We start from the raw sequence: 72,089 nt of genomic DNA on the forward strand, positions 1-72,089 counted from the left end.
TTTGGAGAAAAAAAATGAAACATTGTACAGCTTATCAATCTATTGGGTTAAAACTGGTAAATGGGGAAGAAAAAAAAAGACTGCAAACCAGTCTGTTAACCAACTCAACAAATCACCCAGTGGAACATATTTAGTATAATCATAAGAGATTTTTCTCAAACACAATTCACAAGAAGGAAAATATGCAAGGCAGCCAATTTTCCACTTCAGGTCCCTTAACAAAGCTTTCAGAACTGATAGCTTATACTTTATTAAACAGACTATAAATTAATAAATACACACACACAACCTTGTGACTAATTGTATTTACCAGGATTTCAGGGTCAGATAAGAGAAAATGTCTGTGAGAAAACCTGATTCTTCTCTTTCCTTCTGCATTTTTATATGCCTGATTACTTCTGCAGTTTTTAAAGAATGGGGATTATTTTTCAGTCAAGAAATGAGTATGAAAAATCGACTGTAAGCCAAGGGCTATTGCAGGTGTGGGGGATACTGCCCTGAAAAAAAATGTTTCCTGTTTCATGGAATTTACATTGTAATGAATAGAGGGAAACAAATGAATAATTTAATCAACTAACAACACGAGAACAGTATGAGTCAGTGTTGTATACTCAAAACAAAAATAAAGCAGAGAGGGCAGTTAAGAAGTATCAGGAAAGAGGAGTAAACACAGTGGCCCTGAAGTGAAAACATGTCTAGACATTCAAACCAAGAACAGTCCACCTGGAACAGACGAGGCAAGAAGAAGAATAGTTAGAGATGAATAAGAGAGGTGTTGGGAGCCAAATCACAGGGAACCCATAGCTTTCAAGATAAGCAGAAATGAGAAATAAATGATCCAGATATCAAACATTGGCCAAATGAACCAGATGGGAAGTGTAGCCATTCTGGGGATGAGCAGGTTTTCTGGTAGGATGATGTTTTGGTGGAAGATGAATATTAGGAGTGGTGATTTTTAGATGTACAACTTTTAAAGAAATCTGTAAATGGCTAAATGACTCTGAAACTCAGAGGAATATTTGCTAGAGATGTCACTGAGAGCTATGAGACTGGTGAATGACCACAGAGAAAGCATACAGCTCTATAAAGTAAACCAGAGGCATCCTAAAGTTTAGAGGTCAGAGAGAGAGAGAGAGCACAAAGGGTAAGCCAGTACAGTAGGAAGAAAATCAGCAGAGAATATAATATCTTAGAAGTTTATTTATTGAAAATGGAATAATGGAGAGATTTACTTTGTTAAATAGATATGTTATGACAGAAAAAAAGTGAAAGTTTATCATTAAATTTAGCAAGATGATGCCTTTAGTGACCCCGAGAAGAGAAATTTCATTTGAGTCACAGAGATAAAAATCTGATTGAAATGAATTCAGGAGAGGGCCGGGATTCTGGCTCAGTGATAAGGCACTTGCCTAGCACAAGTAAGACACTGGGTTCTATCCTCAGCACCTCATAAAAATAAATAAATAAAGGTATACATATAAAGAAGAAGAAAGACCCCTTTAAAAAAAAGAAAGAAATTAATTCAGGAGAGAATATAGAAATGGTGGAAACTCTTTTGAGAAGCTTTACTGAAAAGGAGAACTAGAAAGGAGATAAGTAGCTAAAAATCAAAGAGATTTTGAAGGTGGGAGAATTTATGATACATCTATATTCTCATGAGAATGAGCCAATAGACATGAAGAAATGGATAATTCAGTTGGGAAAGTAACAAGGCCAAGTCACACTCTTGAGCAGATGAGGCACCTAGAACAAATGTGGCTATGCCAGTTTATCTGCAGTCATAAAAGAGAAATTATTATTTGAAATCAAATTTTTTATTACATTGACACAGCACTAGATAGAGGAATGGTGTCAACATATGGGTCTTCTAAGCTTACTGCTTCCATTTTGAAATAAAATAGGAGGCACAGGCATCCCTTCAAAGTGGAAATTGAAGAATTGTTGAAAATGAGAAGAGAAAGATGATTTGAAATTGTTTTACAGGAGAATGAAGATAAATAGATAAAATATCAGCAAACGTTTTCTATGAAAGTCCAGGTGGCAAATACATTAGGCTTTGTGGACCTCCAGGTCTCTATCACAGCAACTTAATTCTGCAAGATGGCAAAGGAACCATATATAAACAAATGGTGTGGCTGTGCTCCAATCCAACTTACAGTTTTTAAAATAAAATCAGAGAGTGGGCTGAGTTTGGATTTTGGAGCCATGGTGTACTGACTTTGGGAAAACTCTAAGCAATCATATGTTGCTTTGATCTGAATGTTGTGCCCCCCAGGTTTCACATGTTAAAATCTTTACTCTAAGGTGGAAGGTAGTAAGAGGTGAGAGAGTTGGGAGATTGGGTCATGATGGTAGAATATTCATGAGAGGAATTAGTAGAGACCCCTATGAGCTGGCTAACCCCTCCACCCCGTGAGGACACAGCAGAAAGGGACTGTCCATAAACCCGGAAGGAAACCCTCACCAGATACTGAATGTATTTTGATTTAGGACTTACTAATTTCTAGAACAAATTTTTGATTGTTTATAAGCCATGTCCGGTATGGTACTTTGCACTACAAGCTTATGGTGATCATGAATAGGTAAGACCATTTAGTATATTATGTGTTTTCCTCAACACATTTCTCTGGGCTGAATAAGTAAAAAATATGGTTTAACCAGGATTGAAGGTATCCAGGTTAAGAATGGCCAATGGAGTGAAGGAGAAGAAAATTCAGCAATTATTATTATTTTTTAATTTCTCTTACCAGGGATTGAACCCGGGGCACATAACCACTGAACCACATCCCCAGCCCTTTTTATATTTTTTATTGAGAGATAGAGTCTCACTAAGTTGCTGAGACTGGCTTTGAACTTGTGATTTTTCTGCCTTAGCCTACTGAGCCACTGGGATTACAGGCATGAAAAATTGAACATTTATTTATTTTTTTTAAATATTTATTTTATTTAGTTCTCGGCTGACACAACATCTTTGTTGGTATGTGGTGCTGAGGATCGAACCCGGGCCGCACGCATGCGAGGCAAGCGCGCTACCACTTGAGCCACATCCCCAGCCCCAAAATTGAACATTTATGCAAAGAAGTATTATAGTGATTAATCATAGAATATAACTAAGCTCATTAAAGGAGAAGAGAGGACATTAGGAGAGTGAGGAAGAGTAGAAAGTTGGTAGGCTCAAAGGATTATAGTTGTAATTGAAGAAATGTTGGACTGGGCCCAGCAGAGGAAGGGAATTTAAAGGACAGGTATTAGTTGTTGAGGCTAAATTTATATTTGTGTAAGGGAGAATGCATTTAACTGATTTTAATGTCCAAGAAACATTAGTGAAGGTGAGTCACCATGCATGAGAAAGACAACATCTCTGGATTAAGAGATGAAAAAACGGAGAGGCCAAGGAATTAGAAGAATCATTCACTGAAAAAAGAAACTTTAAAGAGTAACAGTAAATCAGATGTTAAAATCTCTGAGGAATTTTAATGTAGCATGACCAAAAATAGTATGGAAAATGGTGGGTGAAGTCTAATGGCTAAAGCTTCCCATGCTGGAGAGGTATTTGGGAAAAGGGAGCAACAGGAAAGCAATAGCAAGGAACAGGGAGGATTCCTGTGTACCTCTGGGTTGAAACAGGGATGTACAGGCGGCTAAAAAATCACTGTCTGAGAGACACAAGTGGAGTCCTCAAAGGAAAATCAGACCTCAGAGCAAGAAGGCAAACATAATATTCAGAAGAGAAGCTGAGAATGTAAGAGCTTCTCTTCATAGCTGACCCTTGCTTCTGGAACACTCTGAGAAAGGTTTTGGGATTAGGAGACTGGCATCATAAGGAAGCAGAAGATGCACAGGAACAAACTGGAAGTGAATCCCAGGGATTCTATGAGATTTCCAGAGATGGCCCCAAATAAGAATGTAAATCACGATGACATTAATTTGTCCTCATGGGCAGATGGTGGTGAGGTGGTGCTTGCTGGAAAGGCAGGAACATGGTATTCTTGCCTGATGTTCCCAAGCAAGGACAGGAGTACACTTCCCAATCTCTTCCAACATTTAGTTCCCAGTTCTGATTTGTAGGCTTGCATTATAGGATGTTTGCCTTCTGCTCAAGATCTTCAAGAAAATTTAAAATGCTAAGAATTATTTACTTCAGTTCTCAAAATAGATCTGATACTTAAAAGCCAACCTTCCTCGCAGACCAGAGTGGGTCTCATTTCTTTTTCTTTCTGGCTAACCCTTGACTATGATATTGCCATCCCCGTGGAGCTATTGGTAATCTTCAAGTTGAAAGCCACTGCAACTCCACAATGACAATACAGTTCTGAAAGCCATGTTTTTCAAGAATATGGGTTGTGCTGAGCTGCCTTTTCATCCTGTGCCTTTATCTTCAAAGGCTTTGTAGAATTTGTCCTGTTTCACTTTCAAAACATTAAAAGGCACTGGTCTCTGCCCTTCAGGTTTTTCAAAGGTGAGAATACTTTATTTTAACAACAGTTGAATAATAATGCATATTGTGGCAAACTATTTCTAGAGGTGGAAGAATAAATGCAAGATATAATAATACTTCTTGTGTGTTTAGAGCTAGTGTGTCTATGTCATTTGTTGTCCAATGCAGGCCACCTGAGTATGAAAAGAGGAGCAATAATAATTAAGCAGGGTTTGGGGGAGCTGGTGTTATGGCTCAGTGATAGAACACTTGCCTAACACGTGTGGGGCACTAGGTTCAACCCTCAGCCACATATAAATAAATAAACAAACAAACAAACACATAAATAAATAAATAAAGGTATGTGTCCATCTATGACTAAAAAAACAGAAGGAAAGAAAGAAAAAGTTTTAAAAATTAACCAGGGCAGCAACTACTGTGTTAGTATGCTACTATTCTGCTTTAAGCAAGACATTACAAAATCAGAAGCTTAAACAAGATAAAAACTTATTTCTCCAATATAGTATTCCAGAGATGAGATGTTTATGCATGCACAGTGGCCCTGAGTTGTTTTATCTTGTTACATCTAAAGGCTGCTTGCAGTCCAAGAAGTGGTGTCCTTTTTAAAATAAAGAAAAAACATTTAAATCATAAGACAAAAATGAAAGTGATAATTTATTCACGTAGATAATGGAGCTTTCTACACATATTTCCTTCTCATTCTCTTGCTCTCTTCCTTAACATTGGTGGGAGTGTATTTCCCATCCTTACTGAATTCAGACGTGGTCTTGTGATTTCTTTGGCATTGATATGTGAGCAGCTGTGATGGTCATTTGCAGGTGGAAGTTGGAAATTTAAAAACCAATGCATATTTTTCCACAATTATTTTGCCTGTTACCTTTGGTGGTTCCTTATAATATTTCAGAGGGTGTAATATTTCAGAGGGTGGCTGTACTAATATTCTAGGTCTTGGAGTGAGAATAATGATACAGAGAAATTGCCCACCCACCCATCCAAAATAGGTATAATGTAAGCAAGAAGCAAACCACTGATGTTCAAGGTTGTGTAATTCCATGGCGTAACCCAGCCAGTCTCTAGGGAGACAGTCATCCAGCTGGGGAACATAGGGAAGTAAAGACTCCCAAGACTTATCAAGATCAGTAAGGAACATTATCTCTATTGAGGTGATAGTGTCACAGGTTTATACATATGTTGAAACTTATCAAATTATATATTTTAAATATGTAGTTAATTGTTTCTCAAAAATAAGCAAATAGAACTGTTAAAAAAGGGGGGGGCATGCCCTCCAACTGGAGGATAGCCAGGAATCTATAGTTTATGTCAATATGTCTACATTATTTTTTTGTATACATATACATATACATTATTTTTTGTATACATATACAATTTCATATTTGCATTGGATTTAAAATCAACAGTATCCTAACACCTTTTTTTGTACCGTTTTATTGAACCCAGGGGTGCTTAACCACTGAGTCACATCCCAAGCCCTTTTTATATTTTATTTAGAGACGATCTCACTAAGTTGTTTAGGGCCTCACTAAGTTGCTGAGGCTGGCTTTGGACTTGCAATCCTCCTGTCTCAGCCTCCCAAACCACTGGGATTACATGGGCCACTGCACCTGACATTAACACCTATTATTTGCTCCTTGGAACATTGTATCCATGCCTTGAGGTTAATGGGAACCATGAAATAATCCCCATCTTATCTGTGAATATGCCAACGTTTGAAGAATTATCTTACCTTATCTGGGAACACAGACCACAAAGTGCAGCACAAGGGCATTGATACCCCCAAAACTTTTTCTTACAGACAAAATAAATTTCATCATAATTGATTATGTACTCATTTTGCTTCCTGGAAAATGGAAAGACTTACAGGGTTCTAAGGCAGAATGATAATTTAGAGATCTCTTGGTCAATCCTTCTCATTTTATAATTAGAGAAACCAAGGCACAGAAATGTTTAAACCCGACCACAATTTTAAGCTGGTTGGTTCAAGAATCAGAGCAAAACTATCTCAGACAAGGTTTCCTAATCGTTTTGCTTATTTAATTCTTTCTGAAGTTAAAATACTGAGTGAAAAAAAATTCCACATGGACTTCCAAGTGTCTGGCTGTAACTGGGTTTTTGTTTTTTACCAATGGTTTCTCAAATTGAATTCATCAAAGAGACCAGGAGGCAGTTGGAGCACTACAAATGAATGAAAGTGCCTTTTTACAAGGTAGTGCAGACTTAAATAGCACACTTATTTCATGACTTTAAGCACTGAAGTGAAGTACACTTCCCACCCTTGAGATTTCTAGTATGAGCTTTCCAATGAAAGACAAATCACCTTGTTATTTTGCATGTTTAAAAATAAACAAACACAAATGCACAAATATCAATAGCCAGTAGAAATTTCTGGAATACAAAAAAAAAAAAGCTAGATGTGTTTCTTTATGGTTTGGGACACACATTTCCCATCTGATTTTGTATTCTTTCTTTCCAGCATGGGTTTTCAAAACTCACCTTTTAAATATTTGGATGGTACAAACTAATCAATAACAGTGCTTTGAGCCAAAAGAGCTCATGCAGGGAATCAACATGGGCCGTTTAAGGAAAAGTGCTATTCACAGGCCCAAGAATAGTACTATGACTTTCCTAGATAATTTTGAGCTTCCAGGAGGAGTGAACCCCACTTAATATGTATGGTAATGAGGAATCTCTATTCTCAGATAGAGGCCAGGTCTCTACAACCAGAGCCAAATCAAACACTGGGCATAAATGAGAGCCCCAACCTCAAGTTCCATTGGAATGATTTCTGCAATCCAAATAAGGGTGTACTAGAGAGGGCTTTGAGATCAGGGTCGTCTGCTTATTGTGGGAAACAGGCTCAGAAAAGAGAATGGTCCCCATCCTTTTAGAAACTGGAGAAAGCTCATGTTGCCTTTTGAAGACCATCTCAAGAAAGAAAGGTCAAGAGGAATAAAAAAAAAATAAAGCAGAAAGGCAAAAATCACATGGTTCACAAGAGCTGTAGAATACAAGCAGTACCAACCATAGGTGAGGCAGGAAAATGAGAAACAGGTCTAAACTAGCGTTTAAGATTTTAAAGAAACCAAACCAAGATTAAAACAAGCTACAGACATTGGATTCTCTCCAGATCCTTTTAATCTTCACCTTTTAAACTGTACTGTGGATGGTGACCTAATAAGTGATTTTGTTGGACTCAGTGGTACTCACTTATAATCTCAGTGGCTTGGGAGGCTGAGTGAAGCAGGAGGGTTCTGAGCTCAAAGCCAGCCTCAGCAACTTAGTGAGGCCCTAGGCAACTTAGTGAAACCCTGTCTCTAAATAAAATGTAAAAATGGGCTGGGGGTATGGCTCAGTGTTTAAGCAACATTGGGTTCAATCCCTGGTACCAGCAGTAGTAATAGTAGTAGTAGTAATAGTAATAATAATAATAATAATAGGAAGAAGAAGTGATTTATTTTTCCTTTTCCCCCAGGATATTAAATTTTCTATTTTCTACAGTGCAAATGACTATTTTCATAATATGAAATATAATAAAATTTATTAAATAAAAAGGGACTAAAAGTAGACATACTACTCTGCATCCTATCAGATCATAATGGAATGAAATTAGAAATCAATGATAAAATAAAAAATATAAGCTACACTTGGAGACTAAATAGCTACTGAATGAACAATGGGTTGCAAAAGACATCAAGGAGGAGATTAAAAAATTATTAGAGGTAAATAAGAACAAAGATACAACAAATCCAGATCTCTGGGACACTATGAAGGTAGTACTAAGAGGAAAGTTCATTGCCTGGAGTTCATTCCTTAAAAGAAGAAAAAGTAACAAATAAATAACTTAACATACATCTCAAAGCCCTAGAAAAAGAAGAACAAATCTACACCAAAAGCAGTAGGAGGCAGGAAATAATTAAAATCAGAGCTAAAATCAATGAAATTGAAACAAAAAAAAACAACTGAAAAAAAATTGACAAAGTAAAAAGTTGGTTCTTTGAAAAAATAAATAAAATCAACAGACCTTTAGCCATCCTAATGAAGAGAAGGAGAGAGAAAACTCAAATTACTAACCTACATGATGAAAAACGAAATATCACAACAGACACTACAGAAATACAGAAGATAATTAGAAATTATTTTGAAAACTTGTACTCCAATAAAATAGAAAATATCAAAGGCATTGACAAATTTCTAGTCATATGATTTGCCCAAATTGAATCAGGATGATATACACAATTTAAACAGATCAATTTCAAGTGTTGAAATAGAAGATGCCATCAGAAGCCTACCAACCAAGAAAAACCCAGGACTGGATGGATACAGAGCTGAGTTCTACAAGACCTTTAAAGAAGAACTAATATGAATACTCTTCAATTTATTTCAGGAAATAGAAAAAGAGTGAGCACTTCCAAACTCATTCTATGAGACCAATATCACCCTGATTCCAAAACCAGGCAAAGACACATCAAAGAAAGAAAACTTCAGACCAATATCTATAATGAATATAGATGGAAAAATTCTCAATAAAATTTTGGTAAATCGATACAAAAACATATCAAAAAGATAGTACACCATGATCAAGTGGGGTTCATCCCAGGGATGCAAGGTTGGTTCAGCATAGGGAAATCAATAAACGTAATTCATCACATCAGTAGACATAAATGTAAGAACCATATGATTATCTCAATAGATGCAGAAAAAGCATTTAACAAAATACAGCACCCCTTCATGTTCAAAATACTATAAAAACTAGGGATAACAGGAACATATCTCAACATTGTAAAAGCTATCTATGCTAAGCCCCAGGCCAACATCATTTTAAATGGAGAAAAATTGAAAGCATTTCCTCTAGAAACTGGAACAAGACAGGGATGCCCTCTTCCGCTACTATTTAACATAGTTCTTGAAATACTGGCCAGAGCAATTAGGCAGACCAAAGAAATTAAACAGATACAGATAGGTAAAGAAGAACTCAAATTACCACTATTTGCCAACGATATGATTCTATACCTAGAAGTTCAAAAAAATTCCACCAGAAAAATTTGAACTAGTAAATAAATTCAGTAAAGTAGCAAGATACAAATCAACTCTCTTAAATCAAAGTCATTTCTCTATATCAGAAACAAACCCTCAGAAAGGAAAACTACCCCTTTTACAATAGCCTCAGGGGGAAAAAATACTTGGAAATCAACTAAACGAAAGAGGTGAAAGACCTCCACAATGAAAGCTACAGAATGCTAGAGAAAGAAATTAAAGAAGACCTTGGAATATGGAAAGCACTACCTTGTTCTTGGATAGGCAGAATTAATATTGTCAAAATGACCATACTATCAAAAGCACTATGAAGATTTAATGCATTTCCAATCAAAATCCCAATGACATTCCTCATAGAAATAGAAAAATCAGTCATGAAATTCATCTGGAAAAATAAGAGACTCAGAATAGCCAAAGTAATCCTTAGCAAGAAGAGTGAAGCAGGTGGCATCACTATACCAGACCTTAAACTATACTACAGAGGAATAGTAACAAAAACAGCATGGTATTGGCACCAAAATAGACTTGTCGACCAATGGTACAGAATAGAGGACACAGAGACTAACCCATATAATTACAGTTATCATATATTAGACAAAAGTGCTGAAAACATACATTGGAGAAAAGATAGCCTCTTCAACAAATGGTACTGGGAAAACTTGAAATCCTATGCAACAAAATGAAATTAAACCCCTACCCCTCATCATGCACGAAACTCAATTCAAAGTGTATCAAGCCCCTAAGAATTAAAACAGAGACACTATGTCCATTGGAAGAAAAAGTAGGCCCAAATCTCCATCATGTCGGATTAGGCCCCAACTTCCTTATAAGACTGTACAGCATAAGAATTAATATCAAGAATCAATAAATGGGATGGATTTAAACTAAAAAACTTCTCAGCAAAAGAAACGATCAGTGAGGTGAATAGAGAGCCTACAATTTGGGAACAAATTTTTCCACACACATATCAGATTAAAGTACTAATCTCTAGCATATATAAAGAACTCAAAAATTTTCACACCCAAAAAAACCAAAAAAACAAATCTATTCAATAAATGGGCCAAGGATCTGAAAAGACACTTCTCAGAAGAAGATAAACAATCTACAAATATATGAAAAAGTATTCAGCATTTCTAGTAATCAGAGAAATGCAAGTCAAAACTACTCTAAGACTTTATCTATAGTCAGAATGGCAGCTATTAAGAATACAAACAACAATAAGTGTTGACAAAGATGTGGGGAAAAAAGCACACTCCTACGTTGCTGATAGGGCTGCAAATTGGTGCAGCCCATAGGAAAGCAGTATAGAGAATCCTTGGAAAACTTGGAATGGAACCAACATTTGACCCAGCTATCCCACTCCTCAGTCTATACCCAAAGGACTTAAAAACAGCATACTACAGGGACACAGCCACATTAATGTTTATAGCAGCACAATTCACAATAGCTAAACTGCCAAACTAGATGATCTTCAGTAGATTAATGGATAAAGAAATATTTATATATATATATATATATATATATATATATATATATATATATAAATATATATATACACACATATATGTACACACACACACACGGAATATTATATAAATACATACACACACGGAATATTATATATATACATACACACACACACATATATATACACACAAACACACACATATGCATACACACAATGGAATAGTATTCAGCATTAAAAAAGAATAAAATTATGGCATTTGCAGTTAAATGAATGGAGTTGGAGAATATCATGCTAAGCAAAGTTAGCCAATCCCAAAAAACCAAATGCCGAATGTTTTCTCTGATTTACGGATGCTGATTCATAATGTAATGGTAGTGGGGGGCAGGGGGCATGGGAGGATTAGAGGAATTCTAGATATGGCAAAGAGAAAAGGGGAGGGAGGGGAAAGAAGGGGAAATGGGGGTAGGAAAGATGGACATCATTACCCCAAGTACATGTATGAAGACACAAATGGTGTGACTCTACTTTTGTGCAACCAGAGATATGAAAAATTGTGCTCTATATGTGTAATATAAATTGTAATGCATTCTGCTGTCATATATAACAAATTTAAAAAAAATAAAAATAAATAAAAAGGAAACTAAAATACGCTGTGGAAAGGTAAAATTTTAATTGAATTCTAAATCTCACTGATGTGAGATTTTGGCAGAAATTAGATTGTAAACCAAAAATGAGATGTGTAAGTTAAAATACTGATGCCATATTTTTCTCTAATTTGACAGGTATTTATTTGAAAAATATTTAGATATTTACAAGTTGAATCCAGTTTAGCTCTACATTAAGGATATTATAGGAAAATTATATGAAAAAAGTCATCCATCCTCGAAAATTTGGTGTAAGTGGTAGCTCTGTTATGTTCTGTCTTCATTTAGCTCACTGATCTCAGTGCATTTGAAGTTTATGATCTAGTAATACTGAGAATATGTGGTAGATATTAAGGAATATTGTATTAGGGTAATAACATCTCTAAGACCAAAGGAAGTTTAGGTTCTTGCCGGCAAGATAAAACAAGTACATATTTGAAAGTGTTGCTACAGGGCACATTGATAGTTTTAAAATACATTACCAGTGTTTCTTCAGAGATACTTACTGTTTAAAAAGCTTTGTAAAAAGTACTGTCCAGCAGAAATATTGTATTTATGATAATTTTTAAATAACTACAATATGACCAAAATTTATAGAAAATTTTCTTGTAATGTATACATGCAAAATAATTAACACAAATTAAATAAGGCAGGTGTAAAGGGCTCTTTATTTTAAACATTTCCATTCTTGCAACACAATTTTGTTCAGACACATTGACTTCTACCCATTATTTCTTTTTTTTTTTTATTGGTCGTTCATAACATTACATAGTTCTTAATACATCATATTACACGGTGTGATTCAAGTGGATTATGAACTCCCGCTTTTACCCCGTATACAAATTGCTGTATCACATCAGTTACCCTTCCATTGATTGACATATTGCCTTTCTAGTGTCTGATGTATTCTGCTGTCTGTCCTATTGTCTACTATCCCCCCTCCCCTCCCCTCCCCTCCCCTTTTCTCTCTCTCCCCCTTCTACTGTAAATCATGTCTTCCATTTGTATTCTCTTGACTTACCCCTCCTTACCTCTTATATGACATTTTGTATAACCCTGAGGATCGCCTTCCATTTCCATGCAATTTCCCTTCTCACTCCCTTTCCCTCCCACCTCTCATCCCTGTTTACTGTAAATATTCTTCTCAAGCTCTTCGTCCCTACCCTGTCCTTGTTTACACCCCTTATATCAAAGGAGTCATTTGGTATTTGTTTTTTAAAGATTGACTAGCTTCACTTAGCATAATCTGCTCTAATGCATCCATTTCCCTCCAAATTCTATAATTTTGTCATTTTTTAATGCAGAGTAATACTCCATAGTGTATAAATGCCACATTTTTTTTATCCATTCATCTATTGAAGGGCATCTAGGCTGGTTCCACAGTCTTGCTATCGTGAATTGAGCTGCTATGAACATCGATGTAGCAGTGTCCCTGTAGCATGCTCTTGTTAGGGCTTTAGGGAATAGACCGAGAAGGGGAATAGCTGGGTCAAATGGTGGTTCCATTCCCAGCTTTCCGAGAAATCTCCATACTGCTTTCCAAATTGGCTGCACCAATTTGCAGTCCCACCAGCAATGAACAAGAGTGCCCTTTTCCCCGCATCCTCTCCAGCACTTATTGTTGTTTGACTTCCTAATGGCTGCCAGTCTTACTGGAGTGAGATGGTATCTTAGGGTAGTTTTGATTTGCATTTCTCTGACTGCTAGCGATGGTGAGCATTTTTTCATGTACTTGTTGATTGATTGTATGTCCTCCTCTGAGAAGTGTCTGTTCAGGTCCTTGGCCCATTTATTGATTGGGTTATTTGTTATCTTATTGTCTAATTTTTTGAGTTCTTTGTATATTCTGGTTATTAGGGCTCTATCTGAAGTGTGTGGAGTAAAGATTTGTTCCCAGGATGTAGGCTCCCTGTTTATCTCTCTTATTGTTTCTTTTGCTGAGAAAAAACTTTTTAGTTTGAGTAAGTCCCATTTGTTGATTCTATTTGTTAACTCTAGCGCTATGGGTGTCCTATTGAGGAATTTGGAGCCCGATCCCACAGCGTGTAGATCATAACCAACTTTTTCTTCTATCAGATGCCGTGTCTCTGATTTAATATCAAGCTCCTTGATCCATTTTGAGTTAACTTTTGTGCACGGCGAGAGATAGGGATTCAGATTCATTTTGGTGCAAATGGATTTCCAGTTTTCCCAGCACCATTTGTTGAAGATGCTATCCTTCCTCCATTGCATGCTTTTAGCCCCTTTATCAAATATAAGATAGTTGTAGTTTTGTGGATTGGTTACTGTGTCCTCTATTCTGTACCATTGGTCCACCCGCCTGTTTTGGTACCAGTACCATGCTGTTTTTGTTAGTATTGCTCTGTAGTATAGTTTGAAGTCTGGTATCGCTATACCGCCTGATTCACACTTCCTGCTTAGTATTGTTTTTGCTATTCTGGGTCTTTTATTATTCCATATGAATTTCATGATTCTTTTATCTATTTCTACAAGATATGCTGTTGGGATTTTGATTGGCATTGCATTGAACTTATAGAGAACTTTTGGTAATATTGCCATTTTGATGATGTTAGTTCTGCCTATCCATGAGCAGGGTATGTTTTTCCATCTTCTAAGGTCTTCTTCTATGTCTTTCTTTAGGGTTCTGTAATTTTCATTGTATAAATCTTTCACCTCTTTTGTTAGGTTGATTCCCAAGTATTTTATTTTTTGGGGGGATATTGTGAATGGAGTAGTTGTCCTCATTTCCGTTTCAGAGGATTTGTCGCTGATATACAGGAATGCCTTTGATTTATGCGTGTTGATCTTATATCCTGCCACTTTGCTGAATTCATTTATTAGCTCTAATAGCTTCTTTGTAGACCCTTTTGGGTCTGCTAGGTATAGAATCATATCATCTGCAAATAGTGATAATTTAAGTTCTTCTTTTCCTATTTTTATGCCTTTAATTTCTTTTGACTGTCTAATTGCTCTGGCCAGTGTTTCGAGGACTATGTTGAACAGAAGTGGTGAGAGAGGGCATCCCTGTCTTGTACCAGATCTTAGAGGGAATGCCTTCAATTTTTCTCCATTCAGAATGATGCTGGCCTGTGGCTTATCATAGATTGCTTTTACAATGTTGAGGTATGATCCTGTTATCCCTAATTTTTCAAGCGTTTTGAACATAAAGGGATGCCGTACTTTGTCGAATGCTTTTTCTGCATCTATTGAGATGATCATATGGTTCTTATTTTTAAGTCTATTGATGTGGTGAATAACATTTATTGATTTCTGTATATTAAACCAGCCTTGCATCCCAGGGATGAATCCTACTTGATCATGATGTATAATTTTTTTGATATGTATTTGAATCCGATTCGCCAGAATTTTATTGAGGATTTTTGCGTCAAGGTTCATTAGAGATATTGGTCTGTAGTTTTCCTTCTTTGATGTGTCTTTGTCTGGTTTCGGAATCAGGGTGATGTTGGCCTCATAGAATGAATTTGGAAGTTCTCCCTCTTTTTCTATTTCCTGAAATAGCTTGAAAAGTATTGGTGTTAGTTCCTCTTTAAAGGTTTTGTAAAACTCTGCTGTATACCCATCCGGTCCTGGGCTTTTCTTAGTTGGTAGTCTTTTGATGGTTTCTTCTATTTCCTCTATTGTTATTGGTCTGTTTAGGTTGTCTATATCCTCCTGGCTCAATCTGGGCAGATCATAGGACTCAAGGAATTTATCTATGCCTTCACTATCTTCTATTTTATTGGAGTATAAGGATTCAAAGTAATTTCTGATTATCTTCTGTATTTCTGAAGTGTCTGTTGTGATATTGCCTTTTTCATCCTGTATGCTAGTAATTTGGGTTCTCTCTCTTCTTCTCTTCGTTAGCATGGCTAAGGGTCTGTCAATTTTATTTATTTTTTCAAAGAACCAGCTTTTAGTTTTGTCAATTTTTTCAATTGTTTCTTTTGTTTCAATTTCATTAATTTCAGCTCTGATTTTAATTATTTCTTGCCTTCTACTTCTTTTGCTGTTGTTTTGCTCTTCTTTTTCTAGGATTTTGAGATGAAGTATGAGATCATTTATTTGTTGGTTTTTTCTTTTTTTGAGGAATGAACTCCAAGCAATGAATTTTCCTCTTAGAACTGCTTTCAATGTGTCCCATAGATTCCGATATGTTGTGTCTGTGTTTTCATTTAACTCTAGGAATTTTTTAATTTCTTCCTTGATGTCTTCTAAAACCCATTGATCACTCAGCAACCTATTGTTCATTCTCCAGGTGATGCTTGCTTTTTCCTTTCTTCTTTTATCATTGATTTTCAGTTTCATTCCATTATGATCAGATAAGATGCATGGTATTATCTCTACCCCTTTGTATTGTCTAAGAGTTGCCCTGTGACATAGTATATGGTCTATTTTTGAGAAGGTTCCATGTGCTGCTGAGAAAAAAGTGTAGCTACTTGATGTTGGGTGGTATAGTCTATATATGTCAATTAAGTCTAGGTTGTTAATTGTGTTATTGAGTTCTATAGTTTCCTTATTTAACTTTTGTTTGGAAGATCTGTCCAGTGGTGAGAGAGGTGTGTTGAAGTCTCCCATGATTATTGTATGTTGGTCTATTAGACTCTTGAACTTGAGAAGAGTTTGCTTGATGAATACAGCTGCACCATTATTTGGGGCATATATATTTATGATTGTTATGTCTTGTTGGTGTATGGTTCCCTTGAGCAGTATGAAGTGTCCTTCTATATCCCTTTTGATTAGCTTTGGCTTGAAATCTATTTTATTAGATATGAGTATGGACACTCCTGCTTGTTTCCGCGGTCCATATGAGTGATATGATTTTTCCCAACCTTTCACCTTCAGTCTATGTATATCTTTTCCTATCAAATGCGTCTCCTGTAGACAGCATATTGTTGGGTCTTGTTTTTTGATCCATTCTACTAGCCTGTGTCTCTTAATTGGTGAGTTTAAGCCATTAACATTTAGGGTTATTATTGAGATATGGTTTGTTCTTCTATCCATATTTGTTTATTGATGTTACTAAACCTGATTTGTTATCCTCTTTGACTACTTTCCCCCCTTTACTGTCCTACCTCCCATTGTTGGTTTTCAATGTTATTTTCCATTTCCTCTTCCTGTAATGTTTTGCCAAGGATTTTTTGAAGAGATGGTTTTCTAGCTGCGAATTCTTTTAACTTTTGTTTATTGTGGAAGGTTTTAATTTCATCTTCTAACCTGAAGCTTAATTTCGCCGGATACACGATTCTTGGTTGGAGCCCATTGTCTTTCAGTGTTTGAAATATGTTATTCCAGGATCTTCTAGCTTTCAGAGTCTGTGTTGAGAGATCAGCTGTTATCCTGATTGGTTTACCCCTAAATGTAATCTGCTTTCTTTCTCTTGCAGCTTTTAAAATTCTCTCCTTATTCTGTATGTTGGACATCTTCATTATAATGTGTCTAGGTGTGGATCTCTTATGATTTTGCACATTCGGCGTCCTGTAGGCTTCTAGGATTTGGGATTCTGTCTCAATCTTCAATTCTGGGAAGTTTTCTCGTATTATTTCACTGAATAGACTGTTTATTCCTTTGGAATGGAGCTCTGTGCCTTCCTGTATCCCAATGACTCTTAAATTTGGTCTTTTGATATTGTCCCATAATTCTTGGATGTTCTGCTCATGGTTTCTTAGCAGACTTGCTGAGCTGTCTATGTTCTTTTCCAGTTGAAATACTTTGTCTTCATTGTCTGATGTTCTCTCTTCTAAGTGATCTACTCTGCTGGTAGTATTCTCAATTGAGTTTTTAAGTTGGTTTATTGTTTCCTGCATTTCTAGAATTTCAATTTGTTTGTTTTTTATTACCTCTATCTCCCTGTGAAATTGATCTTTTACTTCCTGGATTTGTTTGTCAATGTGATCTTTCATTGTCTGATTTTGCTGTCTCATGTCTTCCTTGAGACTCCAGATCATCTGAAGCATATATATCCTGAACTCTTTATCTGATATTCCATCTCTTGCAGCTATTACCTCTTCTAAAGTTGAGTTGACCTGCATTGCTTGTGGTCCTTTCTTTCCTTGTCTTTTCATACTGCTCGCGTTTCTTTCTGCTTGGTGCAACTGTTGTGTTTTGAAATTTACCCCCTATTTATTTATGTTGCTCTTGTATACTTGAAAAGTCTCCCTTGCAGGTGCGGGCGGCGGCTGTGCCCCTACTCCAATTGGGGTGACGTGTCTACCACGCTGGCGGCTCTCTGGGCCTGTTCCGGGAGTGGAAGGCGGCTCTGCTCTGTCCCTATTCCAATTGGGGTGTCGTGACTACAATGCTGGCAGGTCGCTGGGCCTGTTCCGGGCGTGGGCGGTGGGCTTGGCTGGCGGGATTCCACCTAATGGCAGTCCCTAACCTCCCTGCTTGCTAATTAATGGCTTCTCTGAGGCGCCACGCCTTCTGTAGCTGTGGGGCAGGCCACGCGAATCAGTTGGCCTGGATCTCCGGGGTCCTGCTGCTGGCTGTTTTGATGTTGCAAGCTGTTGGATTGTGGTGGTGTATTCTTCAGCTTTCCCGGATGGTGGCCGCTGACTGCCTGGATGGAGTGTCCGCTGTTTTGATGTTGCACTCTGAAGGAGAGTGGCGGTGTATCCTTCAGCTTTCCTGGATGGTGGCCGCTGACTGCCTTGGCGGAGTGTCCGCTGTGGGGGATGGGACTGTACCGCTTCCTTCCCCTTCTGAGAACCCGTGCTCGGCCCAAGGGTCCGTGTGGGCTTGGCTGGTGGGATTCCACCTAATGGCCTTCCCTAACCTCCCTGCTTGCCAATTAATGGCTTCACTGAGGCGCCACGCCTTCTGTAGCCGCAGGGCAGGCCACGCGAATCAGTTGGCCTGGATCTCCGGGGCCCTGCTGCAGGCTACCCATTATTTCTTTGAATTAAAAAGGTTAAGTGATTTTACTCAATGTTTTATTTATTTATTTTTGGTACTGGGGATTCAACACCACTAAGCCACATCTCTACCCCTTTTCTATATTTTATTTAGAGATAGAGTATCTATCTATCTGAGTTGCTTAAGGTCTTGCTAAATTGCTGAGGCTGGTTTTGAATTTGTGGTCCTCCTGCCTCAGCCTCCAGAGCCTCTAGGATTACAGATATCTGCCATCTTCCCAGCTAGTTTTTAAATTCATGAATATGCCCTTCTTTCCCCTAAGGCCTCAGTCACCACCCTTCCTTACAAAAGGACATTATTAAGTCATCACAATGCATTTTGATCTTGCAGTACCTTAGGGGAATTGAATATTTTATTAACCCATAAAATTATAAGACCTGAATGCCTATGCTTCCATTGAATTCTAATGTTGTTATGTCTTAAACTTGCAAATCTGTAAGCACTTAGGCAATTATTAAAGTCACATAGTCACATTAGATGTGATTATGTTGTGTATGTCTTAAGTCACTCCTCCCACCATCTTCCCCCAACCTGGCATATACCACAGAGGGATAAAAAGTGCCATTATGCATATCACTGCTAGAGAATACAATGTTTTCTGTTTATGAGTTTGCAATATATTTTATTACTTGTGGGTTTTGAAATATAATTCTTAAGCAGAGATATATTTTTTTAAATCACAGCCTTTAATATTAATGAAATATATAGTTGTAAGTGCCAATATAAAGGAGGCATATAATTTTCTGTTTGTGGGTGATGATGGTAATATAAACAAATACCTTGGATCTGATAAGATTGACATCTCCATAAAGGGACAGAATAACGACTTGATATTATATTGCAAAACCCAAAGGGCATTTAATTTGTTGATTACATTGCCTTCTTCATCTAAGATATGGTAGAGAGTTATGGCATGGAAAATTTTTACTTCATTTGAAGAATTTCATCTTGAAATCTGACTAAGATAACTGAAATGTTGAGTCGTAAATAATTTTTAAGAGCTTTATTGAGGTATATGAAGAACTCCATATATTTAGCTTGTACCTTTTGATGATTGAACCTAGGCAAACACTCCCTATTGTATTCTCTGATTTTATAAAGCTATTTTAGGTACCTTATATAATGGAAACCTGAAGAAGTTTTCTTTCATAAGTGGCTTATTGTTCTTAGCATATGATGTTCTTCAGGTTCATCCATGTTGTTAGAAATGGCAGGATTTTCTTATTTCCTGAGGTTGAATAATATGGTATGCATATACCAGTTTTTTTTTTTTTTTTTTTTTTTTTGAGAGAGAGAGAGAGAGAGAGAATTTTAATATTTATTTTTTAGTTTTCGGCGGACACAACATCTTTGTTTGTATGTGGTGCTCAGGATCAAACCCAGGCCACACGCATGCCAGGCGAGCGCGCTACTGCTTGAGCCACATCCCCAGCCCCTATACCAGGTTTTTGATCCCTTCATTTGTTGGTGTACACGGATTACTTCTCTAACCTTGGCTATTGTGAATAACACTGCTGTAACTTGAGAGTGCATTTATCTCATTGGATGTACTACTGTTCACCCAGCTGTGGGATTGCTGAGTCATCCAGGAGCCATATTTTCAATTTTTTGAGGAACCTCAATCCTGTTTCACTGGTTGCTGAACCATTTTGCATTCCTTATAGGGCACAATATTCTAATTTCTCCACATCCTCACCAACACTTTACTTTCATTTCTCTCATAGTATGTATACTAAGAGTTGTGAAGTGATTTATTGTGGTCTTTACTTATTTGCATGTTTCTTTTAATTAGTGACATTAAACATCTTCTCATATACCTGTTGACCATTTGGTGTGTCTTTTAGGATAAATGTCTTGTCAAGTAGGTTATTCATTTTTTATTAGGTTATTGGGTTTTACTCTTACATATTTTCTAACTTAACCTTTTATCTGATATATGGCTTACAAATGTGTTTTTCTTTTTAATTTCATATGTTGACTTTTTGTTCTGCTGATTTTTCTTTACTGTGCAGGAGTTTTTCACTTTGATGAAGTCCTCCTCTTTTTCTTTTTGCTTCAGTTGTCTATGCTTCAGTGTCAGATCCAGAAAATCATTGCCAAGACCAATGTCAGGATTTCCCCCTACATTTTTCTTCTAGGACATTCACACTTTAAGGTCTTCTGTTAAAGCTTTTAATTATCCTGTTTGATTTTGGTATATGGTGTTTGAAATTGTATTTTGGTGTATGAAATTGTAAGGATACAATTTCATTCTTTTACAAGTGGACATCCAGTTTTTCCAGCACCGCTTTCTGCAGAGACTGTCTTTTTCCCCTGTGTGTTCTCAGCACCCTTATCAAAGATAGGATATGCCTGTATTTATTTCTGAGCTGTGAACTGTGTTCCATTGGTCTGTGTCTCTCTTTATGTCGGTACCATGCTTATAACATGACTAAAGCTTGGTTATCTATTATGAAATCAGGAACTGTGATGCCTCTAGTTTTATTTTTGTTTTCCAAGTTTGCTTTGCCTCTTCTGGTTCTTTCAGGGTACCATATGAATTTTAGGATTGAATTTTTTTTTTATTTCTGTAAGGAGTGACGTTGGAATTTTGATGTGGAAATCCTTCAATCTGAAGATAGTCATGAGTAGTATGGACATTTGAGCAAGATTAAGCCTTCTAGCCAGGCACGGTGGCACACGCCTGTTATCCCAGTGGCTCTGGAGGCTGAGGCAGGAGGATCTTGAGTTCAAAGCCAGTTTCAGCAAAAGTAAGGCAATAAGCAACTCAGTAAGACCCTGTCTCTAAATAAAATACAAAATAAGACTGTGGATGTGGCTCAGTGGTCAAGGGCCCCTGAGTTCAATTCCCAGTAACCCCTACCACACATAAAATAAAAGATGAAGCCTTCCAGATTATGAAAAGGAAATGTCTTTCATTTATTTGTATCTCTTTAAATTTCTTTCATTAATGTTTTATAGTTTTAGTGTACAGAGCTTTCATCCCCTGGGTTGTTTATTAATAAGTGTTGTTATGCTTATTTTATTTTATTTTATTGGTTATTCAAAATATTACAAAGATTGCAGAATCACATCGGTTACACATCCACATTTTTACATAATGCCATAATAGTAACTGTTGTATTCTGCTACCTTTCCTATCCTCTACACTCCCCCTCCCCTCCCCTCCCATCTTCTCTCTCGACCCCATCTACTGTAATTCATTTCTCTCCTTATTATTTCCCATTCCCCTCACAACCTCTTATATGTAATTTTGTATAACAATGAGGGTCTCCTTCCATTTCCATGCAATTTCCCTTTTCTCTCCCTTTCCCTCCCACCTCATGACTCTGTTTAATGTTAATCTTTTCCTCCTGCTCTTCCTCCCTGCTCTGTTCTTAGTTGCTCTCATTATATCAAAGAAGACATTTGGCATTTGTTTTTTAGGGATTGGCTAGCTTCACTTAGCATAATCTGCTCTAATGCCATCCATTTCCCTGCAAATTCCATGATTTTGTCATTTCTTAGTGCTGCGTAGTACTCCATTGTGTATAAATGCCACATTTTTTTTTTATCCATTCATCTATTGAGGGGCATCTGGGTTGGTTCCACAGTCTAGCTATTGTGAATTGTGCTGCTATGAACATCGATGTGGCAGTATCCCTGTAGGACACTCTTTTAAGGTCTTCAGGAAATAGTCCAAGAAGGGCAATAGCTGGGTCAAATGGTGGTTCCATTCCCAACTTTCCCAGGAATCTCCATACTGCTTTCCATATTGGCCGCACCAATTTGCAGTCCCACCAGCAATGTACAAGAGTACCCTTTTCCCCACATCCTCGCCAGCACTTGTTGTTGTTTGACTTCATAATGGCTGCCAATCTTATTGGAGTGAGATGGTATCTTAAATGTACTTGTTTTCTTAGTTTCCTTTGCAAATGGTTCATTGCTAGGGAATAGAAGCAAAACCTGACTTTTAAACTTATATACTTGGGGCAATTTCTTCCTATAAGATTAACTGGTATTTAGAAATTATATCATTTCTTGAGATCATTTTCTTTAAATGGAAATATTTTTTCTAACCTTATGAGAAATAGGTACAATTGTCAAATGGACTAATGGTACCTACATATCTCCATTTTCCATGGTCAACAGATGATAGATAAATATATATATATATATATATATATATATATATATATATATATATATATAAACACACACACAGAGGTTCTTGAAGTGTAGGAACAATATTATCACTATAATGTATTAGCCATTCTCATCTGCATCCTCAAATTTAATATCATTGTTTTGATGCACAAAAGATATTATTATCAAGATAAGCATGGAAAATTAACTGTTACACTTAATATCCTATATTCAAGGGGAAAATTTTAAAAGCATATTTTTATTTTTTAAAAATTAGCAGTTGCCATTGCTTCAAACATCAATCACCTAATAATAATAGTTTACTTTTATCTAGAATGTAGAATATATTAAAGAAAATTTTTTATTACTTTCTCTTTCCATCTCATTATTCTTATATAATATCAAATATGAGATCAGCATAGCATAGATTTCCATGATATTACAATGTAAAAATCTTTATATATCATTAGGACAATAATACCCATCACACTATGGTTAATGATTAGTATAGCATATACTGTAGAATATAATTAGTATACAGTATACTATAGTATAAGATTAATGTGTGGTCAGTTACATTATTTACAGTATATGTAATTCCCTTTAATACTAACCAGTTGTAGAAAAATATGACAATTTGATCGCATTTATTGTTGCACGTCAAAAGCAGAATTGATGGCATTCTGGCTTTTCATGTAATATTGTACAGCATGTTTTGTCATAACAATTTTTCCCCAACCCTGAATCTATTCTTATATTTTACACTTTTAATTTGAATGGAAGTAGAAAAATGTTCAGTTTCATTATTTTTAGCCTCTTTCACAGTTTTAAGTGATTTTTATAGCATCTTAATTTCTAATTCCTTATTGTATGACTTTTTAAATTGAGTCACTTATTTATCTGTTTTCCCATGTTTTTTTTTTTTTTTTTAAGAGAGAGAGAGAATTTTTTTCGGCGGACACAACATCTTTGTTTCTATGTGGTGCTGAGGATTGAACCTGGGCCGCACGAATGCCAGGCAAGTGTGCTACCGCTTGAACCACATTCCCAGCCCTTTCCCATGTTTTATAATGAGGACTTTTATGAAAGCTTTTCAAAGTAAAATGAAAACCTCTGTCCTTTTTAATGAAAGAGCTGATTCACACATGCTCTCTTCTATGTTAATGCTTTTGAATAGGGGAAGTTGTGTATCTTAACACTTCCCTTTAATTGAAGACATGCTGAAATTGTGACAGTTGTGTAAACTTATCTTCTTCTAATACCTTTTAAAACCACAGCTTGATCTCCAGGAAAAGTAATAATAGGAAGCTCATTTAACACACTCAATAATGTCAGAGGAGTAAGGAATTTTATTAGGTAAATAAGGGTGCTTTGGTTTTTTTAGAGTATTTTTTGTTTCAAAAGGAAAGACTATTAAGGAAGATTTTATTTCCTTTTCTCCACCAACGCTTTTCAGTTATTCTAATTTTCTGTAGATGAAGTTCATTTTTCTGATCAATTTCAGAAGTTTCTTGGCCTTGTTCCTCTGCAGGCATCTTGTGTGGCAAAGGTGACCATTATGTGCAGGATACTTCTGGGCAGCACATACATTCTTCTTTATCTTGCCCAGGCTTTATTTTGTATTATGATTTGTTCAATAAATTCTGATCTTAAAGCTGGTTTCTTATATAATGAAATTGCACAAAATTGCTTTCTCTGAGAAATAATATTATCTTAAACTGAGCACGGGAACATCTTTGTACATGTCTTTGATGTTTTTTTGTAGTTCTTTCAAGGGGAACTAATGCCAGCAACTTCCAGAATTTTAGCATCTAACTGGTTTTGTTGCTGCGGGGTCATCACTTTTAAAAAATTTTTGCTTTTGTCCCCCCACACACACAGTTTTGCATTTGCTTGATAGTTGGAACATTGCTTAGCAGCCCCAGAGATGTTCAGTTGACCCTTGGTAGCAATTCCCACCACACACTTCTTCCCTTTCTTCCTAATCAGCTAATTAATATATATCTATTAGTGCAAGCCAGCTGCTATAGATCATGAAAGGGATGTAGAACATTGTCTGTTCCTTAGAAGAAATGCATTATTCAATTGAACAGATAAGGTACCAAGGAGCTTAAAGGGATTTTGGCAAAAAAAAACAGGTAAGATTTCCTTATTGTTTTCTGGCCCTAAACCCAATAATACTTCCTTCAGATGAGTCCATGGATGATAGCTGAGAATGCTCAAACATTCAGAAAGGCTTTTGGCAAAGCTGTGATACATCTCTCAGTGGTCAGATAGTATCCCTTTTTATGGGTGAAGTCTCTCTGTCTCTGTCCATCAAGTTTTTACATATACCATGAAAGCAGGGATCCCTGACCCTTTGTGGAAAAAAATTAGATATAATATGGAGACTAATTTTGTTTTATTCAAATGGAGATTATAAAAAAATATGAAATTTATATTTAAAATGTTATTACTCAAAGCATTATATACATCTAAAATAAAACACTTTATTCATAAACCTCCATGTATTCTATAGTAATATGCAGAAAACATAAATAGTCTACATTTATATATAATGATAAATATAATTCATTTTATAGAATAGAGAAATATTTGGAGTTTGTAGACTGTGAGTGTCATATATGTACAACCTATAACATTCTATAACATTCATAGTTTATATTGTTCCTCATGTATTATGGAATATAATATTGTATTCTATAGTATACATATACAATATATGTACATATATTTGAAGTCCCAGTATTTGAAATCCAGCAAATTTTAAAATTTGCTGAAGGTAAAAGTCACTTAAATGCATTGTTTAAAAAAAATTACCAGGCTCCAATCCAGACCTATAAATCCCAATTTTCAGAAAGAAATCAAGGTTATCTACATATTTAGTTAATTACCCTATATGATCTTTCTCAGGAAGAGTGATGGCTGTGGTGACAGTCTGGTCAGCACAGCTTGCATGGCAGACAAGAGATTTGCAAGACAGCTTTCACAGCTATCTTCTGTGACTTTCCTTTCTGTGTTATGCTGCAGCACCAGACTCCCATGGTGTCTGTGATTTCAACTTTCCACATGGTCTTTGCTCTTCTTAGAATGGTCTGCCCTTTCCTATTCTTCTGTAATTGAATTCCTTGCAATCTTTTAGGTCCAACTCAAATATCAGCCTCTCTGGGAGACTTCTGAGTTTCAACTACAAAGTTCATATTAATGACAATGGCCTGTAACTTTTTTTTCCCCCTAGTTCTTTGAAGAATGGCATTGGCATTTTGATGGGGATTGCATCGACTGGGTGTATTCTTTTGGTATAATGAATTCTGCCTATCCATGAACATGGGAGGTTTGTTCTCAGTTTCTCCACCATGGCACCTGTGTTGCCACATATCTGGTTTTGCTTCCTTCCCTCACACCCTGACCTTAATACATCACTTTGCCTGCCCCTCACTCTTATTTCTTATCCTCAAAGCCTAAGTTGTTGGCTTCCTCTTTTCTTTTTTCTTTTTTTTTATTTTCTGCACCCAAATTGTCATCTAGAGTATAATATTTTGTTTTAAGAGAAAGAGAGAGAGAGAGAGAGAATTTCTTAATACTTATTTTTTAGTTTTTGATGGACACAACATCTTTATTTAATTTTATGTGGTGCCGAGGATCGAACCCAGCACCCCGCGCATGCCAGGCAAGCGCGCTACCGCTTGAGCCACAACCCCAGTGGTAGAGCGCTCGCCTAGCATGTGTTAGGCACTGGGTACAATTCTCAGCACCACATATAAATAAGTAAAATAAAGGTCCATTGACTACTAAAAAAAGAAAGAAAGAAAGAAAAGAAAAGAAAGAAAGAAACACTGTCCCTTATCTTTTCTTAAACAAAGATTCGGCCTTTTTGTGTCCTAAATATATGGTTCATGCTTATAATACACCAGATCTTGTAAAGAACCTGGTGAAAGATGACTATTTCATGACTCCATTCCAGAAATACTTGCATATTTGTGCATAATGGATGTCCAAAGAGCTTGCCAGGCATGAGGATGGGAGAAGACTAAAAGGGAACAATGTTATTTGACTACAATAACCTTCTTCCCTTCGGTGGTATTTTACTCTGGTTCATGATGCTTGACCTCCACTGTGCCCATTCACTCTGCTTCTTGAAAATGTCTCAAGGCAGTGTCTCTCACAACAGTGTGAAGCTGTTCTTTCTTTCTCCCCTCACATTTCCTATGCAACCATGTGCATTTTAAATGTTTATATAGGTGTCTCAAATCTAAAGGAACTTCAGCATCCTTTTGCAATAGACTTTTTTTTTTTTTTTTTTTTTTTTTGGTACTGGGGATCAAACCCAGCGGCACTTAACCACCGAGCCACATCCCCACTCTTTTTTCTTTTGTATTTTGTTATTTTGTTTAGAGATAGGGTGAGTGGCTTAGGGCCTCGATAAATTGCTGAGACTGGCTTTGAACTCATAATCCACCTGTACCTCAGGCTCCTGAGCCATGCCATACACTTTTATTACCAGCCTCTGACTTCTCCAATCACTCTGATTCTCTAATTTTACCCCATTTGCAACTTTTATAAACTTTCATAAGGACCTCAGTATATTTAAGTTCTTAACTTCCTTAGCCCCAAACACATTAAAACCTGAAATCCAGGATGGAGGTTGCATCATAGCTTAGATTTGCACGAAGACAATTGATATCAATGCATCCCATAGCAGCTTACTTAATATCCCTTATAATTTTAGTTTCCTCCCCTATAAAAGGGAACAGTAATTGCATCTAGTTCTCATAAGCTGTTATAAGGGTTATATGAAATGTTATTGTCACATAGTCTGCTGTGATGGATGGGCATATTTAAACTAAACCAGAATATTTTTCAATAGATACACAGAAAGACAGACATAGAGATAGATGTGTGTGTATTTGTGTTTGTGTTCAATACATACTTGTTTGTACTAGAATTAAAGTGTTTGACATTTTTATTTTTTTGATATTGTTGTTGAAGCCCACCAGTCCTGTTTACTCTATCCTCAAGAGCACACCTTGTAAAGGGTGTTTAGATGTTTCTCCTATAAAGGAAAGTATCTCTATTGTGTTATTGTCAGACTTAATATGTATCCTCAAGGTAAATGATGTTTGAGCAGTGAGTGAGAAAAATTACTACCTTTAGAAATAAAGCCATAGAATGGAGAAAGCACTTCCATCCAGATGTGTGGGGATATGTTCATCATTATGTGAGTTTTGTTTTGAAAAATACTAAGTGTGCCACCTCTGAAACCTTATGTATCTGGACATTTATGGTAAGAAATGAAATCTTCTAAGCTGTTTCAATTCCTTTAAATGAAAAGTTTCAATGGGGTTTTTTTAAACATTTTTTTAGGTGTTGATGAAACTTTATTTTATTCATTTATTTATATGTGGTTACCTTTCAACTGGTTTGAAAATACAATTGATTGACGTTAAGGGAAATGGAATTAACAAGCCTACTTCTTTAAAAAAAAATTCAAAATTAATTGTGAGTAAGGTTGGAAAATGAGTCCCATGATTTAATGACAGCAGTAAACAAAATCCCTCCCAACGATAGGCCCATATGTCACTGTGAAGCAGTTTTCTGGTCTTTCTGGTCGGACAGTCATTGGGATCAACCATTACAGTGAACAGGATATTAACCAGGGCTTCTCATAGCTTTAGGGCATAGGACTGAAGCAAGACTGTGTGTGTATGTGTGTGTGTGTGTGTGTGTGTGTGTGTGTGTGTGTGAGAGAGAGAGAGAGAGAGAGAGAGAGAGAGAGAGAGAGAGAACCTGCATGACATACTATCCAGTTGCTGTCATTGAAAATATTTTTGTTGGTTAACTATACCTTATTCAAAATGCTTGGATTAGAAGTGTTTTAAATACAGTCTTTTCGGGGGGAGACTTTGGAATATTTTCATACACATAATGAGATATCTTGGGAATGAGATCCACGATCCACACTGATCCACGCTGAAGCACTCAACTTGCATTCAATGTTAAAGATTCATTTTTGTTTCATGTACAACATATACTCATAGGGGATCAGGTGTAACTCAGAGGATAGTCCACTTTCCTAGCACATACCAGGTCCTGGGTTCATCCCCAGAAATCCCCCCCAAAAAATAAAATACAACTTATACACATAGCCTGTAAGTAATTTGACACAACATTTTTAGTGTACCTTAATTTTTAAAAATTTGTTCTAATTAATTATACATGACAGCAGAATGTATTTCGACTCATTGTACACCAGTGGAGCACAACTTTTAATTTCTATGGTGGTGCACAATGCAGAGTCACACCATTTGTGCAATCATACGAATACATAGGGTAATTATGTCCATCTCATTCCACTATCTTCCTGCCCCCCATCCATCCCCCCCTCTCACTTCCCTCTGCCCAATCCAAAGTTCCTCAATTCTTCCCTTTATAAATCAGCATCCACTTATCAGAGAAAATATTTAGCCTTTGTTTTTTGGGGATTGGCTTAATTTGCTTAGCATGATATTCTCCAACTCCATCCACTTACCTACAAATGGCATAATTTTCATTACTCTTTAATGCTGAGTAATATCCCATTGTGAATATATACCACAGTTTCTTTTTTAAAAAATATATTTTTTTAGGTATAGATGGACACAACACAATGCCTTTTTTTTTTTTTTTTATGTGGTGCTGAGGATCGAACCCGGGTCCCACCCATGCTAGGGGAGCCCTCTACCGCTGAGCCACAATCCCAGCCCAACCACAGTTTCTTTATCTGTTCATCTATTGAAGGGCAGCTAGGATGGTTCCACAGTTTAGCTCTCATGAATTGAGCTGCTATAAACATTGATGTGGCTGTGTTACTGTAGCATGCTGACTTTACGTCCTTTGGATATAGATGGAGGAGTGGGATAGCAGGTCAGATGGTGGCTCCATTCCAAGTTTTGTAAGGAATCTCCATACTGCTTTCCAGAGTGGTTGCACCCATTTGCAGTCCCATCAGCCATGAATGAGTAGTGTAGCTGCATTTGGAGTATTACCGATTGCATGTTAAGTGTGGAATTTTCCACTTGTGGCATTATATCAATGTTCAGATTTTGGAACATTTCTGACTTTGAATTTTCATGTTAGTGATGCTCAACCTGTACTAACAACACATAGTATCAACTTTGTGAGAAAAATTATCACTAATAAATATAGGGGTGGTAGTTAAACTGTTCCTTTACTCATCCACTCATGACCCTGAGACAGTTTATGACCTCGCTTGCAGGAGAAGTTAATTGTGAGGGAAGGAAAATGGATTTGTATTCTTATGCTTATTGCCTACGTCTTCACTAAGCTCCCTACCTCTCCCCGTGCATCAGTTCCATAGAGCTGCTGTAACAAAGCACCATGGACCCAGTTGGCTTAAATAACATGAAGGTATCTCTGAACATTTTGGAGGACAGAAACCATGTTTCCATGAGGGCTCCAGCAAAGCCTCCCTCCTGGTTTCTGGTGGCCCGTGGCAGTCCTCAACCTTCCTTCCTTTCAGCTGTAAGACTCCAGGTCATCACGTGTCCTTCTTACACATGTGTCTCTGTATCCAAATCTTTTCCTTCTTTCTCTTAGAAAGACACCCATCATTAGATATAGGTTCCACCAAAATCTATTGTGACCACATCTTAACATCTGCTAAGACTTTGTGTCCAAATAAGGTCACATTGAAAGTATTGAGGATCACATGTTTAGTGTGTCTTCTTGGGGAAACAGTTCAGCATCATCTCTCTCTCTCTCCTCTCTCCTCTCTCTCTCTCTCCTTTCTCCTCTCTCTCTCTTCTCTCTCTCTCTCTCTCTCTCTCTCTCTCTCTCTCTCTCTCTCTCTCTCTCTCCTCTCTTCTCTCTCCTCTCCCATCTCCCCTCTCCTCTCTCCTCTCTTTTCTCTCCTCTCCCCTCTCCTCTCTCCTCTCTCCTCTCTTCTCTCTCTGATTGTTGCCTTATTTTAATCTAGTACCAGAGGGACCCTTGAGTTTTCTGGAACTTCTCTGTTTTCAGGCCCCTCTATTGTAGCAAAAGGCTATGGACCAAGTGGTAGGTAAGACTCCGTCTGGGAAAGGGCCTGGCCAGAGCTGGGCACAGATGGGTTATGTGGTACGATCCAGCCTTCACAACGTGCTCCCTTGTGCTCTGCTATTCTCTGTGCTGTAAAACCTAAGTGATAGCAATTGTCTTTATTTTTTTTTCTGTCTCACTCTCTTTTTCCTAATGAGCTTCCTGATAGCCATTCTGTGATACACCCCTTTTCATGATTGCTGTGCCTCCCCCATTGTCAAACATGGTTGTCTTTCTCTGCCCCCCATACCTCTTATTCATCTCTCTCTATTATATGATATCTCTCTAGCTTAGTACATCATCATTTTATCTCCTCTTTGTTTCCCTTCATTGCCACCCAATCATTGTATGCTTTGTTTCAACTGCCGTGTGAGGTTGGAGCTGTCAGTAATGCCAAATTCATTTGTAGATTATCTTTCCAGGGTAGACTCACCGGAACTTGCTCCTTTGTCCTCATTATCTGTGGTACTACCTTATTATTTTTTTTAAAGAGAGAGTGAGAGAGGAGAGAGAGAGAGAGAGAGAGAGAGAGAGAGAGAGAGTTTTTTTAATATTTATTTTTTAAATGGCACTCTTAATAACTGAGCTAATGGGCCCAAAGAGATAATCTAAGAGGACCAGAGTAAATGATGGGCATTGGTTTTTTAAAAAGCAGATATTTACTTTTGCCTCCAAAGGGGAACATGGAGTTCTTTCACTAGAAAATTTGAATGCACTTTCACTTACCTAGTGCTCTGAGACATGTCTGCTACCTGGAAGAGGTGTCAGTCAAGCTGAGACAGTTTCTGCCTCTCGTATTATAATTATTGTAGAATTTTTCACAATACCCTTGCTCCTTAACATATATTTTTCTATCTCTTTCATGAGAATCCTGATTTTTTTTTGATACTAGGATTGAACCCAGAAGTGCTTAACCACTAAGCCACATCCCAGCCGTTTTTATTTATTTATTTATTTTAAATTTTGAGATAGGTCCTTACCAAGTTACTTAGGGCTTTCTTAAGTTGCCTAGGCTAGCTCTGAACTTGCAATCCTCCTGCCTCAGCCTCCAGAGCCATTAGGATTATAGGAATGTACCACTGCACCCAGCTGAAAAGCATATATATATATATATATATATATATATATATATATATATGATTAGCAGGCATAAGATAAATTTCTTAAAGGCATTTAAAATACATTTTGTTGTATTTTAAAACTCTGAACCAGAGGCTTAAATAATGCTCAGAACCTATTTTGCAAGCCTCCCCCTTCTTTACTTTTTGCTCACTTGTTCCAGGAAAGTGTTACTGTTTCCTTTTTCTTAAGAGCCTCAGTTTCTTATTTTTCCTGGCTTTCATTTTTTGTTTTTGTTTTTTTGGGTTTTTTTTTGGTACCAGAGGTTGAACCCAGGATTGCTTAACCACTGAGCCACATCCCCAGCCGTTTTTACTTTGAGACAGGGTGTCACTAAGTTGTTTAGAGCCTCACTAAGTTCCTGAGGCTGGCTTTGAACTTGTGATCCTCCTGTCTCAGCTTCAGGAGCCACTGGAATTAAAGGCGGATGCCACCACACCTGATGTACCTGGACTTCTTTTAAGGAGTGATTTTGCTACATAGATGCTCTTAGCCATCAATAGAGTCTTCTTTTAAATTTTTTTTTAGTTGTGGTTGGACACAATAACTTTATTTATTTATTTTCATGTGGTGCTGAGGCTCGAACATAGTGCCTCTCATGTGCTACGCGAGCACACTACTGCTGAGCCACAACCCAAGCCCCATCATCAATAGAGTCTTATTCCCCAGCTTTACATATTATTCACAGTCTTCTAGGGGGCATTCTTCACATTTTTCTAAGATTCTCATGGCTCTTCTGTGCACTTCTTTTATGCCTGTTGGGTGTCCTCTTGTGTGTAATAAAGAAAGATGTATTTTGTTTTTTTAACCATTGCTCTATTTACCCAATGTAGCCAACTTTTTATTTTTTTAAACAGGGATTAAACCCAATAATGCTTAACCACTGAGCTACATCCCCAGCCCTTTTTATTTAGAGGCAGGGTTTCACTTTGGAGCTTAGAGCCTGGCTAAGTTGCTGAGACTGGCTTTGGTTCTCCTTCCTCAGCCTTCCCAGCTGGCTACCCATTCTTTTAGTGACTCTCTTAAAGCAAGTCTCTGCAAAGGCTTTATAGTTTGACTTCAGCAGCAGGAATGTTTTCCACTACCCTGTATTTTCCAAGTCAACTTGACCAGCTTGGTCTCAAGGACTCTGTAATTTCTTCTGTCTACATAATGACTAGCCATGAATTTGCTTGAGTACTGCTAACTTTATGACCAATAGTGTTGAGTGCAGTGTTTTCATAATAACAAGAGAGTGGTAAATCAAGGTTTTTGGAATCCCACTGACTTGGGGGTGAATCCCTATATTGTCACTGAATGGCTGTGTCACCTTCCTAAGCTGATGAACTACTCTGATGTTTAGATCTTCACCTGTGAGATGAAAATAACAGTTCCTCAGTCATGGGGTATCTGAGAGGATTACAAGTCACTCTTTCTGACTGTGTATGAGGAATGTTCTATAATTGCTGGCTATTGTTTTTTACAAGTGAATCTAGAACTTTTCCTGTAGAACACAGTTTCTATTTGTTAAAGCAAATAAAAAGGTACTCTTATTGTGTGTCTGTCATTTCTTCTGACCTTTCATAAGTCATCTATTCTGACTTCCAAACATCCAGGGTTCCTTCTTATCTAAGATCTATGTATATCTGTTCTTTACATGTATATTTTATATAACAGTTTACCATTCTTCCTTTTTGATAGTTTTTGAAAACTACAAAATAACAAAATAATTAAGATCACTTATGATTTTATCATCTGTCTGTACCTGTTTAGGGTTATATGTACATGTGCATTTTGTGGTATGTGTGTGTATAAATAATTATATTTACAATTATATTAATGTAAAATTCTATCTCTTTACCACCATACAGTCCTGCCTTCTTCATATCTATAATAAGACTATATTTTTGCATAATTTGTTATGAATCTGGCTATTCGTGTTACTTTATTATTGTCACATTTAATTTTATTTCAAAAATTTTAATATTCGTCTTTTATATGCATAGTCAATGCCTGTTACTTAGGTAGCTTTTCCTTTTTCTTTTTTCTCATATTTATACTACTTTCCTGTAACCCTTAACTAGTTACTATTAGAAAAATCAATCACAAATAGCTGATTTATTTTACTTTAGAATTTTCAGAATATTTCTTTACTCTGTTATCTGGTTCACTGAGATGTTGTGAAATTGGTTAAAATAGCCCAGTTTGATGGTTGAAGATATTACAAGTCTCAAGGGTTAAACACTGGGGAAGGTGAATTTCAAGCTACGCTGCAGGCCCCAGGACCCTGTACCAAGCACTGTCCTGTACAGAGGAAGAGCTATGCAAGACTGGTGGTTTTATTTTTCTACTATCTCTTACACACTGCCATGAGATTGGCATATCATCTTTTATTATCTCTCACTTTGATTTCAAAATTATATTCATTAAATATTCAAGGCCTTTCCTATTCTTCTTGTTCTCCAAATTAATTTGTCCCGCAAGCAAGACATATTCTGAACACATTCTTGTTTTCCTAAATTCAAGCAACTATGCTTTCTCTTCATAGAGCTTATCTGCATTCTTTTCCAATTTTTTCAGAGGAGTAGGTAGTGAAGCCTCCTACTAGTTCAAATCTCAAGATTTAGAGGTTTACTGCCTTGTTCAGATCTCAATTATGAGAACCTTAGCTGTGTAACTTTTGTCTGTTCCTCAGTCCCTGGATGTGTCAAATCAAAGTAGTTAATAATACCTACATCCTGTGATTGTAGAAATGATTAATGGACCCAAGATTTTAAGGTACTTAATAGTTTTAAACATTAATTTTCAAACATTAATAGCGTTTGAGCCATTATGAGTGCTGAGGAATGTTAATTAAGATTGCTATTATGATAAGAATAAGGTAGAAGATAATTAGATAGCTTTGTCAGATAATATTGCAAATGATGATAAAGACCATTTCCTACACAAACTAATGTGCTTTTCACTGATCAGTTTTATACCAGCTAGCTTATAGGGAATAATAATTTTTCTGGATAGCATAAATGTGAATACTTTTATCATATTTTTCTAGTGTTTCTATAAATGCATCTGAATTGATAATTTAACATGCAGATACAATGAAAGATAAGTAATAATAAATATGTTGATATTGTCAATGCATAAGGCATATATATCCTACACATATTATTTATATAGCAAAACATTTATTTTGTAATTTTTATCCTTTTATGATGTCTGATAAAACTATTTTTAACAGAAAAGTGAAGCTAAAATATTAAAATGTCTAATTGTTTTAGACAATGGAAATGTTTAGAACTGTCATGGGTTTGTTTAAAGAGACGTCTAGTAGATCTTGGCATTTGGGTTGTTTGAGCCCTGAAATATGTGATGTGTTTGATATATGGATTTATATATGTTATGTGAGTCTGTTATCTATAAACATGACCAGTCTAGAGTGAGTGATCTCTAAATTTATTTCCAGCTATGACATTTTAGGTACCTTAGAATGAATAATGAATAACTCAGAACCTCATATTTACATTGTGGGCAAGTGTGATGTGAATTATGGGGTGTTGTCTTCAATTCTGAACCTGGATGGCAGTCTGCTCTTGGGGAAAGCATGAGTCTACCTGATTTTGCACAGTAGCATCTAGCAATTATCATCTTTTCTGTTCCACTTAAAACTCTGCAATAACTATCTACTATTTTTAGGAATTAAGATCCTTAAAACAACTACCAGACATAGTATAATCAGTGATATCTCCTCTTTTATCTCTACAGAGTCTCCACATTTTACCTTTGTGTGCTCAGAACTGCTTCTTATTTATTTCAGGTTCCTGCTATCACTGTAACCTTTTTCCTGTAATTCTCCTCTTCCCTTCTGACTCACTGCTTCCACTAACTTATTTTTTAAGCATCCACTGTAATATGGGTAACAGACATTCCTTAGCTGAGCACATAGTGTTTTATGTATTAGAGACAAGATTGCACAGAAGGAATCCAGTTTAGACATCTCTTTGAAAGCAAGGACATGTCAACGTCCAGGGTCATGTTTGACCCTGGCATCTGGAACCATGAAAGTATGAATACTCCCTGTAGATGAACCCTGGAGCACTAAAACACGTAAAAAATATGACCATACACACTTGGAATCCAGCTTAGTTGGGTATATTGTTTGTTTATTTGTGCAGCATTATTAGTTGCAACTTCTAGCTAAAATTTACTCCCTTCAAAAATGCCTTTCCCTGAATCCTCAGAATAGTCACCCTTGGCATGTACCTTAAACAATACCCTATAAAGATCCTTCACCATATTTCACATAATGATAAGTCTTCTGCATTTTGCATTTGGGAATATAAAGTTTTAATGTATATGTTCCCTTCTAGATCTGAAGTTTTGGGAGGGTCGACACTTGTTTTTTTCCTTCACTTAATACCAAACACTCTGCCTGATCTCTGCACCATTCTTCTTTTCTTTTTCCCCAGGTTCTGGGGATTGAACTCAAGGGCACTCAACCACTGTCTACTCCATTCTTGCCAGTAATGTTTAGGTGTGCTGTGTATACCTGACATCAGTCCACTGTCTCCATAGCTGGCTGAAAATAAGTAATTGAATAAATTGACAGTGACCTCTGTGTGGCATCTCTAACAGTAAAGGGACAAACTTGGAATAATGATTTCAAAAGAATTCAGCACCACAGAAGGAATGGTTGATTTCATGAACTAGTGCAGTTTAGCTACTGGAAGGAGTGTTTCTGTGTGGTCTATTCCTGTTAGAGATCTGCCTACAATGCTGTTTCTGGATTGTAGTGTTGAATGGTGGAGAATACAGTATATACAAGTATCTACACAATCTGGCATTAATCACACATTTTCCTCTAGACTAAATTTAGCACATCTGAAATGAAGAATACACAGTTATGTTAACAGAGATTCCCAAAGGAGCTTGCACACCTCTAGTACATGATATTTCTGCTTTTAACAGCCTGTTCAATCAGCTCTATGTATCTACTGGTTCCGTATTCATTGACTCAACCAACTGCAAATTGACAATATTTGGAAGAAAAATTGTAACATGTACAGATTTTTCTTATTATTATGATGATGATAATTTTAATATTTTTAGTTATAAATGGATATAATACTTTTATTTCATTTGTTTTATTTTTTTATGTGGTGCTGAGGATCAAACCCAGTGCCTCACACATCTGTGAAGCACTCCACCACTAAGCCACAACCCCAGCCCTTTATTATTTTTTAAACAGCAGAGCATAACAAATATAGACACACCATTTTTATTGTATTAGGAATAATAACTAAACTAGAGATGATTTAAAGTATGTAGGAGGCTATGCCTAGGTTATATGCAAATATTTTACCATTTTTTGTATGGGACTTGAGTATCCACAGATCACAGTATCTGTAAGAGGTCTTGATGGTTCCCCATGGAAGCTGAAGTTCACTAGTACTTCCAGCTCCTTCCTTCCACAGGCTAGATTTCCAAAAGCTATTAGATTTAACAGGATGGGAAAAGAGAAAAGCTCCTGTAATCATATATACAGTCAGAGGGTTCCTTGGTTCATTCTTTTGAAGGAAAATGAAAGAAAGAAGAAAAGGAAATGATGATCAGAAGTGTGTATTGAATAGTGAACAAGTAAAGCCTGGTCATTGGGATTCACAGGTTGAAGATTCAAATGCATGTTACTAGATAGGCACAGTGGCACATACCTGTAATCCCAGCAGCTCTGCAGACCAAGGCAGGAGGATCTCAAGTTCAAGGTCAGTCTCAGCAACTTAGCAAAGCCCTAAACAAGTTAGCAAGACTCTATATCAAAATTAAAAAAAAAAAAAATAACTACTTGGGCTAGGGATGTGGCTCAGGGTTAAGTGTCCTTGGGTTCAATTCCTGGTACCAAAAAAAAAAAAAAAAAAGAAAGAAAAAAAAGAATGCACATTACTATTAACACACCCATGCTTACTACTGGAGGCACTGAATTAACTTTTTTTGAGCGTCATTTTCTATCTCTTCCTAATAATAATTACTTTTGCTTGTTGGATATTCAGTGTGCTTATCATAGTGTAGATGAATCATTAGTATTTAACTGTAGAACTGTGCTCCAAGGACATCAGCATGCCCAGTTTACAGATTAATAAGCAAAGGCTCAGACAAGGTTAACAAACTGGGGTTTGACACCAAGTCTACCTCAAATTCATGCATGTGCCTATTCTATACAGCCTCCCAAATCCATCCTACTAGAGGTACTCAAAATAAAGTAAACAGAGTAGGAAGATAAGTCAGTGGTTTATACTCTACCCAATGCCAAATTAAATGCATTACTACAGCACTCCCATTAATTTTTAGAAGATAAGTTAATGGTTTATACTCTACCCAATGCCAAATTAAATGCATTACTACAACATTCCCATTAATTTTTAGAATATAAAGTGACTTTTTCTCTCTCTAAGGTGTATAAAGAATACCATTAACATTTTTAGTTTATCCAATACCCAGTTGTATTTCTCTTTTAGTAATATAGCATTTCAAGTATTGAAATTTGTAAATATATCAAAATCTTTTCTTGTATGGAAGACTCCTATTTTAGAACATGGAATACTTCTATTTTTTGTGGGGGGGGTAGATGGCTATAGACCTACCCCCCCCCCCCAAGTTTCATATGCACACAGATTTCATTTATGTTTTTGGAATGTTGAGTAAATAGAAATGTTTAAAGTAATGAAGAAAACAAAGAAATGAAATCTTGCCACATATTGAACATGTAATATGTGCAAGGAGAAGAAACAATCTGTGAGGTGAATAGAGAGCCTACATCTTGGGAGCAAATCTTTAGCCCTCACACATCAGATAGAGCACTAATCTCTAGGGTAAATAAAGAACTCAAAAAGCTAAAAATCAAAAAAACAAATAACCCAATCAAATAAATGGGCTAAGGACCTGAACAGACACTTCTCAGAAGATGATATATAATCAATCAATAAATATATGAAAAAATGTTCATCATTGCTAGCAATTAGAGAAATGCAAATCAAAACCACTCTAAGATTTCATCTCACTCCAGTCAGAATGGCAGCTATTATGAATACAAACAACAATAATTGTTGGAGAGGATGTGGGGGAAAAGGAACACTCATACATTGCTGGTGGAAGTGCAAATTGGTACAGCCAATATGGAAAGCAATATGGAGATTCCTTGGAAAATTGGGAATGAACCACCATTTGACCCAGATATCCCACTCCTTGGTCTATACGCAAAGGACTTAAAAATAGTATACTATAGGGACATAGCCACATCAATGTTTATAGCAGCACAGTTAACAATAGCTAAACTGTGGAACCAACCTAGATGCCCTTCAATAGATGAATGGATAAAAAAATGTGGCATATATACACAATGGAATATTACTCACCAGTAAAAGAGAATAAAATCATGGCATTTGCAGGTAAATGGATGCAGTTGGAGAAGATAATGCTAAGTGAATTTAGTCAATCCCAAATAACCAAATGCCTAATGTTTTCTCTGATATAAGGAGGCTGATTCATAATGGGATAGGGAGAGGGAGCATGGGAGGAATAGAGGAACTCTAGATAGGGCAGAGGGGTTGGAGGGTAAGGGAGGGGGTATGGAGTTAGAAATGATGATGGAATGTGATGGTCATTATTATCCAAAGTATACGTATGAAGACACGAATTGGTGTGAATTTACTTTGTATACAACCAGAGATATGAAAATTTGTGCTCTATCTGTGTAATAAGAATTGTAATGCAAAAAAAAAGAATAGAATAAATTTCCTGAATTTATTCCTACTGTATAAAAGTTCAGCTTAGGAATATATGAGATTCCATATTGTTCTAACTATAAATCAGAAGATTAATAAGGAGTACTCTTTAGACAAGGCTTCTTTACCTAGGACCCATGATCTTCAAGGATCTCTACATCCCAGGAATATTGTTTCATTTTTATATGCTTTTCCATTTTTCAGGCAAGAGGTTCTGTCCCTTTCATCAGATGGTCAAATACAGCCACAAAATTGCAAACTAGAAATGAAACATGAAGAAATGAAATTGTTATGTAATTACATTAAAATTGTCACCAAAAACTAATGGCATTGCAGAGTGCTTCCAATACACATGCAAAAAAATGATGAGTGTTGGAAGATAGGAAAATGCTTACCAATCTGATAATTACCTATTATACACATGTATCACATTATCACACTCTATCGCACAGATATGTAAAATTGTGTTAATTAAAAATAAGAAAAATTTGAAGGATGAAAATCCTCACCTCCATAAAATAGAATTTACAGATTTCAAGTATATCACTATGTTAACAGTGGTACCCATACAGAGATTTTGATTTTTGGCGGGGTGAGGGAGGGTAGGTACTGGGTATTGAAGTCAGGGGCACTTGACCACTGAGGTACATCTTCAGCCCTATTTTGTATTTTATTTAGAGACAGGGTCTCAGTGAGTTGCTTACCACCTCGCTGTTGCTGAGTCTGGCTTTGAACTCAAGATCCTCCTGCCTCAGCCTTTAGAGTTACTGGGATTATAGGCTTGATTTTAATTCTTTTTGTACTTTTTTGTTAAAGTTTTAATTTTTTTTTTTTCTTTTTTTTTTTTTTTTTATTGGTCGTTCATAACATTACATAGTTCTTAATACATCATATTACTTGGTTGATTCACATGGATTATGAACTCCCGCTTTTACCCCGTATACAAATTGCTGTATCACATCAGTTTCCCTTCCATTGATTGACATATTGCCTTTCTAGTGTCTGATGTATTCTGCTGTCTGTCCTATTCTCTACTAACCCCCCTCCCCTCCCCTCGCCTCCCCTCCCCTCCCCTTTTCTCTCTCTACCCCTTCTACTGTAAATCATTTCTTCCATTTGTATTATCTTGTCTTACCCCTCCTTTCCTCTTATATGACATTTTTTATAACCCTGAGGATCGCCTTCCATTTCCATGCACTTTCCCTTCTCACTCCCTTTCCCTCCCACCTCTCATCCCTGTTTAATGTAAATCTTCTTCTCAAGCTCTTCGTCCCTACCCTGTCCTTGTTCACTCTCCTTATATCAAAGGAGTCATTTGGAATTTGTTTTTTAAAGATTGACTAGCTTCACTTAGCATAATCTGCTCTAATGCCATCCATTTCCCTCCAAATTCTATGATTTTGTCATTTTTTAATGCAGAGTAATACTCCATAGTATATAAATGCCACATTTTTTTTATCCATTCATCTATTGAAGGGCATCTAGGCTGGTTCCACAGTCTTGCTATCGTGAATTGAGCTGCTATGAACATCGATGTAGCAGTGTCCCTGTAGCATGCTCTTGTTAGGGCTTTAGGGAATAGACCGAGAAGGGGAATAGCTGGGTCGAATGGTGGTTCCATTCCCAGCTTTCCAAGAAATCTCCATACTGCTTTCCAAATTGGCTGCACCAATTTGCAGTCCCACCAGCAATGAACAAGAGTGCCCTTTTCCCCGCATCCTCTCCAGCACTTGTTGTTGTTTGACTTCCTAATGGCTGCCAGTCTTACTGGAGTGAGATGGTATCTTAGGGTAGTTTTGATTTGCATTTCTCTGACTACTAGCGATGGTGAGCATTTTTTCATGTACTTGTTGATTGATTGTATGTCCTCCTCTGAGAAGTGTCTGTTCAGGTCCTTGGCCCATTTATTGATTGGGTTATTTGTTATCTTATTGTCTAATTTTTTGAGTTCTTTGTATATTCTGGTTATTAGGGCTCTATCTGAAGTGTGTGGAGTAAAGATTTGTTCCCAGGATGTAGGCTCCCTGTTTATCTCTCTTATTGTTTCTTTTGCTGAGAAAAAACTTTTTAGTTTGAGTAAGTCCCATTTGTTGATTCTATTTGTTAACTCTAGCGCTATGGGTGTCCTATTGAGGAATTTGGAGCCCGATCCCACAGCGTGTAAGTCATAACCAACTTTTTCTTCTATCAGATGCCATGTCTCTGATTTAATATCAAGCTCCTTGATCCATTTTGAGTTAACTTTTGTGCACGGCGAGAGATAGGGATTCAGATTCATTTTGGTACAAATGGATTTCCAGTTTTCCCAGCACCATTTGTTGAAGATGCTATCCTTCCTCCATTGCATGCTTTTAGCCCCTTTATCAAAAATAAGATAGTTGTAGTTTTGTGGATTGGTTACTGTGTCCTCTATTCTGTACCATTGGTCCACCCACCTGTTTTGGTACCAGTACCATGCTGTTTTTGTTACTATTGCTCTGTAGTATAGTTTGAAGTCTGGTATCGCTATACCGCCTGATTCACACTTCCTGCTTAGTATTGTTTTTGCTATTCTTGGTCTCTTATTGTTCCATATGAATTTCATGATTCTTTTATCGATTTCTACAAGATATGCTGTTGGGATTTTGATTGGCATTGCATTGAACTTATATAGGACTTTTGGTAATATCACCATTTTGATGATGTTAGTTCTGCCTATCCATGAGCAGGGTATATTTTTCCATCTTCTAAGGTCTTCTTCTATGTCTTTCTTTAGGGTTCTGTAATTTTCATTGTATAAATCTTTCACCTCTTTTGTTAGGTTGATTCCCAAGTATTTTATTTTTTTGGGGGATATTGTGAATGGAGTAGTTGTCCTCATTTCCGTTTCAGAGGCTCTGTCGCTGATATACAGGAATGCCTTTGATTTATGCGTGTTGATCTTATATCCTGCCACTTTGCTGAATTCATTTATTAGCTCTAATAGCTTCTTTGTAGACCCTTTTGGGTCTGCTAGGTATAGAATCATATCATCTGCAAATAGTGATAATTTAAGTTCTTCTTTTCCTATTTTTATGCCTTTAATTTCTTTCGTCTGCCTAATTGCTCTGGCCAGTATTTCGAGGACTATGTTGAACAGAAGTGGTGAGAGAGGGCATCCCTGTCTTGTACCAGATCTTAGAGGGAATGCCTTCAATTTTTCTCCATTCAGAATGATGCTGGCCTGTGGCTTATCATAGATTGCTTTTACAATGTTGAGGTATGATCCAGTTATCCCTAATTTTTCTAGAGTTTTGAACATAAAGGGATGCTGTACTTTGTCGAAAGCTTTTTCTGCATCTATCGATATGATCATATGGTTCTTATTTTTAAGTCTATTGATGTGGTGGATAACATTTATTGATTTCCGTATATTGAACCAACCTTGCATACCAGGGATGAATCCTACTTGATCATGGTGTATAATTTTTTTGATATGTATTTGAATCCGATTCGCCAGAATTTTATTGAGGATTTTTGCATCAAGGTTCATTAGAGATATTGGTCTGTAGTTTTCTTTCTTTGAAGTGTCTTTGTCTGGTTTCGGAATCAGGGTGATGTTGGCCTCGTAGAACGAATTTGGAAGTTCTCCCTCCTTTTCTATTTCCTGAAATAGCTTGAAAAGTATTGGTGTTAGTTCCTCTTTAAAGGTTTTGTAAAACTCTGCTGTATATCCATCCGGTCCTGGGCTTTTCTTAGTTGGTAGTCTTTTGATGGTTTCTTCTATTTCCTCTATTGTTATTGGTCTGTTTAGGTTGTCTATATCCTCCTGGCTCAATCTGGGCAGATCATAAGACTCAAGGAATTTATCTATGCCTTCACTATCTTCTATTTTATTGGAGTATAAGGATTCAAAGTAATTTCTGATTATCTTCTGTATTTCTGAAGTGTCTGTTGTGATATTGCCTTTTTCATCCCGTATGCTAGTAATTTGGGTTCTCTCTCTTCTTCTTTTCGTTAGCATGGCTAAGGGTCTGTCAATTTTATTTATTTTTTCAAAGAACCAGCTTTTAGTTTTGTCAATTTTTTCAATTGTTTCTTTTGTTTCAATTTCATTAATTTCAGCTCTGATTTTAATTATTTCTTGCCTTCTACTTCTTTTGCTGTTGTTTTGCTCTTCTTTTTCTAGGATTTTGAGATGAAGTATGAGATCATTTATTTGTTGGTTTTTTCTTTTTTTGAGGAATGAACTCCAAGCAATGAATTTTCCTCTTAGAACTGCTTTCAATGTGTCCCATAGATTCCGATATGTTGTGTCTGTGTTTTCATTTAACTCTAGGAATTTTTTAATTTCCTCCTTGATGTCTTCTAAAACCCATTGATCACTCAGCAACCTATTGTTCATTCTCCAGGTGATGTTTGATTTTTCCTTTCTTCTTTTATCATTGATTTTCAGTTTCATTCCATTATGATCAGACAAGATGCATGGTATTATCTCTACCTCTTTGTATTGTCTAAGAGTTGCCCTGTGACATAGTATATGGTCTATTTTTGAGAAGGTTCCATGTGCTGCTGAGAAAAAAGTGTAGCTACTTGATGTTGGGTGGTATAGTCTATATATGTCAATTAAGTCTAGGTTGTTAATTGTGTTATTGAGTTCTATAGTTTCCTTATTTAACTTTTGTTTGGAAGATCTGTCCAGTGGTGAGAGAGGTGTGTTGAAGTCTCCCATGATTACTGTATGGTGGTCTATTAGACTCTTGAACTTGAGAAGAGTTTGCTTGATGAACATGGCTGCTCCATTATTTGGGGCATATATATTTATGATTGTTATGTCTTGTTGGTGTATGGTTCCCTTGAGCAGTATGAAGTGTCCTTCTTTATCCCTTTTGATTAGCTTTGGCTTGAAATCTATTTTATTAGATATGAGTTTGGACACTCCTGCTTGTTTCCGTGGTCCATATGAGTGATATGATTTTTCCCAACCTTTCACCTTCAGTCTATGTACATCTTTTCCTATCAAATGCGTCTCCTGTAGACAGCATATTGTTGGGTCTTGTTTTGTGATCCATTCTACTAGCCTGTGTCTCTTAATTGGTGAGTTTAAGCCATTAACATTTAGGGTTATTATTGAGATATGGTTTGTTCTTCTATCCATATTTGTTTATTGATGTTACTAAACCTGATTTGTTATCCTCTTTGACTACTTTCCCCCCTTTACTGTCCTACCTCCCATTGTTGGTTATCAATGTTATTTTCCATTTCCTCTTCCTGTAATGTTTTGCCAAGGATTTTTTGAAGAGATGGTTTTCTAGCTGCGAATTCTTTTAACTTTTGTTTATCGTGGAAGGTTTTAATTTCATCTTCTAACCTGAAGCTTAATTTCGCCGGATACAAGATTCTTGGTTGGAATCCATTTTCTTTAAGCGTTTGAAATATGTTATTCCAGGATCTTCTAGCTTTTAGAGTCTGTGTTGAGAGATCAGCTGTTATTCTGATTGGTTTACCCCTAAATGTAATCTGCTTCCTTTCCCTTGTAGCTTTTAAAATTCTCTCCTTGTTCTGTATGTTGGACATCTTCATTATAATGTGTCTTGGTGTGGATCTCTTATGATTTTGCACATTCGGCGTCCTGTAGGCTTCTAGGATTTGGGATTCTATCTCATTCTTCAAGTCTGGGAAGTTTTCTTGTATTATTTCACTGAATAGATTGCTTAATCCTTTGGTTTGGAGCTCTGTGCCTTCCTGTATCCCAATGACTCTTAAGTTAGGTCTTTTGATATTATCCCATAGCTCTTGAATGTTCTGCTCATGGTTTCTTAGTAGACTTGCTGAGCTATCTATGTTCTTTTCAAGTTGAAATACTCTGTCTTCATTATCTGATGTTCTATCTTCTAAGTGATCCACTCTGCTGGTAGTATTCTCAATTGAGTTTTTAAGTTGGTTTATTGTTTCCTGCATTCCTAGTATTTCTATTTGTTTGTTTTTTATTACCTCTATCTCCCTGTGAAATTGATCTTTAACTTCCTGGATTTGTTTGTCAATGTGATCTTTCATTGTCTGATTTTGCTGTCTCATGTCTTCCTTGAGACTCCAGATCATCTGAAGCATGTATGTCCTGAGCTCTCTATCTGACATTCCATCTGTTGCAGCTATTACCTCTTCTAAAGTTGAGTTGACCTGCATTGCCTGTGGTCCTTTCTTTCCTTGTCGTTTCATACTGCTGGCGTTTCTTCCTGCTTGGTGAAATTGTTGTGTCTTTGATATTTTCCCCCTCTATTTATTTATATTGCTCTTGTATAGTTGAAAAATCACCCTTGCAGGGCAGGTAGTGGCTGTGATCCTCCTCCAATTAGTGTGATCCGTCTACCATGCTGGCAGGCCCTAGGTCTGCTTTGCTGGTCGGTCAAAGGTCTACCTACCCAGCAGGCGCCAGGGGCACCTGTGTCACTCCATAGGTTGCTGGGCCTAACCTCCCGATGGGTTGCAGGTTCGCCTCGCTTGCAGGCACTGGGGGAGACGCCGGCTCCGCCCCTCAGCAGGCTTTGGGCCCGCTCTGCTCCTGTTCACAGTCCCGCCTACCTGCAGACACTGGGGGAGGGGACGGGCCTAGCCCTCAGCCGTCCGCCGCCGGACCTGTCCTAGTGGGTCCGGTCCGCGTTCCCCGCCGGCGCGTGTAGCTGCAGTCCCTTGGCTGGTTGCTGGGCCTGACCCGCCCGCCCGTGGCTTGCAGGTGCGCCTCGCTTGCAGGCACTGGGGGAGGGGCCGGTTCCGCCCCTCAGCAGGCTCTGGGCTGGCTCTGCTGCTGTTCTCAGTCCCTCCTACCTGCAGACACTGGGGGAGGGGACGGGCCTAGCCCTCAGCCGTCCGCCGCCGGACCTGTCCTAGTGGGTCCGGTCCGCGTTCCCCGCCGGCGCGTGTAGCTGCAGTCCCTTGGCTCAAAGTTTTAATTTTTTAATTATTATTTTTAAATTTTTATAAAATAATCCCATTTTAACATTATATTAAAAAATCAGTATCTTCATTTAAAGATGTTTAAATGAATGATATAGAATAAAGCATATCCAATATGGTAGATACCTACCCCCATGCCTTTGTCACCACTGAGTTCTCTTGAGGGTAAGGGATTTTCATTTATCTTGGAAATTTGATTCACATTTAAAACATGTCTTCAGATTTATATATTCTGAACAGGTATTTTGCTGCTGTAGGGAATGCAGATATTCATAATAACTTATGGTTTAGATTCAAGTCTCTGATATTTTCCAGTTGGGGAAAAGTGGTCTTTATATCCTCAAAGCTCTTTGCTGATGGGGAATGTTTATTGTACAACTTTTATAGACAATCTGGTATGTATGATCCAAATTAGATTTCGAAAGCTGTCTCACTTCAAATTGGTAGTTATTTAAGGACACTGGGGGCAGAAGATTCTGGTTGCCTGTCGTGTATCATCTCCATGAGATTTTGCACATTTTTATGGGTTTCATTTCATTTAAACCTGTGGGAAATTTTGAGAATAAATTGTATACATACACTGCATCTTCCTAATGTACTACAAATTATTTAACATCTAACTACTCACTTATATAACACCAAATTTTGACATTTACTTCATTTTGGAGGGACATTTTAGAGAGATATTACAGAATCGCTATTGGACTGACCATATAGGAAATAATCTTCTTTAATGTCAAAATGAATATTTAATTATAAAGTAATTACTTTATAATAATTGTAACCACAGTTCTTTACAGCTGAATGAGACTTCAGGGTCTCACTGAGTTGATTAACACCTTGATGTTACTGAGTCTGGCTTTGAACTCAAGATCCTCCTGCCTCAGCCTCCCAAGTTACTGGGTTAATAGGCTTGATTTTAATTCTTGTTAAACTTTTTTGTTAAAGTTTTAAAAAAATTTTAGTTACTATTTTTAAAGTTTTATAAAATAATCACCTTTTAATATTATATTAAAAAATCAGTGTCTTCATTTAAAGATGTTTAAATGAATGATATTGAATGTACTTCCCTATCTTAAGGCCCAAATTGTCTCTAAATATTTCAAGCATCTCCTTGAACACCATGTGTATCTTGGAACCTATTTTCTTAATTGACAGGGTTTTCCAAATCACATTGATTATAGTTTAGGCAAACTCCTTTCGTAAACATTTCTCTTTTAAAAAGCTAATGGTAAACTTTAAATTTTTGATTTTAACATTTATGTCTACAATATTCAAATGTATTCAATTTATTCATTTTAAATCAACAGATAAAATTGCATGTACTTATTGTACACAGTATGACATTGTGAAGCACATATATATCATGGTATTGATTTTTTTCCCCTGACTTCTAGGGTCATTTGGGAAATGTCTTCTTCTCTCACTTTCCAGATTGAGTGGACTTGTGGCAAGCTACAACTAGTTTAAGCAAAAAATATAATTTCCTAACTGAAGGCAGAATTGACCAGGTGAACCTGGGGCCTAAAGTATGTGCCATAGAGTTTGGGATTTGTACCTGGAAACCTCTCTCAGTATAGAGTCTTTTTTGTGGGAAAATTAGTTATTTTTGACATAATTTTAGCTCTTTAGTATAATACTTTCAGACTTAATTTGGCATTGTTCTTCAAAGCTTCCTCTTAGTTATGTCAGCTATAGCTTTTGTTTACAAATTTCATTTTAGAACCAAATTCTAAAATTTATTTTCTTTATACTTCATTTTATCTGATGTAGACCGTGATAATCTCTGCTTGATACTATCTGGATTTTCATACTACCATCCAATGAATTAGCCATTCCTCTCTGATTCAGATCATCGGTAAATTTTATGAATATGACAAATATGTGAATATACAATATTTATATTCACATACATACATATTGATTGGGTGCAATGGTATACACCTGTAATTCTAGTGACTCAAGAAGCAGAAGCAGGAGGATCACAAGTTAGAGGCTAGCCTCAGTAGTGTTGTTAGATCCTCAGCAACTTTGCAAGATCCTTCTTAAAATAAAAAATAGAGGATGTAGCTCAGTGGTAAAGTGGGTTCAACCTCTAGTACTAAACAAAACAAAAACAAAAAACAAAACAGAAACAAATAGTAAAATATATAGAAAGAGTATATATATATATATATATATATATATATGTATAAATACATATATAATTGAATAGTTTATCTGATGCATATGCACTTGAATACAGTTTGAAGTAAACTGTAGCTTCATTCAAATGATTACTAAGTCAATGGAATAGAGCATGAAGTAAACTGCCATAAGAATTTCCTCTTGTAACATCAAATGGACTTTAAGGTATTCATTGCAAATCAGCCTTATGTTTCACCCGGGCTTTGTTTTGCCAACCTAGGGTGAAGCATAAGATTTGTTTTATCAATTCCTGGCTCATATACATGGGCATACACACACACGTGTGTGTACAATTGTACATGTATGTGTTTATGTATGCGATCCAGACATGTAACACTTAACTATAGCTATCTCTGGTCTTGGACTTTTTTTTCTATAATTGCTTTATTTTACTTTAAAATGGAAGATATGAAATATTTTATGCTGGGTTTTTACCATAGTTTGTAAGCCTCTCTCTCTTTCTCTCTCTCTCTCTCTCTCTCTGTACTGGGGTTGAACCCAGGGCTTGGGTACATGCTAGTTAACTGCTCTACCCTTGACCTATATCCCAGCTCTCCAAATTTCTTCTGTGATACAACTTAAGCTACCTGATTTAGAGAAAATAGAAATGATTCATTTTAATATGAAATTCTGGTTCTTAGAGATCACTTTCCATTCTCGGTGCTTAAAGAATGCCTACCTAATAATTTCTTCCAGGATCTGCTGGAAAATGATGTTAGAGCCCTAGTCTATGACTTGGGTAGTCTACCTCTTCTTCTCTTTAGACATCAGAATCATTCTTCTAGAATCTACTTGACCTTCCATAGAAGTTAAACTAGTGAATGCTGTGCCCAGATCCTACCTTCAGGACTGAAAGACATTCCCCATAGCTGCTGCACTTGCTGCTGATAAAAACCCTCATTTGTCAGCCCTATCTAGAAAATTCCTCCAGTGGAAGACAGCTACCTTGCACAAAGCCATGCTTCTTTCCTGGGGTCAGCCTGACCCCAGCAACTACTCCATACAGTAGTGTAAAGACACCTTCTTGGGACAGGACAATAGTGTCGGGGGCCAAGGCAGCTTCTGAGCTCTCCATGAAATCACCTGAAGTCTCTGTTGTAAGTGGTTGAGGCTGCATTTCTCTCTTGGACATTCCTGCTTCCTTCTATTTTTCTTTCTATACCTGTGTTGATCCCAGAAGCACTCCTTATTATACTTTCACGTTGCTTTCCATCTCATTCTGCTTCTCAGGAAACTCAATTTGCAGCTGTGACCTTGATCCAAGTTAAGATTTCTCATTTCTGAATTCCTGGCAGTGACTTAATTCATGGGGTCCAGACAACATCAAACCCATTACCACCTTTTAATCTCTCTAGTCCTAATTGAAATTTAGTTTTTTTCCTTGTTTTTCTTTAAGATTTTCTAGATATACCTGTACATACAAAAAAAATATTTTAGATCATGTTTTCTTTTACTGGATAGCCAGAGAGGAATGTTATTGAAAAAACATGAAATGCTTAGGCTTAACATCTCAACCTTCAGAATTTTAGTGAAATGTCACCATACTGCATGGTCAAAATAATGAGAAAGCATAGGAGAGACAGTGTTCTTCCCAGAATGTTTTAGGTTTTAGTAATAGTGTTCATGGTTAATACCAGGCTTTCTTTCTCTGAAAATAAATATCATTTATTCAGCTAATAAATGTATTTTGAAACTATTAATAGTAAGATAAATTCCAATAACTGCTTATAAAATAGAATTATTCTTTTCTTTTCTTTTTTGTGTTACCAAGGATTGAACCCAGGGGCACTTAACTACTGAGCCAGCCCATTTTATATTTTATTTACAAACAGGATCTCACTAAGTTGCTGAGACTGGCTTTGAACTCAGGATCCTCCTCCCTCAGCCTCCCAAGTCACTGGGATTACAGGCATGCGCCACCTTGCCTGGCTATAATTTTCTTAGATAACAGTGCCACTAGAAAGGTAAATGAGAGTAAAAAGATTTTATCCCAAGTGAAGTCCAAATTTAAAAATATATAATACAAAAGTATAAAGATGTATAGCAAAGAAAAATACTATAAAGTTTCACTGAGGTGCAAGTAAATGTAATATTTTAGATATAAATATGATATAAATTCTGAATGAAAGTGCAAAAAAACAACAACAACAAAAAAAAAGAAATGTACTCTCATGTTGATACCCGCATAATAAGAAAAGCTCAAGGCCTTTAACCACTGTTGAAAGAATAACTGATATTTTTTGGAAGGGATGATACTAATATATATTCTAATAAATAGCCACTATATAAGAATGTAACCTCTGTGTATGTTAAAGAGGATTACATAGAAAAAATCATGTTTGAACTGCGAAATGGAACCAAGTAGAAAGTGATGCCAATGGAAATATATTCGGCACATTAGCTGGAACTTTTCTGTATATTATGCAAGATTATATTATGCTTCTCCATTGCCTGGAAATGTCTGGGAGGTCTTGTCATTTGTTGTGAATTATTAGTCCTTTTTTAATTTATTTTTTAGTTTTAGTGGAACACAATACCTTTATTTCATTTATTTATTTTTTATGTGGTGCTGAGGATCAAACCCAGGGTCTTGCACATGCGAGGTGAGCACTCTACCGCTGAGCCACAACCCTAGCCCATTTTTTAAAAATATTTATTTTTTAGTTGTAGTATAAATCCTTTTTATTTCCAAGTGTTTTCTTCTCCAGAAGTTTTTCATCTGCTACTTTATTTTTAATACAACTGTGTGAAGTAAAAGTTCCCTGAAACAATACTAATCTCAAAGGAGATCTCTGTCAGTGAAAAGAACATCATATTTTACTTAAGTGCATGGGTGCTTGGTGAGATAATTTGTAGAAATATGGGCATTGGTTGAAAACGTTTTATCTTTTATTTTACTTGTAGGAAAAGACCTTTGCTACATATGGGTATATTGGTTGTGAAAATAATGTAGATAATTTTTTATTTCATCCTCAAGTTAAAAAAAAAGTAGAAAAAATGGAGAGTCTCTAAAAATGACTTGAGACAGGGACATTTTAACCATTGATTATCAGAAAGATAAATGCACCTGAATGTAGCATAATCTCTGAAATATTAGAGATATGGCTTACAGAGAAATATTTAGTAGAAATAAAGTGTTTGACTTTCCACTGTTACTGAGGGGTAGGGGCAATGTTCACCTACTAAAATGCTCATTTTAGACAAATTACCTCCAATTCAGATGTGAAAATTAATGGTAAGATGTATTCTAATGATTTTTTATCTGTACATATGTATGACAACAAGTTTTGCAACCCGAAAATAAGAAAACAAACTGCATCTATTATAAAGATAAAGCACATAAAATTAACACACTTGCAAGCCGTTTCTGGGGGTTCCTTCAGATTTTGTTTGTTTTTGTAGTGGGGATTGAACCCAGGTGGACTTTACTATTGAGCCCTGTTCCCAGCTCATTTATTATTACTATTTTTTTTGAGATAGGGTCTTATTAAGTTGCGTAGGGCCAGCCTCCAATTTGTGATCTTCCTGCCTCAGTTTCCTGATTTGCCTTTGATCATAGGAGTGCACCACCATGCCCAGCCCTGGAAATTTTTAAAGTCAGTGTGTCCCTATTAAAATGTTCTTAGCAAGAGAGAAACAAATGGAGGAAGAGTAGAGTGAGAAATAGCTCTAATCAATGCTTATCAAAAAGGGAGTTAAAGAGTACGATCCAGTAATTTCTTCATCTGCGGCTTGCAGGACAAGTTTTTCAGTAGTTTCTAAATTCACACTTATGGAAATAGCAGAAACTTCATTATTATAAATTTTGATGTATTCAATTGGATAAATTAGGAAGAAATAAACATAATTGAAGTAGTTTTTCTCTCTACCCCTCAAAACAAGTGTGCATACCTTTTTAGATTCTTTGGTTGCTGTAATTGTATATCACAGTCTGAGTAATTTATAAAGATATAAGTTTATTCAGGTCACCATTGTAAAGGCTGGAAACTTCAGGTTTGAGATGCCACTTCTAGTGAGGTCTTTCTTACTGTTTGGGACTCTCTGCAGAGTCCCAGGGTGGCATAGGAAATCACATGACAAGAGAGAGCAAGCTAGAAAAGGTGGTTTCCTTTTCTTTATACGAAGTTACTAATGCAATCATAGAACCCCACCTTCATGTTAATTACTCCCCAAAGGCCCTACCTCCAAATAACACATGATGTTAGCATTTCAATTTTAACATGAGTTTGCAGTGGGCACACATGTGGATCACAGCTCCTCTTCATACAGAAAAATTTTTTTAAAAATCTCTTTTCCTTAGAAAAGGACAGAAGTAAATTAATTTTGGACTTATTACATATTAAAGATCAGTAATTTTAAACCATCATTATTGCTTATATGTTGAACATATATTAACATTGTGGAGTGGAATATATCAGTATACATATAGGAGCATGCAATTTTTCTTGCACTATGTTGATATTTTATGTTTTCATAGGTTTTACTGCAAGGCAAAATTCTTTTGATGATTCATACAGGTGTTCATTATAAAGGAGCAAAGGACATAATTTAGCATATACTATGGACCTACAGATAGAAATGGAACAGAATTCTTTTGTGTTCATGTGTCTGTGAGAATGAAGAACAAATGAAACAATGATGCTTTGGGCAGCCTAATTATCCCTTTTGTCTCAAGCATGCCCAAAATATTTTCAAAAACACAGAATTTACATTGTTTGAGTCAATAAATCATTCAGTATGAATGCCTTGCTCTACTTTTCACACAACATAATTAGCAAACTAAGTAGGATATACAGCAGATCCAGGTGTAGAGATGATGTTTAATTAAAAGTGGGACCACTTCCAGTGATTTGATTTGTTTTGAATTGTAATTTTGAGCCTTTGCCCTGGTGAGCGTTGATTTCTATCTGGATTTCCAAAGTGGAATTGCTTTAGGAGGGGTTAATTTTGCTGCTCCGAAAATGAATCACATTAGTCTTCCTTTTTTATTTCCCCAACAAATGGTCTGTATTTTCTTTATGTTTGTTTTCTGTTTTAGTTTTTTGTTTGTGTGGCATGAGCAGCATGACTTGCTGTGAATCTTGCATTTTGCTTTGGTTACTATTTCTGTAGGTAATTCCTTCATTAAATAATCATTTATTACTGTATGTGAAGCACTGTGCTAGATATAGGAGACACATGGAAAAAGCATATATGTGTTCCCTTTCTCCATGAAACATATAATGAAGTGAGGGAGGGATAAATGACATAAGTAAAGGGATAGTTAAATACAAAACCAATCCACGATAAGTAATACTGGAGTCATTTCAGATAGCGTAAAGAGAAAATATCTTTGGGGACATTAAGGTGCTACTGACTACAAATGTAACCATGCTAGAGTGGAGGTGGGAGGTTTTTCTGTAGTAAAAGTGCATTATGCTATGAATCAGGAGTTTTGGCATGTTCTGTCAATTTCCAAAGGTCATTGTAGAGAAAAGCCATTGATTGAACCTAGAGAGGATGGCCATGTATTAAATTGGTGATGTCGGGGTTAGTCAGAAGGCCTCTTAGATCATGGTTAGAAGTTGGGATTTTACTCTAAGGGAAAGGGAAAGCATGAACTTTTGTTGTAACTGTGGGGAGGCATGTGCTGAGTTATGGTTTTGCAGGGAAAAGGTACTAGTTATAGTTCAGGCAGAATATGGGGATGGTTTAGATGGGACAGTTGTTATAGACATGGAGAGGACTGATGCATTTGAGCTGTCATCAAAGAAGTCATTTCAACTAAACTTGGTCCTAGTTGAGGTCATGATACCCAACAAGTAGCTGTTGTTCTACACAGCACAGCCTCTCCACAGTAGCACTACATACATTTCATAAAAGACAGGTGATTGATGTGGAGGGTTGTTCTGTGCACTGCAGCATCCTTGGTCTTCGGGCATTAATACTAAATGCCAGTAGGTCACCCCACCACCTGCAGCACATGCATACACATGCACCTCTACCTAGGCAATCAAAAATGGATCATTGCCAAATGTCCTCTTGAGGGCAAAATCTCCCCTAGCTAAGAACCACTTCTTCATGGCACTAGGTCAGTATTTGCTTTATTGCACAGCAGTAAGCTGGGAATGAGAATAAATATCAAACTGAAACCACAGCAAGCTACAAGGATACTTCAGGCTGAGCAGAGTATGTTCTTATGCCTCTGCAGCATATGGAGCAATCTTTTCCATGTAGGTTTCAGTGTTAATAGAGTTGAACTATAGATTTTAAACAATGGCACACACACAAAAAACAATCTCCTAATGATCTTGTTTCTTTTATTTATTCAAAAAATACTTATAAAGTTCTCACTCTGTGCCAGCATGTTTTATATATTGAGGAGATGGCAGTAAATATTGACCAAAATATCTGCTGTTCTAGAATGGTAATGGGGAAAAAATTGATAAAACAGTTAAATGTTCAGGAATGATTTAGCCAGAAAAATTCTCTTTTAGTGGGATTGGGGGTTGGAATTACAGGAATTGGAACTTTTAACAAGCACATGAGCTGTAAGTGTTTTTGTAGCACAATATTGAGAAAAATTGAGTTTAAATGGAAACCTTTGAAGGATCAGAAAGAAATTCATGAATCATTCATTCAAATGTATTTCTATCTATTTATACACACACATGTATACATATACTTACACTTGTATATGTATGTACACATACATATGCCTATACATCTAATATATATATATATATATATATATATATATATACCTTAATGTATCTATGTAAATCTATTATTTTATTTATTGTATTTTATTTTTTATGGTGCTGAGAATCAAACCCAAGGCTTCAGAAATACCACGCAGCAGCAAGAACTCTACCACAGAGCTATAGCCCCACCCAGAACTATAATTTTATGATAGACAATTTGCTAGATACCTTAGTTGATGGAAATTTATATAACATAGTATGTCTATTTCTAATAACTTTTAGCTTATAGAGACATGTAATTGTGTTTGCAACTGTTAGCATATCTGAACATTCTAAAATATAAACTAAGTTTGATTCTATCTGTAATCATTATTTTTTAAATCAGTGTAGGTAATTGCCAAATATAAATCATATGCTCAAGAGAGACCAATGTACTGTATAATATGTACAATACATGAAATTCAATGTGCAGACTCGCAGTTACTCATCTTCCAGTACATTTCCAGAGACTGTGGAACAAAGACTAGTTCTTAGGATTGGCATATATATCTTATGCTTGGAGAAAGTGATCTGGATAGAGGGGAAGAGTAAGAAGAAAGAGAGGTAAAGACAGAGAAATGTGGAGCAGTTTCAAGTAAGAATGCCATATTCTTTGGTTTAAAATAATATCAATACTTTAAAAATATGATTTATGAACAATTTTTTATTAGTTCTCTCAATATAACCTCAAAAGACAAGTTTGGAGGGGTTTGTTTGGTTTTGTTTTTGGTACCAGGAATTGAACCCCAGGGCACTTAACCACTGAGTCACATCCCCAGCCCATTTTACATCTTATATTTTATCTTGAGACAGGGACTTATTAAGTTGTGTAGGGCCTCAATAAGTTGCTGAGGCTATCCTCAAACTTGAGATTGTCTTGCCTCAGCCTCCTGAGTCACTGAGATTATAGGCGTGTGCCTCTATTCCTGGAAGACAACTAATTTTTTATAATTCTTAGAATTGACACAATATAAATAATATTAAAAATATGTACAATCTCATACCCAGAATCGCCATTCTTTAGCATTTTACATTATTTATTTACATTTTTTACAAATAGAAACTTTGACATAAATCTAAATTCCTCTAAACAAATTTTATTCCCTTCCCCCACATTATTTTCAGAGACAATAATTTTCACAAATTTAAAGACTTTAAAATAACCAATATTGTTTAAAGAATCACTGTATAATACTTATAAAAATATGTAGTGATGACTATTAATCTTGTTTTTATAAGTGTTTTATATAAACTTTATTGAACTGTACTCACTAGTGTGTATCTTGAATTTTTCATTCAGTGTTATTTTGAAATATTCTCCTAATTAGGATATATAAGAATATATTTTTATATATAAACATAATATATACAGTATGCTACACAAACATGTGAGAATATATTTATGTATCTATATATTTTTATATATAACATATATGGAGAGTCATTTAGTTAGTTCATTCCTTTTAACTGCTAAGTAAAATTCGTATTTCAAATTAACTGTTTTATTTTTTTCATTCATCTTTTGATGGATAGTCAAGTTCTTTTCATTTATTCCTACTTTGCAGTTGAGGATGTTAAGGCTTAATAGCATAGTTAATCTAAAATTAATCAACTTGTAAAAAGTGAGATTAGGATTTAAATTCAGATCTCTCTGATTCCAAAGACAAGTAGGTCTTACTTCTATATATCTGGATCCCTATATTAATATTTTTCAGTTATTGATGGGCCTTTATTTATTTATTTTTAATTTATATGTGGTGCTGAGGATAGAACTCAGTGCCTCATACATGCTAGGCAAGTGCTCTACCACTGAGACACAACCCAGGCCCTTCCCATATCCTCTTAAGTCTTATATCTTAAGGAACAAGATGTAGACACCCAGTCTGGCAATTTAAAAGCATCTGTGTCTCTTACACTTTGAGAGTTAGAGCATAAATGAGGGTAAAAGGAAATCAGGAAAAAATGTTAAAAAAAAATGAGATGTTTTAGAGGATTTCTAAGTGACCAGGAATATTTGATATCGACATAAATATCATGCATATGTATATGTATGTGTATACACACATGCATACATAAGTATATATTTAAAAGATATAACAGAATTCCCAAACTACCGTTAATGCTAGGCCTTTGCAGATATTATTACTGAATATTATACTAATCCCAAGAGAGAAATAGAGATGCTTGCCACTTTACAGATAAGAAACCAAAGGTGAGGTTGGCCCACACACTAAATAAGTCTAGAAACGGGGATTCTAATCCTGAAAGGCCCCAACCTTTTGTTCTTACCACCGTACAGTACTCAGAAGCAAGGAATTAGAATTAAAATTGCTAAGAAGAGAGCTCTGGTAATCCTCTTCATGTGGCTTTGTGATAAATAATATACTAGTTGTGTTGATGCATAAAATGTTGCTTTATTTGAACAAAATAATGCATCGTTTCCAACATCCCTTAATTTGCAATTTTGCTTTGTGTTTATGCTTTTGAAGAATTAACATTTTGAATTAACAGTTTTATATTTAAAATCAAAACACCACACCGTCTACCTCGACTTGATTTTGGAGTTCTCCAATTCTATGAACTTACTATTTCCTTCTTAACCTGAAAATCACAGTGCATATCTATAAGGAGGGATAAAATCAGTTCCAAGCACCAAACATCTATTTAATAAATGATTTTGGAATGAAATTGCCTACAATACAGTCAAATCTCAAGTAGTTATCACATTTTTATTGATATTGTGAAAAATGTTTTTATATAAATACCTGAACAATCCCAAAGTATAGGCTTCAATAAATCGTGCAGCTAATAAAAGACAATTATTGGGCTGAAATAGGCATTTTGTTTAGCCCTTCCATGTATTGTGACTTTACAACCAAAGTTAGGAGGGAGTGTGTCCATCTCCTGAAGTGCCTTGTGGATACCTGGTGTTTCTCTGAAGGCCAATGTCTAATGACCTGGAAAATTAGAAAGGAATGGATATACTGGTGTCCTGGGATTGAAGGAGCTGCAGGCCAGAAAAGCAGACAAACTAAAGAACTGATGAATCTATTGAGGAGACCTGGGCTGGCCTCACAGGGTCACTTCCTAGACCTTCCAAAAAGACACAAAATTTAAAAGTAAAAACTAAAAAAGAGCCTCTGGCTTTCTTATTCTACAATATTACATTCAGTTTTTAACTCCGAAATTTCAAAACAGTAACAGATACTTAAAATAGAGGTGTTAGAGTGGGGGAAATTCTAGATTAAGAATTGTCACCAGAAAACCACACTCTGTCTAGCAAATCCCACTGGTCTGTGAGTCATAGGAGATCACCGATGTGCTGATCACACAATTTTGTTTGTCCCTAATGAGGAAAATGTACTTTAGCTTAATTTTTGTGAATTTGTGTTTTTTTACTTGTGATTAATTATGAACTCATCTCATTGGCACAGTGGTAGGCCCTATGGTGGTCACTGATTGGAAATAGACACAGATACAAAGGCATCTAATTACTGTTCATCATTACTGTGTGTGTGTAACATATTCTTGTTTAAGAGTCCCCTATAGCTGAGAAAGAATATAAATCAGGGTTCTCCAGAGAAACCAAACCAAGAGGAGGGAGACTGATTGGTTGAAATTGGCTCATGTTATAATGAACGCTGAGAAGTCCGGTAGCCTTCCATGTACAAACTGGGGTACCAGGAAACCCAGTAGTGGGACTCACCCTGAGTCTGAAAGCTTGAGAAACAGAGGAGCCAGTGGTGTAACTACTAGACCAAGGCTGAGGCCCATGAACCAGGAGCTTTGAGGAATGAGGGCAAAAGAAGATGGAAATCCTACTCTGGGAGAGACCATATTTGTCTTTCTTCCCCTTTTTTGTTCTATTAGGGTCCTCAACAGATTGAATGATGCCCATGTTGGTAAGGACAGATCACCTGTGCTCAGTCAACTGATTCAAATGCTAATCTTTTCCAGAAATACCCTCATAGTCACAATAATAATGTTTTACCGGGATCTGAGTATCCCTTAACTCAGTCAAGTTGATCCATAGATTAGCCATCACAGAGAGTAAAAATAGGAGTTAAGGGGTTAGCTTGTTTTTCAAGTGTTTGAAATATATAATCAAATTCTAAACTTCAGCTAAAATATATTGTCATTGCTAACAACCAGGTTAGCGAGACAACACAAATCCGTCTACTAAATGTGTGCTACAATGTAAGTGGTCCTTGTTTGGTGAGAAAGCTCACAGAGTAGAGTTTTGTGGAGGACCTGGATTGGCATAAAGGGTAAGAAGGAGTGGGTAGATGCCATCAAGTTCAAGATGAGATCCACCCTCTGCCTCTGGCTTCCTTGATTGCTAAGCACCTGGAAAGGTCTTCCTGTTCTCTCTGAAAATATGCAGTAATTCTACTAGTAGCTGATGGCTGTAAATAGTGGCCTCCTCTGGAGATCCCAATGCTCTGTATAGCTCTCAAGGAATTAGAATTAAAATTCTAATTCTACTTGCAAATTCCCATTAACATTTGCATATGGACCCACCTGGGACCAATCCTGTTCCAATCATTAACTCTGTGCCACTATCCTGATGGTCATACCCATCTAATAATCCTTTCCCAGGGTCTTCTGATCCTTTAACCTATTTTATTCCTTCATATTGCGTGTATTCTGGTATTGTGCCAGCAGTAGAGCTCCCTCCATTGTTTACCCAAACCACATGTGATGTCAGCTTCCAGAAGGATCAATTTCCATCTTGATTCTAAGATCCAGGACTTCAAATTTAACTTCAACGCCCTTCTTCAAACCCTTCTAATCTGCCATCTTCTTAGACCTCAGGCAGATTCCCTCAATGTAATATTTGTATTTTGATTACTGTTCTAAGAGCCTTACAAGATGGCTTCATTTAATTCACAATAGCCTGGTGAAGTTGGAACTCTTCTCAATATTCTCAGTTTTTAAAAATCAGTGGCATTGAGGCATGCAGAGGTTAAGTAACTTGCCCATCAACTTAACTTGCAATGCTAGAAAGTGACAGAGTCAGAAAGTGACAGAGTCAAGTCCAAGTAGTGTGGTTGGAGAAACCAAACTCTTGGTCCCTTTACTGTCCTATTCTTCTCTTTGGTTACTGGTTCTCTAGTGAAACTTCACCTAATGTCTTTGATGAAGATGACCTGCCTCTAGTTCTCAGAGCCTCTTGCTTATTCTGTTTCCATCTGCCTTATACTTCTGGTTCTTTTCTGATTTCCCATCCCCTTAGGACAGATTGAGATTTTTTCATTTTTTTTTCCTATGGCCCCATATGATTTCACTCAGGTCTCATCCTATCCTGTCCTGTGGCTTTTTTTTTTTTATGGTACTGGGGATTGGACCCCAGGGTGCTTAACCACTGAGCCACATCCCCACCCTTTTTATGTTTTATTTAGAAACAAGGTCTCACTGAGTTGCTTAGTGTCTCGCTAAATTGCTGAGGCTGGCTTTGAACTCAAGATCTTCCTGCCCCCGCCTCCCAAGCCACTGAGATTATAGGTATGCACCACTGTGACCAGCTCTGTGGCTTGGCTTATAGAGAGATCCACTCTTCCCCCAACCTATCATTACCTCAAATTGACCAAATTAATTTTTATGTAACAATGTACTGCTATAATTTGGATAAGTATCTCCCAAAGGCCCTTGTGTTAAAGGGTTATTGCCAACCCACAGCACTATTAGAAGTGGTAAAACCTTTGGGAGGGTAGCCTTGTGGAAGGAAGTTGAACTCATTGGGGTGTGTCTTTAAGATACTGGGACTCCTGCCCCACCTCTCTTTCTCTGTGCTTCCTGGCTGCCATGTGGTGAGCAGCTTCCTATGCCCTGCACTCTTGCCATGAGGTGTTGCCTTACCACAGATCCAAAAGCAACAGAGCCAACCACCAAGATGGTGAGCTAAAATAAGTCTTTACTCTTTTAAATTAATTATCTGCAACATTTTATTGCTGTAATGAAACTAACACTCATGCACATTGCTTAAATTCTCTTCTGTGATCCCTTTCATTTGACAATGTGTCTTGACATTTCAGGTTTCCATGCACTATATTAATGGTAGCAGACACAAGATAACTGATACATGTTGTGCAGAGCCATATAGGTTGTGAGGAGCTTTCAAGTTTGTGAGTCACATATATAGGCAGAGAGAACAAAAATAATAAAACTACATATTCAATGCAATAAGTCCTTTTATAACTTTTTATTAAGTATGCTATTGAGATGGTAAAGATGTATAAAGAAGACATAAATTGGCCACATTAGAATGTAAAAAATGAGGGTTTCAGTGAGTATGTGATTCACTTACCATCACTGTTTTTGAAACACCTGAGTGTCTAATTTCCAAATTTAGACTCTTTGGCCTGCTTCAGTTACAACCTTTATTCTCTACTGCCGAATATCTTATATACGTCAGTTTAGAAGCTGCATGATATTTGTAGCACTCGTTTTGTCACTCACCATGACCTCAAGAGTGAGGACCTGAGATGCCTGCTGTATACACATTTATTATTCCAAGTCGCCCCAATAAAAATATTCTATGTCATCATTTATTTGGGCTTTATATGGAAATGTAATGACCTTTCCAAATTGGCAATTTGCAGTAAGAAGGCATGTTTCATGGGAAGAAATAAAAAGCCAAATTTGGATGATTTTAAATAGCCCTTTTTATATCTGAAACTACATTGTTATTGATTAGCTTACATTATTGAATAATATATACACATTTATTGTCTGTTTCTGTTGAGTGGAATATCAGCTTAAAGAGCATCTAAATTACTCCTGAAACTCCCTAGAACATCAAAACAAAAGACAGCACTCAGTATGTATACAATATACACGTCTTGGTTTTAAAAATGGTATATTGTGCAGCTTGGCAGGCTGAGATCGGAGGATCATGAGTTCAAAGCTAGCCTCAGCAAAAGCGAGGTGCTAAACAACTCAGTGAGACTCTGTCTCTAAATATAAAAATAGGGCTGGAGATGTGGCCCAGTGGTCAAGTACCTCTGAGTTCAATCCTTGGCACCTGCTGCCCAAATACTATATTATACAGTTAAAAGTTCATTAAGAAGTTATCTCACATTAAGTATTTTTACAATAAAATAAATAAGATAAATAAAAAATAAATACTGTATATAATGAACATGTTTGTTTTAAGCAGGGATGTTTCTCTGTGTGTTTCATATCCTTTCAAATAACACATACTGAAAATGTTTATTCTGAAAACTTCAAAACGTCTCTCATCTTCCCTACGATAAAGGCTGTGCTTCCCAAAAGGGCTTTTTTTAATGTTTAATACCTGCCACCCTTCAAAGAAAATAAACAAAAGTATGAATATAAAGAACACATTCAAGCAATAAGTTATTATACCTGGATGTCAGGTTTATTAATGCTAAATTCAAATCAACTACCAGGAATAACACAAGAAAGAAATTCACGTTAAGAAACGTGTGACTGATGGTTGAAAGAAAACAGAAGCTATAATCAAGTTTTTATTCTTTCCTGATCCACACCAAAGTCCATGCAGTGCTGGCTTTGGCTCTATTACACAGTGCCATAATTCACAAAGTCTGACATCACACATTATCTTCTTTAAAAGGAAATGTGTTTTTTGCTGAACTTCAGCTTTCCATGGGCTGAGCTTGGAAAGGGGCAGCTGGAGGACTCTGATTACTCTGAGAACTGTGTTGTCACCCACACCTGTGTCCTAGGTACACAGCTCTGCCACTATAGCAGTCCTCTTGCTCTGGTGGGGAAGGTAACGCCACTTGATTAACCTTGAAGTAGCAGCTCAGTGCAGATGCCTTCCACCACTCTTGGCCAACAATACTCAACTCCCTTTACGTTCAGATTTTTAAACACCTGGAAAAAAATTCCATCTTATAATAGGAGATGCTACCCCCTTTGTTACATGTGGTTTCCTTTGCATGAGTTCATGCTTTGTTGTCTTCACTTTCTTTCTTTTTTTTTTTTTTTTAGAAAGAGAGAGAGAGAGAGAGAGAGAGAGAGAGAGAGAGAATTTTTTTATATTCATTTTTCAGTTTTTCTGTGGACACAACATCTTTATTTTATTTTATGTGGTGCTGAGGATCGAACCCAGCGCCCCTCACATGCCAGGTGAGCGAGTTGCCGCTTGAGCCACATCCCCAGCCCTGTTGTCTTCACTTTCTACTGTTCTTACAAAAAGTACTGAGAACTGGGACATCCAGCTCCTGACCCTACGCTTCCCAGCTTTGGAAGGGCTAATGCGTTACTGCTATGTTCATTTCTGTGGGTGGTTGATGGTAACAAGGTGTTCTTACTGCTTAGAAAATATACAAAGAACTTCACCAAGTGGGCTTCTTCAGGTGATGGAAAGATGTTCTTACCACTAAGGAAACATGCCAAGAATTTTACCAAGCTGACTTCTTCACAATTTGCACCCCAGTTTTTGATTGGAAGGGTGACAGTGTTGAGAAGAATCAAAGAATAGCCAGACACTGGTGGCACATGCCTCAGCAATTGAGCAAGTCCCTGTCTCAAAATAAAACATGCAAAGCACTGAGGATGTAGTTCAGTGGTAGAACACCCTTGGTTCAATCCCTAGTACCACAGGGAACATGAAGGGTAAGAAACACAGACTCTGAGGTTTGGTTGGCCTTGGGTACAGGTCCTGACTTGACCATGAAGTAATCATGTATGCTTGAGAAACTAGCTTAATCTAATGAGTTTCTTCATCTAGAAAATGGAGAGTAATGTCTACATCACAGGGTTTCTACAAGAATAAATCAGACCCCTCTAAAAAGTTTAAAATAATACCTGACATAGTATCTACTGTCATTTGTGAATAATTAGATATTTGTCTTTTTACTAATATCAGATAGTATTTATATACAATACCACATACATAAAAAGGTACCTTGGTATAATAAGAGCTGAATGTCTGTCATCCTAATGATGAAGTGTCTAGCATTTAATGTGTGATGTGGGCAGTTTTTAATTTTGGGAAGGAGAGAGGAGAGGAGCAGGGGTTTGGCTGTTGTAAGTAAACAATATAATGAGATTTAAATGTGAGTTTTATTTGAATGGAACTTTTGCCATTTTTACTTCCAAGTAGCATTTGATAATAAACCATATTTATTTTTATGCATTGATTCTTATTTTGTTTTCATCCAGAAAGGATTAATGAGGACTAAAGTGCAACAGTTATTTCTACATCCTGGTATATAGCATTTTCTATTTCAAAGTGTTTAATGCAGAGCTTTAAATTCTGAGTATCAGAGAATATAGTACATTCAGCAATGCTCATAATGAATAGATTCCCTGTTTTGGTTTGATTCATCAAAGCCAGTTTTATTAAGTCCTCTGCATTTGTAATCTATGCAAATCTTATTTATTCCCAGTAAATATATTTCTCTAGTAATATGAACAAATATAATTAAATGGTAAGAATTAGTAAGACTATCTAACAGGACTAAGGTATCTGTTCCTTTGTAGGGAGGCTGATTTCATAAGGAATTAAAGGAGGAACATTTTCAGAATGGATCTTATTGAAATGTCTCAAGATACATTTTTTTTAAGGAGCTCTTTTTTTTTTTTTGCATAAGTGGTCTTTGCCTTTTTTGTTTTTATTTCCATGTCTGACTTTTCTCATTGTCATTAGTGGGGTGGCATCTGAAAAATAAGAAAAACCCAGGAGTCAATGTGAATGGAATGGGTCACGTGTGTAGACAGACCGCTAAGCCGGAGTCAAGGATTCTAGATTCTTCTCTTGACATTCCAGTAATACCAGTTGATCCTGATTGAGTATAGCAGAATTGAGCTTTGGTGAGCCCTGTTTATTCATTATCTCATTTAACAGAAACAGTTCAATTCTCCTGTGATCCTTCAGGCAACCTGACTATGGGAAGGCTCCTGCCAGTGGCTGAGCCTATCTGCCCTGACTTTCTTTACATAATGAAATGAGGTCAAATCGCACTCAGCAAATGCTTATTCTAATACAGGATGAGCATTCCTTACTTGAAATATTGCAGATTATTCAGATTTTAGAATATTAGCATAGTTATAGTGGTCTTATGGATGGGCTCCAAGTCTAAATGTGAAATTCATTTATGTTTCATAAACACTTTACACACATGGACCAAAGGTAATTTTATACACTATTTTTAGTTTGCCTGTATTTGGACAATGACCCATCACATGTTGAACCTCAAAAAGTTTTGAATTTTGGAGCATTTCAAGTTATAGATATCCAAATTAAGGATGTTGAACCTGTAATTAAATGAGATAATGTATATTAAGCTTCCTTAAAAGCCAGACGTAATTGCTGGCACTTATTAAGTACTTATTTTGTGACAGAAACAGTGTTATTCCCTTTTATCTCATTTAATCCTTCTCAAAGCCCAGTGAGGTTATTATTACAATATTACTAATTCACAGATGCAGAAGTAGATTCAAAGAGTGAATCACTTGCCTGTGGTTGAGGCCTAGAAAGAGAAGGGCAAGCAAGCATGGAGACGCAAATCCACCCACCTGGATCTCAAACTCCTAACTACTACTCTTCATTTCTGTTACAGTTGATAGTAATTAAGGGAGGTTTGTTATGCACACAACCAATTCCTTGAGAATATAGCTTATATATTTAATGAGGCTCCAAGTTTTAGGAGGAAAGCTTTAAGAAACTATCTTCTTAAACTGTACTCTTATTCTTAAGAATAAAAATGCTATGCTCTTTTTCTTAATTCTCCAAAGATATCACAACATCTACTCAGTCTATTAGGAAAGAAGCTAATAAATTCTAAAAACAAATATAGTTAGCTAAATAATTATATTATACTTATTATTATTATTTTAAATGGACACAATATCTTTATTTATTTGTATTTATATGGTGCTGAGGATCGAACCCAGTGCCTGTGAGGCAAATGCTCTACCACTGAGCTACAACCCCATCCCATATACATATAATTATATATATATATATATATATATATATATATATATATATATATATATATGTTTATTATATACATATATATGACAATGTAACATTATATTTAATATATAATACACATGTCTGTATTTCAGTTTTAGCTATTAGTGTATTGTGTTAATTATGTGCTTCCACATAGCAAGGTACTGCAAAACTAATTGTTTAAAGAAATACACATTTACTCTCTCACCATCTTGGTGGAAAAAAAGCCCAGGCACAGCTTACCTGGATCCTCTGGCCCACTGTGACAAGGTTGCAATTAAGATGTGGACAGTGGTAGCAGTCTTCTTTAATCTCAGTTGAGGTGAATTTCCTGCTGGGCTTCTTGACATGGTTGTTGGTGGGAGCCAGTTCTCTGCCTATTGCTGGCCCTGGGTTCCTTGGCTTATGAGCCTCTTTCTTCATGGACCAGCTCACAACATGGCAGCTCAAGTTAAAAAAAAAAGTGAGCATGTGAGAGATCAAGAATGGGTGAGTAAGTAAAAACTCACATATCTGTCCTCAGAAATGACATCCTTCATTAGTCCCTGGACCCATCATTAGTCCCTGGATCCAGCCCTCACTTGAGCAAAAGGATGAGGTAGAGGTAGGGATCACGAGGAAACATCTCAGAAAGCAACCCACCACCCAGAATAGCTCATTTGGATGTTGGTAGAATTTTGCTACTTTCTTGACAGAGTTCCAGCTGGCATAAATTCAGATTCAATAATGGATCAACTCTTGGATACATTAAATCTCCATTTATGTTTGGGTACCTATGTTGAATATCAGATGATTATATGTGGATTGGTCTCTGAGTCTTCTATCCTTTTCTCTTGGTCCTCCTGTTTTAATGCCAATACCAAAAAACAAAACAAAACAAACCACACACACAAACCAAACAAACAAAAGACCCCTCGGGGCTGGGGATGTACCTTAGTGGTAGGGTGCTTGCCTAGCATGCACAAATTCTTGGGTTCAATCCCCAACACCACACACACACACACACACACACACAAAAAAAACCATTAAATAACCCAATTATAAAATGGGCAAGAGAGGTAAAACAACTAAACAGACACTTTTTAAAAGAAGAAATACAAAGGCCAGCAATTATATGAAAAATAGTTCATCATCCAGAGTGATCAGGGAAATGCAAATCTCAACTACATTAACATTTCATCTTACTCAGATTTTGTACTATAGCTCTGTAGTATGATTTGAGATCAGGTATTGTGATGCCTTATGTATTGCTTTTCTTGCTCAGGATTGCTCTGGCTGTTCTGGGTCTCTTATTTTTCCAAGTGAATTATAGGACTGTTTTTCTCACATTCTGTTTTTCTGACATTCTTGAGACATTTCAATAAGATCCATTCTGAAAATGTTTCTCCATGAACATGGGAGGTCTTTCCATCTTTTTGAGTCTTCTTCAGTTTCTTTCCTCATTGTTTTGTAGTTGTCACTGTCAAGGTCTTTCACCTCCTTGGTTATATTTATTTCCAATTTGTTTTTCTTTTTTGAAGTTTGTGTGTCTGTGTGTGTGAAATGGATAGCATTCCTAATTTCTTTATTAGCATGTTAATTATTGGAGTATAGAAAAATAATTGATTTGTAAACATAGATCTTGTATTCTACTAATTTGCTGAATTTGTTTATAAGCTCTTCAAGTTATCTGGTGGAGTTGTTTTTGGTTTTCTAGAGATAGGATCATGTCATCATCAAACAGGGAAATTGTATCCCTGTCTTTTGTCCTGTACAAAAGTCAACTCAAAGTAGATCTGTGACTTAGGTATTAGATCACATACTTTGCAACAGCTAAAAGAAAGTATAGTATCAGTTCTCCTACATATTGGCACCGGCACCAACTTCCTTAAAAAGACTCCCAAAGCACAAGAAACAAAACTGAGAATATAAATGGGATGATATCAAATTAAAGTTTTTGTACTGCAAAGAAAACAAGAGCATGAAGAGAGTCTACAGAATGGGAGATCTTTTTGAGCCACTTTTTGACAGGGGAATCCAGAATATATAAAGAACTAAAAAAAAAAAACAAAAACCTCGTAACAAAACCAAAATAACCCAATTCATAAATGGGCAGAAGAGTTAAACAGACACTTCAAATATATGGGACAAATATATAGAAAAAAGAAGTTCAACATCCCTAGCAATAAGAGAAATGCAAATCAAAATTACATGAAGATTTTTGTCTCACTTCAGTTAGAATGGCAAGCTTCAAGAATACAAATAATAATAAATGCTGGCGAGGAAGTGGAGAAAATGATACCCTCATATGTTATCTGTAGTACTGCAAATTAGCACAAACCCTTTTGAAGGCAGTGTGGAGATTCCTTAAAATCACTAGCAATGGAACCACCATATAATCCAACTATTCCACTCCTCAAAAGAACTAAAATCAGCATACTATAGTAATAGAGGCACATCAAAGTTCTAGCAGTGCAATTCACAACAGCCAAATTATGGAACCAGCCCAGGTGCCCATTAATAGATAAATGGATAAAGAAAATGTGATATGTATACATAATGGAGTTTTACTCAGCAAAAAAGAAGAGTGAAATTATGTAATTCCCTGGTAATTGGATGAAGCTGGAGAACATTATGCTAAGTGAAATAAGCCAGATCCAGAAAGTCAAGCATCTAATATTTTCTCTCACACATGGAAACTAGACTAAAATAATGAAAGAAAAGGAAGAGGGAATCCCATGAAAATAGAAGGGAGATCAATAGAGGAGAGGAAGGGGATTAAGGGGAAGGAGGATGGGAGGAGGAGGAATGGTGGGATGAAATTGACCAAATTATGCTATGCACATATATGAACATACCACAGTGAATTCTACCTTTTTTGTATATGTATGAAGATCTAATTTTCAGAAAGCAATGAATAAATACAAGGAAGATCAATAGAGTAGAGGAAGGGAAACAGGGACAGAGAAAAAGGGAGGGAAAGAGGAAGTACTGGGGACTGAAGTGGAGCCAATTATAGTCCAAACATGTATGATTATATCAAAATAATCCTAATATTATGTATAATTATAACATACAAATGAAAGTACAACATTTTTTAAAGGTACAGTCATTTTAATTACCTTTAAATAAATATTTGTACAGTGAACTGATAAATCTGATGAAAGAATGAAAAAATGAAAGTACAAAGAATAGAATTACAAATTGACAACCCTGGTTCATGTCTCGTAGCTGAAAACCTCCACAGGAACTTGTTGAATGACTCTTCCTAAATGAAAAGTAATATGTACACTTATATAATGTTATATGTCTCTACCATGGGCACTGCAGTAGGATTAAGTTTTGTGGTGAAACGTTTGGGGTGTAATAAGGAAACATGAACTAGTGGGAGCTACACTTTAAGGTCAATTCTCAACTGGAATAAGCAGGAGTAAAGTAATGTGCAGATACTCATATACCACAGGGAAAATTACATACCTGAGTCTGAATGCCTGGTTGAGGATTCAGTTATATGCTCTGAAAATTTAGAAATATTTAAGAAAGGAGAAAAAAATGGAATTCAGAATTTTAAAAACACTTAACAAAACTTCTTAACAGAAAGTATCCAAAGCCAGTGTTATGATTTGGATACTTTTTTTCTTTTTTGGTACTGGGGATTAAATCCAGGGGCACTTAACCACTGAGTCACATACCCAGTCCTACTTTTTATTGTTGTTGTTTTGAAACAGGATCTTGTTAGGTTGCTTGGGGGCCTCACTAAGTTGCTGAGGCTGGCCTTGAACTTGCATTCCTCCTACAATTCCTCACAAGCAGCCGGGATTATAGTCATGCACCACCTTGCCTGGCTGGATAGATTTTGATCACCAAGGTTTATGTCTAGAAGCTTGGTCCCCAGTGTGGTCATGCTGAGGTGGTGGAAACTTTCAAAGGTGGAGCTTATTGGGAGGAATAGTGCTATATGAAGGTATTAAGGCAGAGTTTTCAGAGTTAGCTTTCCAAAGAGCAAGTTGTAGTAAAAGAACAAAAATGATCTTGGCTTTCTGTCTCACCATCTGATCCCTTTTTCAAGTGTTCTGTCATGGTGCCACCTGCTATGTTGTAACCCAGCCTAGAGGGCCTTCTCCAGAGGCTGAACAGATGAGGTTCTGTTATAACAATGAATATAACCAGTAAACATAGAGTTATTGTACGTTCTTTTTTGTAGCTGAGTGCTCCTTCTCTTTTTCTTCCTAACTTTCTATCTTCGTGAATGTCAGAAGAAAATGTGAACTGCAGAAAGATTTGGGAGAAAGGGCCAAAGTCAGAGCTAGCATGAGGCACAGGGGAGGACTTGCTTCCTGATGCCTGCTCCTTCCCTTTCTCTGTTCCCTCTTCCTTGGCTAATTTTTCTATCCTCAGCACCTCACCTCCTGTGTTGGATTTCACAGCTGCTGGCCCAAGGAGGATAGTGTTCCGGGAAGACATGTAGCGATGGTGAGCCATGGAGATGCTCCCATGTTACAGTAGACACCATAGCTGTTGATTACTCTTTCTGTTACAAACAACCAATGCCTTTGATTCTTCATCTCTTAAATACTTGTTTTCATAAATACACTGTTTGTTTAAATGTAAACCAATTTTTCAGGATTCCTGATGATAAGTTGACTATAGACCATAAGCACTGAGTAAAGGTGGCACATTTGGAAATGCATTTGCCGTGTTACAATGAAGTGCCAGATTGCTTGTATGGACATTTTATCTCCATGAAAAGGAGCTTCATAGAATGTTCAGACATCAAATTCAGACTTCAGTGTAAGATTTAAACAATATTTTCTCTCCCATGCTGAGTTTAATAGTAGATTCTGTTTCTTGAGTGACAGAGGGTAACATATTTGATAGTTTTAGCTACATTGGTGCCAAGAAGGGAAACATATATTGTGGGTTCCAAAATGCAGGAAGTAGATGATTTTGTTTGCTTATACAGAAGGGGAATATTAACTGGGAAGTCTATATCCAAGACAAGGCTTAGAACCTCAGAAGATTCTATATCCTTAGTTTCTAAAGGAAACCCTGTGGAATATGTTTTACAACATATTCAATATATTTCATTTAGAATGTTTTAGAAAAACTTAAAAAGAAGGTGTCCTCTCTTGTATAATGAGAAATGACTTTAGTCATGGTAGCATATAAACACTGACACTACTTTATTTTACTAGGATCTCCTTTGCTTTTGCACAGCGTTTGTCCTCAGGCTGGCCCTCTCTGTGGCTTCAAGATGGGTACAATAGTTAATGATTTCCCATTCAGGCATGGGAAAGTCCACAGGAATAGAGAGTTCAATTCTTACTTGTAATTATTTGTAAGATTAAAGGATATTTCCAAGAAATCCCCAGTCAATATCCATTAACATCTTATTAGATGGAAATATATCATTTGCCCAAGTGAAATCAATCATGGGCATCATCAGGCAGGAACTACACCCAGGACTGGGGATGATGTTGACCTTGTCTGAACAATGTCATGTAGAACATTGTGCATCCCTGAACAAAATTAAGACTAGAAAGAAATCTAATCCAGTGGGAGTGCAAAGAGATGTTGGTTAGATGACTAATAGGGTTTACTGTAAGATCAGTCTTTTTAAAAATAATTCTGGTGCTAAGGATCTAACCCAGTGCCTCACATGTGCTAAGCAAGCACTCTGCCACTGAGCTACAGCCCCAGCCCCTCTCTGTGTGAATTTTAGGATATTTTTTATTCTCCTGAGTATTATC

This window comes from Urocitellus parryii, chromosome 16 (genome assembly GCF_045843805.1).
Source record: "Urocitellus parryii isolate mUroPar1 chromosome 16, mUroPar1.hap1, whole genome shotgun sequence".
Lineage (NCBI taxonomy): Eukaryota > Metazoa > Chordata > Mammalia > Rodentia > Sciuridae > Urocitellus > Urocitellus parryii.